Raw genomic sequence first — 72,089 nt, forward strand, 5'->3', positions numbered from 1 at the left:
AACCATGTGGCCAGATTTAAATGCATGAATAAATGCCAACCTTATACCCTCTTGTTACCTTCAACATAAAATCGGTGGCTATCATGTGGCAACGTTCTTCACGAACTAACTCAGCCTTCCATTTGTGAGGAGCTACTGGGGTAACGTCAACTCACTCACTTATGTAATCCAGTTTTCCCCAATACAAACAACCATAGAGTGTCATATCCCTAATCTAACCTTCTTATGAATCGATGGAGACTAGTTAGGTTCGAGTCCCTTATAGAAGTAGGATAGTCATGAATCAAACATAGGACACGATCTAGTACCACGTGAATTTAACCAAACTACTCCTCTTTCTAGACGAACTCCCGCCAATAATCATGCTATGTACATTATCACATAATTATGCAACTTAGTCACCAATCATATCATAACATATTTCATTTTCTCACTCAATTATACTTCTCATATTAAACACTGCTGATAACACATTTTCATCATTTTCTTAATGGCATATTATGAACTATTACCAGTAAACACATATATGGCTCATGCAAATGGCTTTGTATATTTCAAAATAATTTCACTTATAATCCACCACATTGCCAAAATTGCATCTATCACTTTCTAATTCCAAACAAGTTTCAAAGCATCAATTTTAACAATTATTAAATTAACATACAACTATATAAACTAGGTTTTCTCTAGTTACCTCAAACCCTTAAGAGGTTAAAGGTTTACCCCTCAGGATACCAACTTTCAAAGCTTCTCATTATCTTGAATAGTGCTAAATTGAATCTCACGACATTCATAACACAAAGATACCATCATTATCTTATTTTTGAGGATTTACCAATACCAAACTCCACATATCTATTCTATCAATCTTATAAATCACTACTCATTCGTACCCAATGGGTTTACTAGATTTCATTGATTCACATTACCACTAATGACATTAAACCACCAATAATGAATGTTAAACTCTCCCAGCTACCTCATTAATAACAATTTTTGCATATTAATGGCTCTACCTAACAAGTTCTTTATAAAATCATCAAGGTATGGTTTATCTACCACAAACAACTCCCATTATATCTATTTTATCTAATGGAATCAAACCCATAACTCTTATGGATCGAAAATCAACTTTCGAACTCAAACCTAACTTAAATCTCTGTAAATGTGGGAGAGAAGGGAAGAAATAAAGCTTATCACACTTACCTTAAGTGTTAGGAAGCTTAAAATTGCCTTCAAGGGTCCTAATATGCATGACCTAGCAGAGCTTCAACATTTTCTTCCTCTCCTCTCTTTTGAATTTTTGAACATACATAAAACTAATTTATCATATTTTTTGTCATGTGCCGTGGTGTACGGTGCCCTCTGCCCCAACACATAGCACAGAGAGGCCTGTTGCCTTTAAATCTACCTTTGTGCACCTCAACAAATTGACCACATGTCGTGGTATGTGGCACAGAGGGCATTCCTTCACTTTTCTTTCTCTTTCCATGCTCCGGTGGCTCGCCATCAATTTGAACCTACTTCTAGGGATGAAATCACAATTAATTACATTAATTAGGCCCCTTTAACCACACACCTTATTAATTCACTAATCACACTCATTAGGTTAATAAATCACACTTAATTTTCTTGGATGTTACACATGTCAATATCATAATTATTAAGTGACAAAACCTCCAAAAGCGTGAAGAATAAGAGAAAACTTAGACTTAATATGTTTAATTCTCTTATTTCTTCTCTTAGATATTGTTGTGAAAACTATTGGGAGAAAAATTACATTTTGAATTGTAAGGATGCATTACCTTAAAGCAGGTCATAGGCTCATAAGTCCTAGAACCTCATTGTTAAACACTTATAATGCATTTGTGCTTAACAGTCTAATTCATGCTTGTTTTGGATAGAACAAATGCATGAATTAGCCTTCCCTTATGCATTATATAGGACTTAATATATTCAATTCAAATTTGAGTTAAGATTAATATTCACTTGAATTAGCCTCTAAAATATTTTCCTAATACTATAAGTCAATTCACACATGTTCCATACATGACGCATGCATATTTAAGCCTTTAGTAAAGGCAAGTGTTTTGAGCATTGGCTATATCATGCTTGTCTCAAGTTTGAGCACATGCTTGAATCAAACATCACTCATGAAAATGCTTCTATGACTCACTCGAGTTATATGTTGTATATGCTTGAATTATCCTAGTGTCTTAGCCTAAAGTGTGCCTTAATGTAATCCACACATGTCACCTTAGTGATTCATGCTTGAATGGGTTCCTATACTTGGTTTATTTCAAGCTTAACTTAGAGAGCCTTAAGTTTGAACAAGCTAATTCAAACTTGTTTCAACAATGACTCAAGCATGCTTCACATTTTAAAGAGCACATTTCCAATACACACTTGAACTACTTAATACCCACTTGTATTTGACTTCACAGTGGAAGCAAGGATCTTTTGATTTCTAATATACACTTGAACCTTAGATTATAGACTTCACGCTTAAAGTAACAAGGAGTGAACTAAGCCTTAATGAGTCAAGCCAATCCACACATGTCCCCTTACTAATCTATTCATCAATCAACCTCTAACAAGCATTTAATGCTGTTTACAAAAAAAGTGCTTTTTCTAGTATTCTTTACTTATACATATCTCCAAAAACTATAATCCTTATCTAGAGTGTTTCTAACATCTTTTTTGATGCTAAAGTATAAATAGGATCTCATTTAAATTAGTGGGTAATAATTGATCATGTATTAAATGCCTTGTCATTGAATTCTTACTAACTTGCATTCAGTTTATGTGAAACTTGCTCTCACTTAGTTTATTGACATTAAATGTATTATTTATGATTTTGAGATAGCCAATTTGAGTGTGCAAAATTGTTCCTATCATCTCTTTTAAAGAGAATCCATTAGAAAAATACCTTCAACTTATTCTTGAGTGAATTAAGGGAAGTGTTCTCTTATCTTTGTATAGAGAAGAGATTTTTCTGTGAAAGTGAAACTTGTAAGGAAGATGTTTTCTTGTAATAAAGAGAGTTTGTTATTGTGTGTGAGAAGCTCACTAGTTTAGTGAGGAATTTATGGTGGTTCACAAAAAATCAAATCAAACTTGTGGTTGTATTGTAGTGGTAAGTACCCATTTAAACTTGTAATTTAGTGAAAAAATCTAAGAGGCATTATGAGGATTGGACATAAGCCAAGTAATTGGGCTAAATTAGAATAAATTGATTTGTGTGGTACTTCTATCCCTACTCTTTTTATATTCAGTTCATTATAATGTTTCACTCTCTTGATTTTTTAATTTGGAAACTATTATTCATTTTATTCCTTAAAGCTTGTTTCGATAAAGTGATTTTACATACTATGCTTAATCAATTTTCAAGTGTCTAAGGTTTCTATAAGTGTTTTACAATCACTTTGCAATAGAAGTATTTGAGATTTTCTCAAACGTTGTTAAATTTCTTGTTGCACCTTCACTCAAGACAAACTTTGCAAATGTTTTTGTTTAGTCACAAGTTTGCCAAACACCCAATTCACTCCTCCATTGAGTGTAGTTGCTTGATCTTATATTTGGTATCAGAGCTAGTCACTTGTTGAAAGAACTTAATAGTCTCAAGTGAATATGACAACTTTGGGTTATTGTGATGAAGGTTTTGATATTCTATTCCACTAATTTTAGAAAACATTAGTTTTAATTTTTGGATATTTAAAATAAACTTTTTGTTGAATCAATTTATTGTGATTTATAGGATGTTTTTGAAAATAATTTCAAAATAAAACCCAAGAGAGATTTAACTAAAAGAGAAAAGAAATTATTTTCTTCAAACATTATAACTATCAAGAAACTGTATAGTGTTTTAACAGAGTTTGATTTTGTAGAAATAAAACAATGCATTGGTATAAAGGAAATATGAGATAAACTTTTTGGTGCACCTTCACTCAAGCCAAACTTCATAAAAGATTTTGTTTAGTCAAAAAAAAAAAATAAACACTCAATTCATCTCCCCTCTTAGGTGTAATTCTTAAGTGTACAATATTGGTACCTAAACAAGTTGAAAAATCACATTTTAATAACATATTGGGCAAGTGATTTGAAAGTTAAAAATTTTATTGTATTATGTAGCATCTTAATTTTAAGTTACAAATTAGTGGTGGAAATTGAGGTTTGATTGATTATATATAGGGTGATATTATTTTGAAGTTTAATTAGGAAATAAATTTTATTTGAGATTTGAGACTAATCACATGTTTAGACACTTAATTGAGGCTTAAATTTGGCCTAAGATGAAGCATTAGAGTTAAATGGAGTCCAAAATAGGTATTGGGTTGGATATGGCCCAATTTTGTAGGTTAAGTGAAGTGTATCATTTTACACTGCCCACTGTGGTGCATGATGCTTTTGCCATAGTGGATAATGCAAAATCTACATAAGTGTTTAAGTTCAAAAACAAAAATGTAGAAGAGGGTTTTTAAGGGCTTGGTGTGATTTTCAGAAGGCTCTACTAAGGTTTTAGTAAAGCATTAGGGTGCATGAATTTAGGAGCCTAAATTGCTAAGGTAAGCTTGTTTAATCTTCTCTCTACCTTCTAATATCCTCTTTATATTAGTTTAGTCAATGATTAAAGTAAAGGATATTTAGGGTTTTGTTTTTTATGATGCCCAGCCTTTAGGATGAATCTAGAGGGTGTTTTGAGCTAAATAGGTATTGTTTAAAGAGTTTTGATATTGTTTATGGTAATGGGAAGGTTAAATATGAAACCCTAGGTACTTTGATGATGATTTTTAGGTTGTAGAGGTTGAATTTGTGATCTAAAGGTATCACGATAATTAATAGGACTGCGTATGATGGTTTAAGTGTAATATCCTAAGTTTTCAATCTAAAACCTATATATTAATTAAGGGTAAATTAGTGAATTAGTGGATTAATTAAGTTAAAATATGTTTCTCGATTATTAATAAACTTTTGGATCATTTGACAACTTCAATATCAGGTGAGGATGGAGTAGGCCTCGTGGGTCTGAATGGGTGAGCTCAAAGTGAAGAGGAGCTCATTTTACCATTTGTCGCAATGGATATACCTTGCGTTGTGACAGACAATGTGAATTTTTGATAGATAAGAAGGGGCAAAACTTGTAAAAGTAAAAGAAATGCTTATGAAAAATGAGAGCTCATGGGAGAAAGGGTTCTGTTATGCCAGGGCTTCAAATCTTTAGCATTTGAAAGCTTGTTTGGACCGTCAATCATCTGAGTAAGCTTTCTTCTTCTCTCTTCTACTTCATTAAGTAGTTTTTCTTGGATTTGAGAAGTGGGTAAGTGATTTATGTGTTGATGGAGGGTTTGTTTTGAACCCAAGAGCTTGGATGCAGCTATGGGTATTTGATTTTAGGTTTCTTATCTTGGGATGATGATCTTATAAGGCTGTGTTGTTGGATTGAAAAGGGTGGATGAAGCCTAGCTTAAAATTGGTTTCTTTTAAAGCTATAGGATCCTATAAATGGTAGCATCTAGCTTAGTAAGTGTTAAATAGAGCTAATAAAAGTTTATTAGAGCTTTGATTTGCCCATCGATAGATGTTAAGGTCTTGAATAGATAAATTTAGTTGAATTTAGTTAATAAGTACTTTTGTTAAATTAGAAAATAACATAAAGTGCTTAATATTATAGATTATTATAACTTGGAATGTCCTTGAGGTTGAAAGATTGTTTTAGCATTCTATTTGCCAAGAGTAATCATTTTACCGCTTCAAGCTTTCAAAAATATATTTATGTATACATAAATCAATCATTTCACAAACTTATAAACAATCCAATGCAAATAAACAGACTAGATTATTTAGTTACCTCAACCTTTTTATTATCGAAAAGGATACCTGTGGAAGTTATTGCTCTTTACACTTCGAATTGCTCAAAACACAATTGAGCATCAATATACAAGATTAAGTATTATATGTCAATTTTTTAATTTAACATTAGCACTTAATAGCACAATTAAGTTAGTTGATAAATAATAGATTTTATATATTTTATCCCACCTTTTTCATGCATTTTAATGAGATTTTTTAGCTAATTTCGGTTTATTAAATATTATTTGAATTATTAGTGAATTTTAAGGAATAATATATTTTTGGATTAATTATCATAATTTTGAACTTAATTGTTAATATTTTACTTTTTTCTATTTTTAACATGGTTTAATTTTGTCAATCTTTAATTAAGCTTAATTTAAATTATTATACATTATTTGAGTTTTTGGCCATTTTGTTGAAAAATTATAATTGTTGAAAAGGAGAAAAGTTTGCTCCACTCTTTCTCCAATTTCAATCACCCATTAATAATGCTCCTGATAGAAAGAAAAAGAAGTACTTAAAGATATTAAAGATTTGAGAAGATTGAAAGATCAAACATATTAGGATATTTTATTAATTAGAAATATTTTATTTTAATTGTCATAATATTTGAATTATTATTATCTTTTCATTTAATTTTAGGATTTTAAGAATTTATTGCATTTAATTCTAGAGTTAAGGTTGAGACTTATAAATAGCACCTTAGTTCATTTGATTTGTAGGCACATTTGATTGAATAAAAATTACTGTTATTTTGTCTCTCTTCTGAGTTTTCTCTTTTCTCTATTTTCTATATTGATTCCTTTCTCTCTTTTCTATATCTTATTCCCCCTTCTCCTTCCCAGTTTTGCATCAACTCCACTGCCCCCTCATCTTTACCTCCACTCTCCCACCAATTAATGACTACATTATTCATTCTACCTTTCTCCATTTCAATCTTAGTGCCAACTTACCTATTCTCTCCTATTTACCATCAAATTCATGTAACAGTACACCACCACCAAAAACCATTTCATCCACTCATCTATTAATTTAATCTCCATTGCCACTTATCATCTTCACGTGGCTGTGGATTCTAAGGTGCAAGAAAGAGGGAGAACATCACTCATGGGAGCTTGACCTAGCTTGGGAGACAACTTGAAATGAACATGAAGGAAGCTAGAGCCTAGAATTTGTATTTGAAGATCATTAGGGAGTGCTTTTTAATGTATCTTTTATATTCAAGAGCTTAGAATTATTTAGTTTTAAGTGGTTCTAAGTTCTAAGTTGTACAATTTAGTTCTAAATTGTAAATATTTTGAATATTAGATTGAATTGATATTTGGGTTGATTTTGATTTGAATGAATTTTTGGATTTTATGTTTATATACTTTTGGTTTGCCGATTAAATTAATGATTGAGTTGTCATTGTTGATTTACTTGTTATTGTGGTGTTTGTTGTAAATTTGGGTTGTTTCTTTTATCTCTTGATTGTTCAATTAAGTCAGTAATTTGTTTAATTATTCAATTAGATAATTTAAATATATCTTCTAGAACTATTTTGAATTAATCATCATTGGTTTTAATGAATTTAATTTGCCTACTTTATAGTTATATCATTTGGTTTACTATAAGTTCTCTAGTGATTAAGTGCTAGAGTCTGTACTTAGGGGTTCCCTTTACTTTAATTAGGTAATTGAATTTATTAGTTTCACTCTCATATCATTTTTCTTTAGTCTAACTAATTAAATTAGGCTAGGATAGTTAACTCCATGTGAAGTCTTAGGTTGTCCCATTTATCAAAATTGAATCAAACTTTTTCTTAATTTTTTGGTTGATTAATTCTTTTATCCCTTAATTAATTTCTTTAGTTTACATTTCATTTTCTTAACATAAACCCTCCAAACACAGAACTCATGTATTGCATAATGAAATTTAGGTATTAGACATTAGCATCAGCATCTATTCAAGTAGTTCTAGTGGCATAAATTGCATTTCTCATTTGCACTTTAGTGTAGAAATCTATCATTTAGTTTTAGATCTTTTTGCATTAGTATCTAAATACCTAAAACCAACTTAAGAAAACCGTAAATTGCTTCTTAGAAAGAATGATCTAGGATTGGCTTATACTATATTAAGTCAATCTTAGTTTAAGTGTCAATGTGACTAAGGCATTATCAATTTTCGAGCCATTACTAGGGAGCAATGGTTAGTCTTAGAATTTGAGTTTCTAGGTGTTTTTCATGCATTCCAATTTCATTTTCATTCATTTTTATCCTTTTTTGCTCTTTTATATTTTGCATTTTGGTTTATTTTGTATAAATATCTTGCTTTAGAAATTGCTCTGTTTTTTCCCAAAAATTTTGATTTTTGGTGTTCCAAAGTTTTTGGGCGTGCTAATCGATTTTGGTACCTTTACATACTGAATGTGGATTATTTTTGCCAACTTCAATCATTTCTAATGAGTTTTTGAATTTTCTTTCATTTTTGAAAATTTTCTTTGAATTTTTCCTTTTCCCTAGGTTTTCCTTTAATTTTTCTAATTTTTTTTTCTTGATCTTCCTTTTGTTGTGCTGAGGATTTGGATGTATTAATTAATATCTTTTAGTACCTATTTCTAAACTTTGGTGGTTGTTTAACTTAATCTGAGTTTTTAATGCATTTTTTTTCCTACACTTTGTTTGAAAAAATTTAGAATTTGTTTTTCAATTTTTCTTTATGCTTCTTGAGTTTTTTCTTTGGTATTTGGTATTTGTTTAGTGCATGACCAAATCTTCTTTTGAAAAATTGTTTGAACTTGATCATAAAATTGAGAAAATATTTCACTAATAAAGAAAGATTCAAGTTGATAAGCTTGTAGCTAGTAGATCTTTCGTTAATCCATCTTCTGATTCCTCTAATTCTAAAGTCAAAATGGAAGAGGATATCCAATTGAATATGAATGTTAATGCAAATGTATAAAATATTCCTCTTGTTTGAATCATTAAAGAGTTGGTTTCACCTTATTATCATTTTCAAAATTGGTGCATTAATTATCCTAACATTAATACTGATGTTGAATTGAAGTCTGGATTTATACACTCACTTTGCAAATTTAATGGCCTTACAGGTGAAGATCCATACAACCATGTAAAGACTTTTCATATGATTTGCACTATTATAAGACCTAATGGTGTTTCTAAGGATTAGATTAAGATGTGTGCCTTCCCATTTTCTTTAAAGGGATTTGCTAAAAATTGATTGCTTCAGCTACCCCCTAGTTTTATTACCACATGGGATCAGCTTAAGGAGTTGTTTTTAGAAAAGTATTTCCCAGCATCTTACACTTCTTTTATCATTAGGAAGGATGAAAGTTTTCCCTAGAGGGGGTGAGTTAGGCTTTATAAAAATTTGGCTAATAATTGAAATTAAAGAGATGAATTTAGAATGATATCACCAATCACAAAGAGTAAAGAAGAAAAGTTTGCATAGATTTTTATCCTAGTTCAGCTCCAACCACTTAGCCTATATTCAATCTTTAAATATCACTTGAGATTTTCTCCACTAACTCTACTAAGATTAATCTAGGCTTTTGGTAGACTCAGTACATTCTCAAACTCATACTAGAGTCTAAATCACTCCCCCTTACAAAGGTAAAGATATAACCCTCTTAAACTTAGATAAATAAAGTAAATTTAAGAATAAACTACTACTATCAGATGCTTTCTCTAAGAGTTGATATGTAATCAATAAAGCTCTCACATAATAAATACAATGTCAAAAAATTAGTAAACAATAAATAAGTGTAACTTGTATTTGTTCGTGTTCATTTGTTGTTCACCATCTTCATAAATGCTCTTATTTATAGTAGGGCTTCATAAATGATCTATTACACTTATGAATATAGCCATTAGAGTCATCGTCTCCTTTCTTCTAAGTTATATGAGCAATCTCTGAAATGAGGCAATGTAACAATGCTTTATGACAGAGCTTTCTCTCACATGGAAAATAAGAAAAGTAACGGTTCTTTGCATTAAATGTTCTAACAAGGTAAGTGAGAAGCTCTTTCATAACAACAACATTATTTGAGAATAAGGAATTTATAAATAAGCTTAAAGTAAGCTCAATTTATCTCAAGAATATGTTTAGAATGATTCTAGAAAGATTATGTAACTCATATAACTCTCAGAAGATGAAAAGAAAAGGAATCAAGAGAGTTTCAAAGAATCTCTATTTTGAACAAGAGAAATTGAGCATGTATCATTGGGTTTATTTCAAAATAGGTGGATATATTTTGGAATATTAAAGGACATAATATTGAGAGGTAGACCAAGCTTATTTTGAAGTATAACATTTATATCAGAAGAGAATTAAGTAAACACTGGTATAAAATTCTTTATTTGGAAATAAGAGGAGCTATTCCCAAATAAGTTATTTCTAACTAGATTATTCTTGAATAAGGAACTTTAAAACGATGCATCGTGAAATAACTTAAAAGAAATGATCACTATTCCTTAATAAAGATAGTTATTCCTGAATAAGCTATTCATGAAAAGGCAATTCCTGAATAAGTTATTCTTGAATATGATATTTTAGAATGACATAACTAGAATAGCTTAGAAGAAGATATCCACTATTTTGAAACAAGAACCGCTATTCTTAAATAAGCTATTTTTGAATAGGCAAAAGAGTGGATATTGACACATCTTATTTTTCAGTCTACAAAGATACAATTTTAGGATCTAGGTTCTAGAAAAAAGCTCCACTTTGGGAAAACTTTTGTTCTTTAATTATAATCTAGTTCTAGAATCTTTTCCTAGATTCTGAGTCCGCTTAAAAAAACATAATTAACTCAATAAAAATAATTTGAGGGTAAAACTTATCTTGAACTAGAGGTTGAGAGGTTCTTAAACACTCTAAAAGATTTTCTTAGAAATTAAAAAGCATTCTATAGCCCTAAACTTGTTTTACAAAAATCTAAAATTATAGCTATTATTTTGGAAATTCATATCTTAAGTTTTAAAAATCCAAAAATTATGTTCTTGGGCTCTCTAGAAACCTAAATGTATCTTTGATAAATTAAAAATATTAGTCATGACATAACATAGCCCATTTGGTATGGTTTATTGAAAAGATAGGATCACTCAGTTGGGCCTCAAATTCTTGTTTAGAAATGATAAGCAAATTTTTGAAATTCACCATAATTTTTGTAGAATTCATTTTTGTATGACTTCAGTTTTGTTAGAAAGCTGGATAAATGAACTTTGCGTTAAAAATATTTACCGTTCACTTTTCTTAGGCCATTATGACATAACTCTCAAAAACTCGCCATCACTTTAATCTAACTATATCCAGTTTCCAAATTCCCTATCCTTTCTTTGAAAAATCTTAACTTGAGTTATACAAAACTAATTTAAGTGATCTAGCACTCATTGTAAAGCTTAGCATGTCTTGTTTAACATATATAAATTTCACATATTTAGGATTACAAACCTAATTGAAAGTTAGAGTCTAAATGAACTTGCCTAGACTAGCTTTGGACTCATCTTTAATAAGATAACCAATGTTTTTGTGCTTATAACTCACATGCAACCCAGACATTTGCACACACAAACACATAAAAGGCTAGATGACACCCATACACACATACACCCATACAAAATAATTTAAAGGAACTTCAAAATATCATGCATGTCTAGCCAAAATTTACAGCACCAAAAGTCATTCCAAAAGCTCAAGCATCAACTACCTTGTCCTTGTCTTTGTTGGAACTTGGACCTAGCATGTTAGTTAATGACTTAGGGAGTGAGATTGAGAAAATCTCAATAGTAATTTATACTTTATAGATTATATAAGAATTTACCCAAGCATATTAACATACAAACATTACAACAACCACCAAACAAGTCAACTAGGAAGTAGCAAGCTTAAATCCTTCACTTGAAAGCTACATGCAACATTAATCTAGAAGATGATTTTCAGTCAACATTTTCTAGAAACAAAATGAAAAGCTTTATCACAACAGTGTGATAATACACTCAAGCAAACAATTATATAAAGAGCAAAGCATAAGCACTACCTCAAATCCTAGCTAGCACAACTTGCCCTTTTTCTTCCTTGATGACTGAACCTCTCCTTCTTTCCTCTCTTCTCTTTTCTTTTCTCTCTTCTTCTCTCTCTCTCTCTCTAGGTTTTTCCAAAAGCAAAATGAGCTCTCAAATGCTAAAGGTAGCCTTTAAATTGAAGAAATCAATTAATCTTCATCATTACTTAGGCTTTCCATAAGTTGGCACCTATCATCTCCTTTTCTCTTGTAATGCCAACATACCAATCTTATTTTTTTCTCCCATGATCACATCATTCTAAACCATCACCTTTTCTATACTTTAAGCATTTTAAATTCTTTTTAGCAACCAATTTCTTCTTTTAATTTCTCTTCTCAGATGACATCATCCTAAACTATCACCTTTTCTATACTTTAATCATTTTAAATTCTATTTAACTACCGATTTCTTCTCTCAATTTCTTTCTCATGATGACGGCATCCTAAACCATTAATTTTTGCTCCACATTAAGTACTTCTCAGCAGCCTATTTTTGGTCAAATACAAGTCTTAATTCATGTTCCAAATGGTTTAAACATTAAGGACTAAGTGTTATTATAAGCCGGTCAAAGTGAGACCAATATTTTGTGATACTTCTAATTTACCTAATTTTTCAATTATTCCTATTAAATGAAGAGGAAAAAATATACTTCACTTATTTGATTATTTGATTATTATTCTATACTTATTTAATCACAATAATAATCAAGCAATCAGTTAAGCAAAAATACTACTAGTAGGGATGTTACAAATACTTGGGAATAAGGAAAACACATAGTAATAAGCTATTTCAGAATACAGACCTTGAACACATAAAAGTTACAAAGGCTCTCATATTTTGAAAATTTGATTCTAAGATCAACTGAGATACATTTCTAGTAATACAAAAAGGTCCTTAAGGAATTAAAATTAAGTGAAATACTTAATCTTTAGAGAGAAACACAATGTGAATAGAAACGAGAATTGATTAAGTGTTTCTTGGCCATTTGGGAGTAAGATATATATTTGGGAATAAGGATATTTATATGGAAATAAGACTCAAGAGTCAGAATTTCAAAACAAAAATAACCAATTCCCTAACAAGGCATTAATTCTTAAATATTAAACTTGTAAAATAGAAACTTATCTTATTTTGTGATCATCAAAACTAAGGTTCAACATTTCTCTCCCATTTTGATGATGACAAAACTTAATACACTTTGTGTAAAATTTGATAGCAAGTTATAACACTTCTTACCTAATCATGATTAACTCAAAAAATTCAAGGTAATTATGGGCTAAGACCCTTTAGAATATTAAGTTTGTAATTTGAAGAAATGAGATCCCAAGTTTTCATAGTTTAAAATTTCTCAACAATCATTTAGAAAATCTCTAATCAGAGAAAAATAATGTTTTGGAAGCATGTGATACATTATGGGAGTGAAAAAGACTCAAAATTAGTTGAGAATATCAAGGGATGAAAAACAGGGCAACACATTGAGTCATGTGCATATGTATTGTGACTGTCCCTCTCTATGCCACTCACTACAGTGTGTTGCATGTATCAAATAGCAATGTTGCTATCATTTGACAGCAACCAGGGGTAACTTCTAGCATGTTCCATTTCTTCATTTGATGTCCAAATTAGTTAATTTAGGTATTTACTGAAAGCTCTTTTCATAAACTGGCTAATGGCATGAGTTTTACTTCTAAATTAAGTCACACAAGGAAGATGGATACCCAAATACAATTTTCACAACATTGCACACTTTTCACAATTTAAGGGTGTCTAAAACCTTATACATGTGCCAAAAACTATATCTAACACCTAGAGCATACTCAAAGGATTAGGGCTATCTATACAACACATCACATTTACATATGCTCAACATTATCAAATTTTTACTCCTTAACCCCTTAGTACTAAAAATAGAAAGGGGAGGTTTTAGCATTGTATAAATCTTTTAATCTCATTTACAATCATATAATCATAATCCTTATACTTGCACTCATATTTTGACCTTGTTAACACATGATCAAACTTACAATATTCTAGGGCCCAAAATACATATCAAAATCATAATTGCAATAAGCGCAAGTGTATGCAGAAATGTAATCTAATTGGCAATATATTATCTATTACGCAAAATAAATGGAGTTAGGAGACCTTATAGTAGGAATCCTAGATTCCTAAGCCTCTGGAGCCTTTTCCCTTTCCACACTAGAACTAAAGCCTAGAAATATTAAAAGAGAGGGGTGGGTACAACCATTAAGTAACTAATGTACATCTGCCTTATGTAGTTACATATCAATTGATTTAAAACACATAAATGGGAGTGAATATTCACAAACATGAGATTACACATGATACAAGTTATACTTTCACCATTACTTATTTTCATAATTCACATTTTAAATCACAAGATACATTGCTACATTACTAACAAACCATATGACAATGACCTAATCCACAATCTCAATGCGTATTGCCACAATCCAGACAACCATGTGACAATGGCATAATAACTATCACGACTTTCCATAAACTTATCAATCATGTGATATGTCAGATACACATATACGCATGATCAATTTTTCCTTATTCCCTCCCTATTCCCTCCTATTGAAATTGGGGGCTATAATATCAATAAGGGCTTTGTCTGTGTGATTAGACTACCCAAGCTCACCAATTATGAGATGTAACCTAACCAAAGATCATAGCCTCAAACCATGCTTTCCCCATTCTTTAATTTCTAGGGTTTCGCATACCTTAAGCTAATCTCTTCAACAAATAAGTGGAGAAAGTTAGGTTCTAGTGCCTTGACAAACTATAGGATAGTCCCTTGATAAATAATAGGACAAGCTAGCTCATAAATACCATATGAATTTGATCTACTCTTCTCCCTAGGCGAACTCCCGCTAAATGATCATATAATGTTTCATGCTCGCCTATTTCAAAATTCCATTTACTTAACATCAACACATTGGGTTTACTATATCATGCTATCCAAGTAATCATCAATATTATTTTCACAAATATTCTTCACTTCAATTCTTAATTTCATAACACATTTAGCCAAATATATAATATTCTCATGCTAATACAAACACACTATCATCGCATCACATAACATGTACTTCTCATTCTAATACACATTTCTAGTTTGAAAATCATTTTGAATTCCACTCCACATTTTAGGTCAAAACAAGGTTAATACACTATCATATATTTATAACATGCTTTCACATCAGTAATTTCAATTGTACATGCAATTAAACTCATTTTTACATTATAACATAATTAACAAACAACTACCTAAGATATATTTCCTTTGGTTACCTCAAACTTTTGAAAGGTCAAAGATTTATTCCTCAATATATTCTTCCAAACTTGCTCTCCAAGCTAAATATGCTACCCGAATGATTAGTCTACAATTAATCAAGTCCAACCTCATCAACATTGTCTAATACACACTTTCAACTCTAAATTTTCCCTTCTCAAATACCCAAGGCCCTTATTACTTGCATTTAGGCTTACCCATTAGGTATATTAACTCTCTTTAACCCACAATAGCTTCATTGAATACTCAACTCACCATTAATGGCTTCCAACCATCTCAAAACCCACATTTATAACTAGATTTTCAGACATTTTTAGGCCACAACCACCATTAATGTCTAGACTTATAATTTCTAAGTTTAAATAATCAAACAACTCATATTAAATCCATTTAAGTCAATGGTTTGGACTTATAACCTATATGGACTGAAAATCATCCCTCTTTTATAAGCCCTAACCATAAGCTTGGGAAAATGACTTGGGGAGGAAGAAGAACAAGCTAGGAGACTTACCCTTAGGGTTTAATAGCTTCAAAATGCTCTAATCTCCCTTTAAAAAGCAAACCCTACTAGAGCTCCTTCCTTTTTCTCGTGCTCCATTTTCTCTTTCTTTGCTTTTTCCTCTATTTTGGGATTTATTTCTGTAGAAGGCGTATCGTGCACTATAGCATGTAGGTGGTATGTATCATAGAAAACTTCTAGTCCTGTGTGCCATAGCACACCACGCACGTGTTGTGACATGTGACATGAAGGCTTTTTTCTTTGTTTTTCTACACTTTTGTTGCCCAAGTTACCCAATTTCACTTTAGACCCAAATTTATACCTAAAATCTTGAATAAAGACACTCATTCATTCCTTCTGACCATACACCACATAAATCCAACTTAATTATCCTTAATTAGGTTGATTATCAGGGGTAAAGTTTTAGAATGTTATAACTCTCCCCTCCTTTTAAGAATTTTATCTCCAAAATTTGAATAATCTAACAAGGCCAATAAAAATCATACCTTATTAAAACAAGTGAGGGTATTGTTACTTCATCTTCTCCTCAATTTCCCACCTAGTATCACCAAGAGTCATATCTTTCCATATAACCTTCACAAGTCGAATTATCTTATTTCTCAATTGTTTCTCCTTAACATCAACAATTCTCTCTAGTTCATCCCCATAGGTTAGATTTTTATGTAATTCCACATCCTCAAGCTTAATAACATAGGACAGATCAAATTGGTACTTCTTCAATTGTGAAACATGAAATATATTATATACACCGAATAAGTGAGGAGGTAAGGAAATCTAGTATGCTAAATGCCTAATCTTCTTAAGAATTTCAAGATGCGTAATGTACCTGGAAGTCAATTTCTTCACACAAATGGACCTCCTAATTCCAATCATGGTGTGACCTTCAGAAACACATGATCACCTACTATAAATTCTAGTGGTCTCCTTCTCTTTTCTACATAACTTTTTTGCCTACTTTAAGCAGCCAATAACTTTTGGTGGATCATCACAATCTTCTCGGTGGTCTGATTTACTAAGTTTGGACCCATTATCCTTCTCTCACTTGAGTGTCCAAACCTACTAACAAAGTGCCAATGACCCTAAAACTACTTGAACTAACTCAAATAGGCCATAATACATCTAATTAATCAATCATATATCAACAGTTACATTCTATACATAATTTGGCCATTAAAACCTTAATTTTACAATGATTAAGGGGCATAGTTATAATCAAACTAAACCACACCATAATCATCCATACATATAAAAACATACAATAATGCCACTTGTATTAGCATTTTAACCTCTTACAACTATTTCATTATAATTACATTATCCTTGTTCGAGATACCCACAAATCATAAATTCTCATGCAAATGACCCTAAAATAATATATGATCCTAAGTTGGCATATTGTATACAATTGATTCGTTACAAAATACCAAAAGAAAGACAAAGAGATATATAAACTTAAGCTCCTAAAACCTCAGTAGAGTCCTTCTTCCCTTTGCCCTTATTAGAGCCTTCACCTCTAAAATATAACTGCAAGGGTGAGTGGAAAACTCAGTAACTAAATAATCTAATCTATGCACAAGTATACAAGAATAGCATATGCCGCAAAGTGTAGCATAGTGAGGAAAATTTCACTGTGCTCACATGCTTCACTTCAGACCATTGTTCTTCCATCTAATCCAATCTATTGAACATCTAAAGAAGTCAAAACCTCAATTCATCATCCAAAATCCTAACTATAAAATTAATCTACTAATTTACTAATTTAACCCTCTAATTAGCAATTAGTTTCTCAAATTAAAATTTCAGGATGTTATATTTCTTCCATCCTTTTAAGAAATTTGTCCTCAAAATTAAAACAACCACATACACAAATACCTAAGAAAATAGATGCGAGTATTGTTGCCTCTTTTTGACTTCTGTCTCCTAGGTAGCATTACCAAGATTCATTTCCTTCCAGAAGACTTTCACTAGTCTAATAGTCATATTTCTTAGTTGTTTGTCTTTTACATCCACTATTCATTTGGGCTCTGCCCTGTAAGTCATGTTCTTTTGTACATTTATCTCTTATTATATGAGAAAGATTCGGTTAGCATTTCCTGAGTTGAGATACATCAAACATGTAACATCCCAAAATTTTAAGACTTGGATTTATTTTAAAAAAATAAAATAAAGTATCTATAATTAAATTAAAATTTAGAATAATTTGATAGAGGTTTAGAGTTTGAATTTTTCTCAACAAAAGTTTGGTTTTATTTGATTTTTAACTATGAAAAAAATTACCAAAGTTGACTCAGGCTTTTGTGCTATAATAAGAAATGTTAGGCCCTTTCTTGTAATTTTCGCCAAAGTCTTATATCAGCTTTTTTAAGGGAAAACTGAATGCAGGAAACACAGAAAAAAAAGAACAAAGAGCACAAGAGAGTGAGAGGAAGAAGAGAGGAGAAAGAGAGGGAGTTAGGCTTGGATCTAGAAGGCTTTACGACCGTTGCGAGTTTGGCTACACGATAAGTAAACTCCCTACTTCAATCCTCTTCCCTTCCTCTTGATTTTCTTTAATTTTTGGAAGAGAAAATTTCTGAATTTTGATCCCAAAGGTTTTATTATTGTAAGCTTTTATTTCTTTAGATCCTCAGGAGGATGTTTTGAGTTTCTATATGGTGTTCTAATGTTTTGAGTGGATAATTGGACAAAAAGAGGTGTTTTGGACACAAATCAAACCCCAAGAGGTTGGGTTTTGCTCTTCAATGATTTAAGTTTATTGATTTAGTTATAATTTTGCCATTTGAGCCCAATAAAATTTAAATTAAGGTTTGGTTTTCATTATAAGGGCTAATGGTGAAAGTTGGTCATACTAAGTGAAGGTTTTTAATTGATTAAAAATTATATAAATTGAAAATTAGCCTAGTGATGGCTAATAAATGGTTTTAGTGATTAAGTGATACTATGTGAATGGTTGGTTTAATATATGGACCATTAGAATGGATTATGACTCATTGACCCAAGTTGTGTGGTATGAGTTATAGTTTTCATTAATGCTATTTGTCATGATAAGTGATGTGAATCACTTATATGTTGTAGGGATTGTTGGTGGAATTTGTTCGAAAGTTAAGGAACAAGCCGAGTCCTATTTTGTAGAAGAGGAACTCTTTTAGTACCAAAGGGTTGAGATAACATGGGAATTTATATTTCTTATTACTTTATTTTTAGCTATTTTTGAATAAATATTACTAGCTATTATGCATTTCATGTTTTAAAAGATTAAATGTGCTTCACAAAGGGTTATGGGGTACTACTTTGATTATAGTGCAAATATGTTTTCTAATTGTTGAACAACAATGTTTCTATAGAAAAGAAATTTGTTTGCATGTACTATAATCATAAAGAATAGAAGTTGCACTTAAGGAAGTGTAACTAAGTAAGGTACCTTAGATAGGCTAAGGAACCGTTTAAGGGAGATTTATAAATGTTATACTACCTTAGAGTGTTGAAGTGGTCAATACTTGGGAAAGGTAGACACAAATAAAAGGCATGATCTCGGTGGGAGTACACCAATGAGAAGGTATGGACTTTTGATATTTTATGGCACACTGCCAGTACTCAGTGTTGCCTTACGTATTGTGGGCTCAGTGCATTAAAGTGGTTAGTGTATTGAGTGTTCAACACCTCTCAGTGGGGGAGGGAATCTAACATATGAAGTGTGAGGTTGAGTGCCTAGGCTAAGGTAGCCCCCACATGGAGAGTAAGTCAGGCTGGCTCTGGGAGGGAGTTAGCTTTGACTGCTCAAGATTCATATCGAAGGGGCATAGGTAGTTTGGTGGATTAGATCATGCCTTAGATTATGTTTTATACCTATAGAGGTACAAGTAGGTATAAGGTTTACTTGTGAGTTAAAGAGTTCCAAGGGGCATTCTGTTGGTCATGAAAGGCCATACCAGTCTAGGTCATGTATTCATACATTTTAAATGGCTAAATTATATACTATGTTGAATTTATTATTCGTTTATTCGATTATGGCTTGCTTTGTAATAATTAATGTAGATTTCTCTGTTATTGAGACTGTGGTTGTCTCACCTCTTTCTTTTCAATATTTCTAGGTCAAGGCGAAGGAACCAGTGGAGGACGGGGAAAGGAGCAGAGCTAGGGGTTGTTGTGAATTGTAAAGAACTACAACCCCTTTTGTTTGAGCAAATCTATTATAATATATTTAAGATTAGGGTGCCAGTAGGATATGATTATGTATATGTGCATGAGTATGTGTGGATTGTATGGTTTGTGTATGAATTTTTATTTGTTTGTAGACTTATGGCTAGGAAACTTGGCTATGGTGTGTGGTTTTGATGGATTTATTTAGTAGACCAAGTTTCCACTACAGGCAAATATTTATTTTGGTGTATATGTGATTTTACAAGTAAATGCAAAGTGGCTTCATTGCAAATGATGTGCTATGGGCAAACATACACCTTGATAGAGAGAGTGGGTGCGTAGGTCCCACAGAGATCTCTGAGCCAAGTGAAAATATTTAGCGCGTGTAGTCATATGTGTATATGGTATTTGAAATAGTTTTTGGCCACTCTTGTGTGATTTGTGCATTTTGGGGAGTTAGGGTCCATTTTAGAAATAGCACCCGGGTGGTCAAATTTTGATATAAAGGGTTTTTCTATTATTTAAATGTTCTATCAGGTGTTTTTAGTCCTATTTGACGTGTCCAAAGTGTTCCCACAAGTTTGTGGCCATTAGGATGAGATTTGAACAATTTTGAAAATGGTTTTTACTAAAAAACTGCACTTTTGCATCCGGGTGTCTAAATCTTAATCCGACCATCAGATTTTTCTAAAATTTAGGTCACAAGTAAAACCTTTTATAAGTTTCATGTGGGATTTAGAATCACATCGATCAGAAATCAGACGGAAAAATGGCGCATTCTGGAATTTGATCCGGAGGAGCTGTCATAACAATACTTTTGCTGTCATAACAGCAACATTGATGATGTTATAACATACACGAAATTCAATCCATTTATTGAATCTTTTTAAAATTTGGTATGCTAATAGTACTATTTAAAAGTGACATGTGAGCTTTAGAATCGCTCTGATCGGAGGTCGGATGATGAAATGGTGCACCCTAGAAGTTAGTTCGGAGGTGCTGTCATGACAGCAAAAATAACCAATCTTTTAACATGTCTAATTTTTAATCTGACCGTTGGATCTTTTTGAAATTTGGTACACTTATAGTACCCTTTGAATGTGATGTGTGAACTTTAAAATAACTTTGATCGGAGGTCGAATGGTGGAATGGAGCCTCCCAGAATTTAGCTCGGGAGGGTTGTTATGACAGCAGTTTAATGTTGTCATGACAGCATCTTTTTATTCTTCTTTCGTCTAGCTTGCTTCCGTGCACTATAGATAAAACCTATAATTTTTTTAAGGTTTTAAATGATTTTTCTTAAGTTGGTTAGAGGATCAATGTTAACATCTAGAAGTTCATGTTATTTCATCACATTTTCCTTAGATTCTAATCCATTTTAGTTCAATTGTATATGTTTTTGTTGCCTAAATTAGGAAAATGTGCATTTTGTTTTGGGCTTGTGTTCTTGGCTTTAATTTGATATTTTTAGCCTAATTTCATGTTATTTTGATTGAAGTTTTGATTAGAAGCATTTCTAGAGTTTTGTGGATATTTTTAGAAGGCTTTTAGATGAAGAAATCAAGAGCAAAATGGATGATTTTCGTTAGCTATAAAAACAGTGTAAAACTACCAAAGTCGTCCTAAAGTCGTGACTTTCATTTGTGACTTTTGTTGCTATTAGAAAAACGCTGCATTTCGTTTATCAGAAATTAGTTTGCTAGGATACATATAAGCTGAGAGCTCGACCCAGAACACATTTTTTAGACTTTTAGACACTTTTGGAGCTTGGTTGTGCTAGGGTTTGGGCATTGGAAGAGTTGGGATCAAGAGATTGAAGTTTTGAAGACATTTGGAGCTCATTTTCTTCAGTTTTTCTATTTCTCTTCCCTTTCCTCTCTTGTAATTTGAAATGGGTCCATTTATTTTGTATATTTGTAGCTTGTGGATGATTATGAGTAGCTAAACCCTTTGTTCTAGGATTATTTGGAACCCTTGTATGGATTAACACTATATTTCTCCTCTCTTTTTGTGATTAATGATATATATGTGTTTATTTTACTCTTTCCTTAATACTTCTACATGATTGGCCACCATTTAAATGTTGGGTTCACTTACTTGATGCTTGAGAGGGCTAGGTTGAGTGTAGAACTTGGGTAATATTGTGCAAGAACTTGATATTTGCATGTTAAATGGATGGTTTTGTTAGTAAGATAGAGATATACTTGCTAGCCTTGCATAGCCACATTAGAGTTGATGTTTAAAATTGAGTTTTATTAATTGTAACAAGAGATTGGGCAATTAATTTAACTAAACACTTATTCATGACTTGAGAGAGCTTGTCCAAGTATTTTTAGAACCCTATGTTAGCACTTATTTTCATTAAAATCATTTATGAGAGGAGGTAATTTTGGTGTTATGAAATGCAGGGGGGATAAATAATCCTAGGTCCTAAATTGTGTTTGAAGTTTGTGAATCACTCACTTTTCTTTATTTTCTAGTGTTAGTTTCATTTGCAAAATCATTTTCACTTAACTTTGTGTAGCTCAACTTGATTGAATTTATTTAGTCTTTTGCTTGATCATTGTTTTTGAACAAATCTTCGAGGGAACGATACTTTACTTTCATTATATTACTTGCTACGACCCGTGCACTTGCGGTGAGCAATAATCAACTCCTTAACCACACTTAGTTTATTTGAATTATGTGATTTTTGGATAATACTCGGGGCAAGTGTTACAAAACACATAATGAACACTTGATCACTACAGTTGTAAGGCAACACAATAGGCGACTAGCTCAATCTTCTCTAGAATTTTGAATGGACCTATGAATCTAGGAGTCAAATTCTTAGCTTTGATTGACCTCTCGATTCTAGTTACTGGCGTAACTCTAAAAAATATGTGGTCACCCACCAAAATTTATAATGACCTTTTATGCCAATCTATATAACTCTTTTATTAACTCTAAGCCATTAATAATTTCTACCTTATCATTTTAATCTTTTGTGTCATCTGATCCACAATGTTTGGTCCTATTATATGTCTTTCACTCAACCCTTAAAATTAAATAGAACTAACCTAAATATAGTACTTAGGCTAACCCTAAGTCTTCTCACAAGGAGGAGGTTCTAACTCTTAATCAAGAAAATTTAGTGAATAGATTAACCATTAGATTGAAATTGTTACCTAATTAACTAGTGAATCAAAGTGCAAACTAAACCTAAATATGTGTGATTGACTTCCCTTATTAAGTTAGAACCCTAAGACATTGTTAATGAAAGAATCCTAGCCTCTAATTGATAATAGCAGCTCACTCAAACTTCTTCCCCTTGGCTGTAAAGTGATTACTCAAGATAATTATCTTAAGCAACCAAGCTTCACCAATTCAATTCTCTAAGTGCTAATTACAAGCCCTTAAGCTGTCTCAGTAGCTTAGTTTAGAAATTAACTAAGTGTATAGTTGAATTTCATTCCCCAAATAGCTATGGTTCAAATGGTACTCAAGCATAAAACTATGCAACTCAAGCTTTTAATCAAACATTTACCAAACATAACAAATGCAAGAACAAAATCACTTGAAAATCACATTCAAATGTAAATTAATCAAAGTGACTGAAAATTCTAGAGGCTAAATGGAGAAGAAATCAATTCAACAATCATGTTCCAATACAACCATTCATCACCAACTATGAAACTAAAGTGAAGATGAACTACAAATTAACCATAGTCATAGTCTACAAATTAAATGAAACAAGATGAGGATTAGTTTGACCTTAGCCAAAAATGATCTTTAATGCTCCTCTTCTATCAACTCCTTCCTAAGATTCCATTGAGAAATTAGCTAGAAGACACCATCACCATCTTGCTCTCCAAGAAGCTTGACCTAGCCAAATTGAGCTCTATGGAAATAGTGAAATCCAAGCTTCAATCTCTTCACAAATGGGTGGTTTATAGTCGGCCAAGTGAGATGAAGAGAATGGTGGAGGAATTTTGGGGGTCTGATGGATGAATGTGGAGTTATGGGTGCTGGATAAGGGGTTTGGTGTAGAGAGAAGGAGGAGACATGAAGAATAAGATGAACTAGAGAGAAAGAATAGAAGAGATAATAAAATGTGTATATGAATCTGAAAATGTGAGGTGAATGGCATGAAATTGAGTTCTCTTTAGATGATCCCTCAATTAAAATAAAGGAAAACAAAATTAAAAGGAAATTTGGGACTATTTTACATTTGCTAGATGGCACTCTCATATTGGCTTTAAATGATTCCAATGTGTGTCAAGTTAAATCCATGCATCATCAACATTTTAAGCTGATATAGTCAACCAAATTAACAGTAAAAATGTCCATTTGCATCAGCTCTTAACCCCTTGAAGTTTTGACTTTATTTGTCTAATTGATGCACAATTCGCATGTCACCTATATCATAAAAATCACATAATTCAAATAAATAACATTTGACATCATACAATCTAATTAAAGTGAAGAATTCAATTCATATTTAGAGGATAGAATTTATTAAAATATCCAACTTCTAGCACACACAAAATTAGATTAAAAAATTTCATATAAATGCAAACCCAAAACTAGGTCAGACTAGCATACTTGAGAAAGTGTTTAATTTTTTATTTTATTACTTTTAAATTAAAATAAATTTGTAAAATATAATTTGACCACTCTTATTCTACACTAAAAATAATTTTTTTAAAATTTTTCTCATACATTTCCTCAAAAGTTTATTTTTGGACCAAAATACCCTTAATTCACAAAACCTAAATACTTGGGCAAATTTTCAATTCTAATGCAATGTGTGTGCACTTTAGGATAATAAAGCCTTATAAATGGTCCTAATTGATATAGAAAAGTGTGTAATAAATGTGTTCTATCAACTATCCAGCCCTATTTATATAGCTTGGGAAGGCTATTGTGATAAAGAAAAATTCAATTATCATGATCAATAGAGAGAATAATGTAATAGAATAATCACAATAAATGGGGGGAATGACTTCTTATTTTCAAACCAATCAAGAATTAATTTACCATTAATTCTTGATTTTTGGTCAACTATCATAAATTTAGAATATGTCAAATGTCCACTGATTGATCCGACATAATGACCTAATTCTCGTTAAGGGTGAATCAGTAAATTCTAACAATATGGATATATATAAATATTAGGGAATGCTGCTATGCTCATTGAGGACTTGCTAATTGGTTTTTTCTTTAAGACTATGTTTGAAGCTTTATAGCATGATTGTTTCTCTTTGAAATCAATTATATAGTAGTTTGTTCTTCTAAAGCATGCTAGTGATTGTGAAATGATAGATATTTGAGGAATTATCTTTTTTGAGATAACTATGATTCTTTTCAAGCATACTTGGTTGTATCTGAATTGTGTGAAATGAGTTATATCATTTTTGTTGAACCAAGTATTTTGATGATAAAAAAACCAAGAGAAAGGTATTTATTACTTGTGCAGATTGAATATCAAGAATCAAGTAGCGAAACATCAAGAAGGAAGAGTGAGCATGAAGAAGATATAAAAGGAATCATCACAAATATGCTATACTCAAATACAAGTAAGCATGAAGAAGAATGAAGAATCATCATATGCATTCTAGAAAATGAAGAATCAAGAGAAGAATCAAGCATGAAGAATCTAGGCTGTAGTTACTTTGGGTCCATTTGGGAACCTAATTTTTAACTTTTAAGAAGTGCTTTTGGCACTTTTTGAAAGTTAAAAGTTGTTTGGATATTAAAAAAATATGATGAAAGTACTTTGATGAATGTGTTTTGAGAAAGTTATTGAATGTGGATTTGCTCAACTTGATTTCCCTTAACTTTTAAGATGTGCTTTTCAAATGTGATCCATTAATTTTTGATATGACCATGCTACCCCCTGATTTTTATATAAAAAAATTGCATGTAATTTTTTGACAAATCACATGTATAAATAACCAAATGTGCACTTATTATGTATAAATATGGGTTGAGATGGGGTTGAAATGTGAATTTCCCAATTCTATTTTTTAGTGGATTTGAAATTGCAAATGGAAGTTGAGTTGTACCTACTTTTATAAATGATCGTGATACCCTTATTATGTTTTGATTTTTCTAGTATTTAACAATATATTTTTTATTCTTGTTATTTAACATGTTAAATTTTATGTTATTTTAAATTGTTTTACGTTTTTTAAACATTTCTAATATATTATATCTATATAACAAAAATTACTAGTTTATCATAAATCAATGTCTTTTTTGGTCATTATATATTCAAAAGTACATTTAAAAAGTAGAAATCATCATTAATTCAAACAATTTTTAGTTTATCAAACTGACTTTTGAAAAAATATATTTAAACACAATTTGTTACAGCAACAAACTTTCATTAAACTAACTTTTGTTAAATGAACTTTCAACAAATAGACTTTTGGAAAAATAAAAACCAAACACACACTTTATTTTTCTAGATAAATTTGTGAAAAACTAATTAAGAATATAAACATGAATTGAAGTAAGAATCGATTCTGTAGAAAGTTATAAGCTCATAAGTCCTTAAGGTTGAAATATTTCATTCATGCTTGGATAATAAACGGCCACACTTGATTAACACTTATATGCATACATTTATGTTTCACATTGCTTCATTCATACTTAGACTGTAAGTATCCCATGCGTGATTGATGATCTTTTCAAGATTAAACCATAAGTGGACCTTGCTTGAATTAGAAAATCAAAGGTGAAGACATAGCACTATATATTGGTTCACGCTTGGACATCTTTGTGACTATGCTTGATTGGCAAGGCAGTTTGGGAAAATATCTTGATAGAGCTTTTGTGATATGATTCAATCTTGGATGTTTTTTTTTTACCCATGCTTGATTGATCTTAAGTGTTAACTTGAGGTATGCCATAAAAGCAATCCATGCTTGGACTTTGTAAAATCCATGCTTGAATGGATGAACCACTTGTAACCTTCAAGCCTGACTTAGAATGAGTCTTAGCACTAAACAAGCTATTCAAGTTTGGTTTAAAGATTTCCTACACATGATTCACATAATAGAGAAGCAAAGAGCCTTTGTACACTTACCTACACTTGGTACTCAAATTACCCATGCTTGTTTGGACTCATAGAGAAGCTTAGTTCTTCATATACATCATACACCCTTGAACCTTAAATAGCCATCCTTGAATTATTAAAGTGATTAGTAAGCCAAAGTGAAGATAGCTTATCCATACTTGGATCACTCTTGTCTATGTATGAATGAGTATTTTAACAGCATTTAATGCATTTCATAGGAAAAGTGCTTTCTCTATCTTTGATCACTTTAGCACATCTCCAATGGCTATAATTTGCCTCTTAAGGGTTTAAATGGTCTAAAAAATATTGTTCTATATATAAGACCTCATTTAAGTAAGCGGGTAATAACATTGAATGAGCATTTAGTGTCTTGCATTGATTTCTTACTATCATTTTATGAAAAAATTCTCAAGTGGTTTATAAGTATTCATTGTTCATTGTTTTATATCTACTCTTTTCAAAGAGTCTGAGTTACAAAAAATTGTTTTACTTTGCCTTTGAAATCTTAAAAAGGATTTTTCTAACTAAGATTTGTAACAACTTACTTGTGTAAGTAAGTGTGTTGTTGAAAATCAAAACAGTTTTTGTCTTGTGATTGCACAGTGGTAGCAAGAACCCATTAAATCTTGGGTTTATAGTGAAAAAATTCAAGTGTGATCTTGAGGACTGGAGGTAGGTCAAGTGGTAGGCTGAATCAGGACTAATCATCTATGTCCACTTCTCTTTTGAATTAAAAACTCATTTCTTAGTTCCATACTTCTGCTTAAATTGCTCTATAATTTGCTTCATTTTTTAGTTAGGAAAAAGTTTTTAAATTTTTTTAAGAACACCCAATTCACCTCCTTCTTTAGTGCTAGCCTAATTCTATAGTTTTCAAGCATATTTAACTTATTTTGAATGTTTTCTAAAATGTGATGTAGAAGAGGAAATAAGGTGATTGGTGATATGATTGATATATTGAGGTTGAGATTCATGATTTTGATTGCCACATGGCATGCCTTCACTAAGATCTTAGTGTTTGGATTCTCTCTATAGTTCCCTATCGTCTTAATATGAGTTTAGGACAATGGGCACCTTTTTCTAAAGAAGAGAGTCTTATTTTGTAGACAAGTACTTTTAGCCAAGTGTATAGTCTAGACTCTAACTAGTGAAAATAAGGTGCAAAGGGTAGGACTTAGGTTATGTTAGGGTTAAGCATCACTTATTAAATTAATATTTTAATTAATATAATTGTTGACTAGAAAAAGTGCATTCCCTATTTTGTGAACTCTTGGCAAAAGGATTGCAAAAATTGTAGTATATAAATATATTTGTAAACTAGTCTTGAATTGTATGTTGGTGTAGGTAAGAATATCCAATTATAATTGAGGCATTAAATCTCATATGTTACTTGTTACCATTTTTAGGTGAGTTATCTGGTAGGGTTACAGGTGAAGATGCCAAAACAATGAGCTTAGGCTCCTTGTTTTGTTTGGTGTGGCACATGTGGTTATGGTTTTATTATTATGTTACCATGACCTAGGACTGTGATTTTTATAATTGAAATAATTTTAGTAATTGAATATTTGCAAGGTTTCTTTTAAGCTTTGTCATTTGAGAAAATATTATGAAATTTGATATTCGAAATGGATTTTTGAATTGTAGAATGTTCTGGGTTGAGCTCAATCTATTTAATAGTATTTATTTAGTTCAAACTGGTATTTGATTTGAGTTCCTTCTTATTGGATTGATGGACTTTTATGGACTATTTATCGGGCTTCAAATGCCTTAAGCCCAGTGATGGTTATTTTTGGTGATCTCCTTATTTTTATTTGACATATTATTGGAAAATATTTGAAAAAGCAATGTGGGAAGATATTGTTCTTGTAAAATTATAGTGAATATTTTACATAAGATTTTGCATTCACAATTTCCTTTACCATACATGCAAAACAATGGCTCCAAACAACTAGTTGAGTGTCTAATGGCTATAATCTTCCTCACATTATAAATAGTACTTCATTTAAGTGAGTGGTTAATAAATTAATTGACTGTATTTATTGTTTTACTAGCTGCATTGAATATTTTTTAAAAAGCTCTCTGTTAACTGGTTTATAAGATTTCATTGTATTTCAATAAAGTCTTTTGAAGAGTTTTGAATCTTAATTACTTACTGTATATTTTGAAATCTTAGGTAAAGGTTTTCCTTAAGCTTTTATTACTTTCAAAGGTTTTATAAGAGATTTTTTGAGTGAATTCAAGACAAGTCTGTCATGATTGTTATATTGTGGTTAGAAGTACCTATTTTAAGCTTTTGATTTTAATGAAAACTCTCAAATGTGATCTCATATGCTGGACTTAGGCCAAATGATTGTGTTGAACTAGTATAAATCCTTATATCAAGCTTCACTCTTCTCTAATCTTCATATGTTTTAAAAATCTCTTCATTAACTTCATTTTTGATAAAATAAAAAAAATAGTTACTGCTTTGCTTGGGAAAAAATTTTCAAAATCAAATGACACCTAATTCACCCTCTCTTAAATGCTAGCTCATTTTAAAAAGGGTTGTAGCACCTTCTATATTGCTATAGTCTTTGTCAATTCAAAGTTCATGCAATGCTTTATTTAGAAACAGTCTTCTTTCAGTGAGTCAAATTATTTTAATACTTTGCTTTCAAAGTGTGCTTGCTTGGATCAAGGAAGTAGCTACAAATGGGGCCTCCATTCTGTGTGGTCTTACATTTTAGTGCTATCAAAGGAAATTGTTTCATTTCCTTCTTTTGAAGCATTACTCTTTTCTACTAATGGTGCAAGATATTCATGTGCTAGCAAACTATTTTGCTTATGTTCCATCTAATGTACCAAAGACTTTAAGCTCTTCAACCCCCCTTCCCTTTAGAATTTTTGCAAACTTATGTACTATAAACTAATTTCTTTTATTAATTGAACTTTTAATTAAAAAATCATGTTATATATAGTATGTATGTAAGTTTTTTTGTTTAATGATAATGTTGTTAGTGCGACTATCCATTAGTCTAGCTTGTTAAACTATAAAAATTATGATCTTCTAACAACTTTTCTATTTAAAGTCCGATGAGGTTTCTAAACAACGTCTCCAATATTCTTATTCAATTCATGATATTCATTTATCTTTTATGTAATAACACAAAATTTGCATTAAAATATTCTCATTGTTTCTAGTTTTGAAAGAAAAAATATTCTTAACGAAAAATATCATGTGTTAATTAAAATTAAAAATATATTAGAAAAAATTAACAACTCATTTGTTTAAAAATAAAAACAAGTAATTTTTATATAATTTATGAATTTTGTAAAAAGTATTTATTTTTTAAATATTTTATTAAAAAATAGAAATTATTCAACGTCTCCAATATTCTTATTCAATTCATGATATTCATTTATCTTTTATGTAATAACACAAAATTTGCATTAAAATATTCTCATTGTTTCTAGTTTTGAAAGAAAAAATATTCTTAACGAAAAATATCATGTGTTAATTAAAATTAAAAATATATTAGAAAAAATTAACAACTCATTTGTTTAAAAATAAAAACAAGTAATTTTTATATAATTTATGAATTTTGTAAAAAGTATTTATTTTTTAAATATTTTATTAAAAAATAGAAATTATTTTACATTTTGTCACAGTAATAACCAGTTATTATTATTTAGTTATATTTAGATTTTTATGATAACTTTGTATATCTGTATTTATAAAAATGATTAATTATTTATATGATATCTTTGTGTATCTTTGTATTTTCATGCTATTTTCTTTTTATCTACTACATATTAAGTTGGGCAAACAACAATAAGGTCCCACAAAAGAGACTTAAATAGAGCCAGGTCCCACGAATAAGTGAAATTATTCTAAAGTGCCTTGGTCCTTAGGAGTAATGTTAATATCTAGGAAATGATAGAAATAACCCCATGTTGAATTCGCATGATTGAAACTTCCTACTTTGCCTAAAACCAGTTATCAAACTCCCTCTTATCTCTACATTATTGCCTCTCTGCAAATCATTGATTGAATCTCTCCCACCCTCTCATTTCTTCTAAAGTTCTCACCCCTCAATGGCTTCGCATCTCGTCAAGTTTTAGGTTAGTGAATCATTGTCTCCAGCATGGTTAGCGTCTTCAAGTGAGTCAACATTTTCTTCAAAGACCCAAGTTTCGATCGATCTTCATCCTTTCATTCCTTTACTTACTTGACTATCATATTTGCATATAAATCAAAACTCTCACTTGTGTTTCTCTCGTAGTGGTCGGTTGCATTTGCTGTCAAAGACCTTGCATCACTTGCATTTTCTCTATATCTCCTCATGCCACCAGGTTCATTTTCCCCTCTTTTTAGCACTTCTTATGAAAATTTGTGAAATGGGAAAATAATTGTGGTAGCTCTAGTTGTGAATTGTATTGATTGTGTGCAATGCATATATGTTGGCAGGATAGTAGGAAATTCAGTCAAGAAGGAAATTAATTGCTAAATGAGTATATGCTAGTGACAAGTAGGGTGTAAATAATAACAAGTGCACTTAGAAAATTGACAAGGAGTGTACATAGCATTAACAACTAAATAGGTATTTACTTATGATTGGTGACAAGTATATTGTAGGTGAATAATAAGTTTAGTTAGGAAATTGACAAGTAGTGTACAAGAAATTAACTAGTAAATGCATATTTGCTAGTAACAACTAGGGTTAGGACAATAATGTAACACTTGCCCCAAGTGTTATCCAAAAATCACATAATTCAAATAAACTGAGTGTGATTAAGGAGTTGATCCTAAAACCAACTTAGGAAAAAAATCATTTAAATCACTAAACAGATACACAATTACAAAACAAACATTTAAAACATTTTTAAAAAAAATTTATAGGTTTTGCCTATAGCGTACGAAAGCAAGCTAGGTGAAAAGCGGGGTAAAAAGATGCTGTCATGACAGCATTAATGACAACATTAAATTGCTGTCATGACAGCAATGATAGCCTTCCCCGACCAATTTTTTGGGAGTCACTGTTCTGTCATTCGGTTCCTGATTGAAATAATTTTAAATCTTACATGTCACATTCAAAGGATACTATAAGTGTATCAAATTTCAAAAAGATCCAGCGGTTGGATTAAAAATTGGACATATTACAAGTTTGGTCTTTTTGCTCTCATGACAGCTGACAGCACCTCTGGACTAACTTCCGAAGAGCACCATTTCATCATCCAACCTCCGATCGAAGTAATTACAAAGCCCACATGTCACTTTTAAAGAGTACTATTAGCATACTAAATTTTGAAAAGATCCAACAGACTGATTGAATTTCGTGCATGTTGCAACATCAGCACTGTTGCTATAATGACAACACTTTTTGCTATCATGACAGCTCCTCCGGATCAAATTTTGGAGTACGCCGTTTCTCCATCTAGTATTCGATTGACATGATTTCAAAGCTCACACGAAGCTTATAAAAGGTTTTACTTGTGACCTAAATTTTAGAGAAATCCAACGGTCGGATTAAGATTTGAACACCCAAATATAAAAGTACAGTTTTTTAGTAAAAATCATTTTCAAAATTGTCCAAATCTTATCCTAATAGTCACAAACCTGTGGGAACACTTTGGACATGTCAAATAGGACTAAAAACACCTGATAGAATATTTAAATGATAGAAAAATCTTTTATACTAACATTTGACCACTCGGGTGCCATTTCCCAAAATAGACCCTAAGTCTCCAAAATTCACAAATTAAACAAGAGTGGCCAAAAACCATTCTAAATATCATATACACATATGAATACATATGCTAAATATTTTCACTTGGCTCAAAGATCTTCATGGGGCCCATGCACCCATGCACTCTATCCAAGGTGTATTTTTGCTCATAGCACACCATTTGCAATGCAATCATTTTGCATTTGCTTATGGAATCACATATATACCAAAACAAATATTTGCTTGTAGTGAAAACTTGGTCTATTAAATAAATCTATCAAAACCACACACCATAACCAAGTTTTCTAGCCACAAGTCTACAAGCAAATAAAAATTCATACACAAGCCATACAATCCACACATACTCACACACATATATACATAATCATATCCTATTAGCACCTTAATCCTAAATACATTGCAATAGATTTGCTCAAAAGAAAGGGGTTGCAGTTCTTTACAATCCATAAACAACCCCTAGCTCTGCTTCTTTCCCCATCCTCCATTGGCTCTTTCGCCTAAACCTAGAAATATTAAAAAGAAAGGGGTGACATAACCATAGCCTCAGTAACAGAGAAATCTACATTGATTATTACAAAGTAAGCTATAATCAAATAAACGAATAATAAATTCAACGTAGTAGATAATTTAGCCATTTAAAATGCATAAATACATGACATAGGCTGGTATGGCCTTTCATGACCAACAGAATGCCCCTTGGCACTCTTTAACTCGCAGGTAAACCTTATACCCACTTGTATCTTCACAGGCATAAAAGATTTTCTCAAGCATGATCTAATCCATCGAACCGCCTATGCCCTTTCGACGTGAATCCTAAGCAGTCGAAGCTAACTCCCTCCCAGAGCCAGCCCGACTTACTCTCCATGTGAGGGCTACTTGGGCCTAGGCACTCAACCTCACACTTTATATGTCGGATTTCCTCCCCCACTAAGAGGTGTCAAACACTCAATACACTAACTACTTTAGTGCACTGAGCCCATAATACATAAGGCAATATTGAGTACTGGCAGTATGCCATAGAATATTACAAGTCCACAACTTCTCATTAGTGAACTCTTACCAAGATCATGCCTTTTACTCTTGTCTACCTTTCTTGAGTATTGACCACTTTAACACTCTAAGGTAGTATAACATTTATAAATCTCCCTTAAATGATTCCTTAGCCTATCTAAGGTACCTTACTTAGTTACACTTCCTTAAGTGCAACTTCTATTCTTTATGATTACAATACATGCAAACAAATCTTATTTCCATAAAAACATTATTGTTAAATAATTAGAAAACATCTTTGTACTATAATCAAAGTAGTACCCCATAACTTGTTATAAAGCGCATTTAATCTTTTAAAACATGTAATGCATGATATCTAGTAATATTTATTCAAAAATAGCTAAAATATAGTATATTTCCCTGTTACCTCAACCCTTTAGTACCAAAAGGGTTCCTCTTGTACAAAATAAGACTTGGCTTGTTCCTTAACTTTCGAACAAATTTAACCAACAATCCCTCCAATATATAAGTGATCCACATCACTTATTATGACAAATAGCATTAATAAAGACTATAACTCATGTCACACAATTCGGGTTAATGAGTCATAATCCACCCTAATGGTCCATATATTAAACCAACCATTCACATAGTATCACTTAACCACCAAAACCATTTATTAGCCATCACTAGGCTAATTTTCAATTCATATAATTTTTAATCAATTAAAAACCTTCACTTAGTGTCACCAACTTTCACCATTAGCCCTTATATTGAAAACCAAACCTTAATTTAAATCTTATTGAGCTTAAATAGCAAAATTATAACTAAATCAATAGACTTAAACTATTGAGGAGCAAAATCCAACCTCTTGATGTTTGACTTTTGCTCTAAAACTCCATTTTTCATCCAATTACCCGCTTAAAATATTAGGGCATCATGTAAAAACTCAAAATAACCTTCCAAGGATCCAAGAAAACTAAAGCTTACAAGAATAAACCCTTTTCGATCAAATTTCAAAAATTTCCTCTTACAAAAATTGAAGAAAATCAAGAGGGAAGGAAGAGGATTGAAGTAGGAAGTTTACCTATTGTGTAGCCGAGCTCGCAACGGTCATAAAGCCTCCTAAATCCAAACCTAACTCCCTCTCTTTCTCCTCTCTTCCTTCTTACTCTCTCTCTCTCTCTCTCTCTCTCTCTCGTGCATTTGTTTCTTTCCTTTGCTCTTTGTTCTATTTCATTTCTGCGTCTAGTTTCTCTTTAAAATGTTGATCTAACACTTTAGAGAAAATTTCAAGAAAGGATACAACATTTTTTATTATAACACAAAAGCTCGGGTCAACTTTGGTAATTTTTTTCATAGTTAAAAATCAAATAAAACCAAACTTTTGCTGAGAAAAATTTAAACTCTGGACCTCTATCAAATAATTCTTAATTTTAATTTAATTATAGATATTTTATTTTATTTTTAAAATAAATCTGAGTCTTAAAATTTTTTAAATGTTACAAATAACAACTTGACTTAGGAAATTGACATGTAGTGTATAGGGCATTAATAAGTAAATGGTTATTTGCTCATGATAAGTAGGGTTAGGATATTAATAAGTTCACTTAGGAAATTGACAGGCATGCATGTATAATCGTACATGTAGGGGATTAATGTGTGTCGTGAACACTGTATTTTATCTGGACATTTTTTTAAATTTAATAATAAATAATCAAAAATTATAAAAAATACAAAAATAAAATTTAATCCTTTTTTAGGATTATATTTTCAAAAAAATCTTGCTTAAAATTTTTAAAAATCTCTCTCAAATTATCCCAACTATTCAAAGATATTAGGAATCAATTTTTTGAGACTCAACTATTTTTAATTTTCTCTCCTTAAATATTTTATTTTTCATTTAAAAATATTTGTTTTAAAATTAGACTTTTCTTTCTCTCCCTCAATCTAATTAATAAAAAAGGCATTAAAAAATGGCTAAAAAAAAGAAACAGATACATGCAGCATCAGAACACACGAAACACATGTGCACACACACACTTTCGGCCATGTAGCAGAAAAAGAAGAAAACAGCAAAAACAGAGACATAAAATGCAGAAACAGCACCCACAAGCGAGCAAAAAAACGCAGCAAAAGAAGCAGCAAGCAACCATGATACACGCACATAGATTTTCAGCAAGCAGAGAGAAAACACCAGTGAAAGAGAAGCAGAACACATTAGACGCAAAAAAGACTGGACAAGAGAAAGGAAACACATGCAAGAGTAGATCAGTGAGAGCAGAGGGAACCCAGACGTTCACCCAAGAGGAAGATCCCGAGCTTCAGTAATAAAAGGCAGAAACGTAGCATGCATAAAAGGGGGACAGCGAAGAGAGGATGAAAGAAGGTAAAAAATAGAGGGATAGGGACCGAAGGACATGAAACAGAGAGCTAAGACTGAAAGGAGGGAGACCGAGAGAGAATGAAAAGCAGAGGCGAAGAAAACCCAGTGACAGAGAGTAGAAAGAGTCTGAGAGAAAGAAAATAGGGACTGTCATTCTGAAGGAGAAATAAAAGACGAGAAGGAGACGCAGAAAAAGAATGAGAGGAGGCTGAGAGGAGGAGTACGAAAAGAAGAAAGAGAGAGAGAGAGCAGTGGCAGGGGAAGAAGAGGATTCCTAAAGAGGAAAACGGAGGAAAGAAAATTAAACGAGAGAGAGACCAAATTTTTGATGGGAGGAGGAGAGAAAAATGAAAGAAAAAAAGAGCACACTCATAGAAAAGAAGAGAACGCAGAAATAGAGCATGCATGCATACATCTCCCGTCTCTTTCTCAATCACAGTCGAACTATGATAGACGTGAAAGAAGTTCTTGTGATCGTGATTATCATGTAGATGGGTTGGAGAGACCGAGAACAGATGAGGAAAACAAGAGATGAGAGGTACAGGAGAAAAGGAAGAGAAAAACTGAGAGGAGCACAACATAGCTGGACGAAGAAATGAAAAAAATAGAGTACTGATCCAAAAACTTAAAAAAAGAGACAGACCGTGAGAGGAAGGAAAGAACACGTGAAGCAGAGAAGGAGAAGGCAGGAGGAAGGAAAGAACATGAGGAGAGAGAGGAAGCAACACACAAAAAGGGAGAGACCGAGGAAGAGAAGAGAGAAACAAGACAAGAAAATGGAAAGAAAAATAGAGCAGGAGATGCGTCGGAGACGAGTCAAGTTGTTACCAAGTTGTTAGAAAATGGGCAGTAGGATTCACACTTGGAAATAAAGGAGAGGCAACATTGGAGAGCTGAGAAGGATGCATTATTTTGTGCTTATGTCAAATTGTGGAAGAACTACCTCAAGCTTGGCATCAAGAAGGGATCTCTTACCAAAGAAGAACAACGACTTGTCATCCGACGAGCTCTTGAAGAATCTGATTAAGGTACAAAAATGTGTATCAATCAGTTTTTAAAATATCTATCTGTTGAGTACAAGAAGAGTGGGATCATGTGCAATGTCAAGTATAATCTTGTTCCATTCTTTATGGTCATCTTTTACACGCACAACTTGGTCATGGCTTTGATTTAGCTTTTTCTTGTTTAAAATTTTATAGTTCTTTGAAAAATTTTGCATGCTTGCTTCATTCATTTAAATGATCATATTATTTTGGAAAAATTAAGAATATTCATATTAATCCACAAATAATTTTAAGACACGAACTTGATTTTGATTGTCATGGGAAATAAATTGAGTGATTAATGATGGTGATGATATGTGAATTTTGTTTATTCTAATTGTCCGATGCTATAACCATAATTATCATTATTTTCTTTCAAAAGCCATATTTGAGCATTAAGCCAATTTGAAAAACCTTGAAGAATACATCCTCAAGTCAAAAGAATAATGAATTTTCAAAATAGTTTATTTTTCTATTCTTTCCATTGCCTTTATTGTTTGAATTGTTTAGCCAATCTTAATATTATGCACCGACTGCAAATGCAAATGTTTTGGTTATCTATTTGTCATGTGAGATTTTAAGAATCTCCGTAGGCATTTAGAATGATTTCATACTGTGTAAATCAATAAGATTTCACAGGTATGAGAATCAATCTTATAATAAATATTTAAGTCTCATGTGAGATTTTAAAAATCTTCGTAGAGACTTAAATTAATCACATCATCATGTAGGATAATATATCTCCGCAAATATTATGATTCTCAATTTGTACATATTACATAAATGAATTTTGTAAATAAAATAAAAACATTTTTATAATTTTAATTAATTAAATTAATAAATTTAAATTATAATTATATTTACCCATTATATCTTTTGGTCATGTGAGATTTTTAAAACTCCATATACCTTTAAGATAATCGTACTACTGCGTGAGTCAATAAGGTTTCGCAGGTATAACGATTAAGATTTCTATATTAAAAAATATGTGTTATATAATTACATATTAAAATATATTCAAAGTGAATATTATTTAATCCTTTTATCGTGTGAGACTTTGAATCTCTGCAGATATTCAGGATAATCTCGTGTCGTGTAAATCAATAAGATTTCGCAAATATAAGAGCAAAACTTATATATTAAAATTAACTCTCCTTTTATAATCCAAATTAATAATTTATTTAAGTCTCATGTGAGATTTCAAGAATCTTTGTAGAGACTTAAATTAATCACATCATCGTGGGGATAATAAGTCCTCACAGATGTATTGATTATCAATTTTTATAATAAATAAATAATTTTTGTAAATATGAGATAATACATAATTTAGAAAAATTAATTAATCATATTAACGTATTTAAATTGTAATCATATTCACCAATTATATCTTTTAGTCATGTGAAATTTTTGAATCTCTGTAGACTTCTAAGATAATCATATTATCATATGAGTCAATAAGACTCTGCAGATATAATGATTAAGTTTTTATATATATATATATATATTATATTAAATTAATTAAATTAAAGATGTATTTAAATTTAATTCCTTTATCGTGTAAAATTTTAGAATCTCCGTAGATATTTAGAATAATTATATTACCGTATAAGCCAATAAGGCTATGCAGGTATGATGATTAAAATTCTTTAAAAGAAACATGTACATACATGCTTCAATAAATTATTACTAGCATTTAAAAATAAATAAATTAAATTATTAAATTTTTTTATCGTGTGAGATTTTGAAATCTCTGTAGATATTTAGAACAACTGCAGTACTATATGAATCAATAAGGCTCTGCAGGTATAGTAGTTAAAATTCCTAAACATAAAACATAAAAGAAAAATAATTTTAATTTTAAACTCTTTTCCTTCTTTATTCCAAAAATTCAAAAATTGAGAAAATAATTGAAATTAAATTACCTTTTGCAATTTAAAACACACATATCAAAATTTCAGAAATTGTTTTATTTGCAAAATTGTGAATTATTTCTAATTAATTTCTATTCAAAAATATTTTCACTAACAAACTTTTAAGTCCGAACTACGTGGACTTTGATCCCCATCATAGGGTACGTAGGCCTCAGAGTCAGATTTTGAGTCAAGTCTGTCTTCCCTCATAAATAAATAAACACTTCACACCTAATCATTTTTATATCAAACATGTGAATATAAAAGGGATAATTAAAATAATTTTAAAACTATGTTAATATAGCACAACAAACTTTAGGTAACCGTTCTCACGAACGAGTGTTGTAGGGTGCCTAACACCTTCCTCACACTCAACTGACTCCTGAACCTATTCTTTGATTTCACAGATCACCCTTATCCTCCATTAATTAGTTTCCTGAGATTTTCCTCAAAATCTTGGTGGCAACTCCTCATTCGATCCGATTCCCGCTGCGAAGGTTGGGGCCCTCGGTCTCGCGCTGTTCGCGTCGTATTTTTTCAGGTGCGACATGTGTCACATGTGTTGTTGTGATTTTGATTTTCCCTAATATTAAACTTTGTGCATTTTTAGCCAGTTGAAGATGAATAGAGAAAGAAAGGAAAATATTTCTAGTTATGCAACATTTGTTAAAGAATTCTATAAGAAGAATAAAGGCAAGTATAAATTGATTAGGAAAGGACAGGAAGATTTGTTAAAAGCATGGGAGAAGTTGTCAATAGTAAAGAGGGAATAATATTCCAAGAAAGCAAAAGAGGAGAGAGGAGAGACATCTACAAAATATATCATACTCTTTCATACTCGTTACTCTCCCAGTCAGTTTTCAAAAGTTGCAAAGTATGTTAAGAGAAAGGACAAACTAAGAAAAATGTGTGAGAAGATTAGGTTTGACAAACTAGTTAATATAGAATGCAAAAAAATACATAGAGATATTTATGAAGAGTTGATGTGAGCACTTAAACCCCCTAACATAAGAAATATGAATTAGAGGGAGTGTGAAAAAAATAAATGTAAAGGATGTGCAAAAGTTGATAGGCATAAGGAATGATGGTAAGGAGGTAATTGGAGATACAGATATTAATGACAAATCATTCAAGAAATTGAAGGAAAATTACTTTAGAATGCCCTACAAGAAGATTTTGAAAATGATCACATATGGGAAAAAGGATGCTCAGTTTAAGTTGTTTTTCTTAATTATACTTTGGGAACTATGTTGTGTCTAACAGCAAGTATAAGGGTCAGTGATCATATTTTGAAGGTTGTATATGAAACACGTAAAGTAATTGATAAATATGATTGGGTAACATATGTGTTTAATGAATTATGCAATAAAGTATATATGTGAAAGCAATAACTCAGTAAAGGGAAGATAACTGGAAGGAAGAATGTTGAAGGATGCATCTACTTTCTTATGGTAAGTGTGTAGTTGTAATTTATAAATTAATAGAACGCGAATCATTATATCTTGAAAGTAATGTGTCAAATTTTATGAATGTTTATTGATTCCAATATTTTTCTCTTAACCAAGAAGAAAGACCTAAGCTCGATGATGCCCTCCCATATTAAGATGAGGAGAAAATTGTTGAAAGAGTAAAGGTAGAGAAGAAGAGCATCTAGAACATATTGCATGATCCTATGAGTGCAGATTGTAGTTCATCTACTAAGTTTTACCCAACATGTGCTTTTAGTCACCTGGTATGTATAGAAAGTGGTCCTATATTTATGTATCAATTTTGACATACGGAGACACAATTTGTTTTGTAGGAAATGAGAAAGATGTATGCAAGAGTAGTGTCTACACTTGGTGAGAAGCTAATGAACCTACTATTGAAACTTTTAGGGGATTTAGAAAATATTGAAAAGATAAAAGAAGAGGGTGATGAAATAGAAGAAGAAGCACTTGAGCATTTTAAAGAAGAGGATGAAGAAAATGAGGAAGTTGATGAGCAAAATTCAAAAGAGGGTGAAGAAAAATATAAAGAAGATGATGAGGAAGAAGATGGTGAAGAAAAATATGAAAAAGCTTATGAGGAAAGTTTGGAAGAGGGTGAAGAAGAAGATGAAGAAGCAGATGAGGAAAATGTTGAAGAAGGTGAAGATAAAGATAAAGTAAGAGATGAGGAAAAATTTAAAGGGGATGGGGATGACAGAGAAGAGAAAGAAGCAGAAGGGAAAGGAGAGGAGACCAATTGTATACATGAAAGTATGGATAAAGAAGATTCTCAAGCGGAGGGGGAAGTAGAAGAGGTAAATATACATGAAGATGAAGCAAAAAAAAAAAAATAGAAGCAGTAAAAGGAAATAGAGAACTACAAATAGTAGAAGTAATGGAACATAGGGGATCACAAAGGTATAAAAGACCTGCCGTGAAGTCTCCCTGGGTAAAACCTGGTCAAATAGAGGATCACACACTAAGTGAACTATGTTTCTAATGAAAGGCTATTGGTTTTCATCAACAGGACCTTTATGCATATGCATGGATATTTCTTAACTTGTGCTGAACTTCAATGTCTTAGTAGAACTAGATGAATCAGTGATAGGGTATGCAAATTGTAGTTAATAATTTTTTGACATTGTTTGGATATTAACTTAATGCTCTTGTGACACTATTTCACTAATTATAGTTTATGACAATGGTTACTAAAACATTGGTTGGAGACCAAAAAGAGAATGAAAGGAGAGTTAGGAGGCACATTTTTGGTTTAGAGTTCATGGTTAAAATGGTACATAACCCTTAGGCCTGGACCGTTAAAGACAACAACAGAGAAATACTCCCTGAGTATTTAGGATATAATATTGGAGATTGTGACTTTATACATGGCCTTGCTTTATTTGTTGGTCATTGGTGGTGCTATGTGTTCAAGACCAAGACTAAAAGCTTCTATATCTTGGATGCATTAGTTAGCATTTTTGAGTATGAAAGGAGAAAGAAAGAGGATGAAAATGTTCAAAAGGGCAAGAAGCCAGTCATGAGAAAGAGGAAAAAAATAGGACAAGTGGATGTAAAGGAAAAGTTGGCACATACTTGTGTATGTTTGCACTTGTCATTTGCTTTATATTTACTTATCATTTCCTTATGCAAAGTTATTAATGGACATTGTTAACTTTTGTGCAAAGGGATTGCTACCATTAAACGCTCCTTGCTGTTAAACCAAATTTATTTAAGGATGACATGAAGCCAGATGTTATGTGGCTTAAAGTTTGAGTGTAGAAGGATGCATGAGTATTATTGATTCAGTACTTACGTTTGATTTTGTCGTTGTTGCAATTGAGTTGACTAATTTAGTACTTATGCCAAAATTTTGATTGCAGTCATTCTGGTGGTGTTCACATCATCATATGGTTATAGTCATAGGATAACACTTACTTGGATGGCGACTGTTATGTCATGCCAAAATACTCAAATGTATGAATGTTTTGTCTACCACTTAAGTATAACATGAAAACTATACATTGATGATCTTTCTGACATGTATACTTTATTACAGGATGACCTCCAATAGAAGAAGATTGAACTATTGTGGTGGCTTGTCAATCATTGCAACAATGAGAAGGAACCCATTATAATGTTTATGTTATCAAGATCCCATAAAGACAAAAAGAGAAGATAGAAGGGTTACTAAGCTGTGTATATCATTTTAGGGGGTAGAAGTATTTAGGATATTGCACTTTGTAAATTTACTTACTTTGTTATGCAGTGTTATCACTTTTTTAGACTCAATAATTTTGAATATTACAAAATATGTACATGCTTAATATCAATGTTCACTACTAGATTTAATGCTTATATCATGGTATTCACAAGTTAAAATGTTTTAATTGGGCCAACAATTGTTGACAAGTAGGCAAAGGGAAATAACAATAGCATAAGGGGGATTGATAAGCTGAGTATGAGGAATGACAACTGGGTGAGAGATATCTACAACTTGACATGTTTAAAGTGTAACAAGGATATGAGCAAATGCACAATTGTCATTTACAAGTGGACAAGGGGGAATGACAATAGGGTAGGGGGGATTGACAATCTGGGCAGGGGGAATGATAATTGGGTGAGAGACATTCACAACTTGCCATGTTTTAAGTGTAACATGGATCTAAGTAAATGCACAATTGTCATTCACAATTGGGCAAGGCAGAATGACAACAAGGCAGGGGGGATTAACAAGTTAGGCAGGGGAAATGACAACTGGATGAGGGATATTCACAACTTGCCATGTTTAAAGTGTAACACAGATCTAAGCAAATGCACAATTATTGCATGTCAATCATTAACAACTGGGCAAGGGAGAATGACAAGTTCCTATTCATTCATTGTCAACAGGGCTTACATCAATATTTATAACTTCAACATATAGAGCAGCTATAGAAGCATCATCCATGCATTTACATAATATTGATAACCCATTCTAAAAATAAATACATTGGTTGCATGGATATACTGCACCTTCAGATGAATTTATAAAAAAATAACATATGCCTTTACAAAAAAAATACCATATGCATTTTCAAAAAGATATCAGCTACATAAACAAAAAAAATATTGTCAATCTATACTACACACACCATATTGACAACTACTCATAGCATATTGATAACTGAAACTTTAGCAATTAACAACACACAAGATATTGTCAACCTGTACTACAAATAATGTATTGACAACTATCCATAAGATATTGACAACTTGAGCTTTATCTATTAACAACGCACACAAGATATTCTCAACTTGCACTACACACAACATATTAACAATTACCCATAGCATGTTGATAACTTATGCTTTAACTATTAACAACATATCTTACTATCTCATGATAGACTTATCAGCTCAACCAAGTAGCACTATATTCTTGAACATACTATCACTAATGCAAGGCTAGTGACCACCCAAGATAAATATATCGGTCAAGAGAGAGAGGGAGAAAGAAAGAGAGAGAATACCCATGATTGATATACCCATAAAGAGAGAAATAGACAACCCTATTCTATCAACAAATAATAAAACACCAGATTAACTTATTAACAAGGAGTATATGCAAACCAATCTCATCATTTACCTAGTTTTATGAGATCAAACTATTTGATTCTTTAAAGCTCAAAGCTGGGTGCAAGTTGGCTTGAAGGTAGGCATTCTTCCTTCACAAATTCCTACCTACATCAAATTGATGATGATCGTGACAATGGGTTCAACTTCTAGCTATAAGACGATTGCGAAAATGGGTTCGTCTTCTTCCTTCACAAGCTGGTCTTGCTTTCATCACGTGTGAAAATGGCTCCCTCTTTCCTCTTTCCATCTACTATCCCAGTCTTTACTAGATCAAATTTTACACTGTAATTCCCAAGTCCAACTGTTGCACTGAGAAAAGTTATAATGTTTCTTCCTCATTTCAAGGAAATAGGTGTCTCAAATATGAATCCATTCCCCCATTAGTTGAATTTAGACCCTTCATATTTTTTGTTGACAAAACTGTGAAGAACGTGACCCTTGGTGTCCACTTGAAGGGTTGCATTTTTCCAAATGGATGCGTCTTTAATACTAATAGTAGTCATGTACCATAAGTGGTCACTGGCATCTAATGTCAAGTCTTTTTGTTCAAGAAGTTGGTTTGCTTTGAATTTCCCATTTCCCTTCATGGTATCTTTCATGGCTTCTGGTCACCATGCCTATGTGAGTTTATCAGGAGGCGACTCGTTATCGTCATTTTTCTTCACCATTATTGACGTTTGAGATCTAACCTTTGCAGTATTGAAGATGTCTTTACTACAATTATCGATAATGGTCACAGACCAAGCAGGCACAAAGTGCTTGTCATTACCATCTTGTAGATCTATATATGCATCTTGGCGTCCATTGGCATTGCTCAAGAAGAAAAATCTTCCTCCAGTGCTGTTACTAATATATATGGTCAACATGATTGAATTGCCAAAATCCTTGTGAGTTCTTGTGCCGTTGGTGAGAATCTTCTCCCCCAGTTTTATTGCCGCATGAAGCTGCTTAAGATGCCCCCATTTTGGTTGATTCAAATTTCCATGCTCATCGATTGGTGCATCATAATCATAAGATATAATATATGGACCACCAGCATTTTGTCCAAATTTTGTTCCTCTGTGGTACATGTAATAATTATTGAGCACCCCACCATTCTGGAAAAAACGAGCAACTGAGTAAGCAACATCTTCAGCAGTCCTGTGGGGATTCCTTTCACCCCGTTTTTGAAACCATCCAGTTCAGTTTTCGTACCACACTCTTTTTGGGTTGTTGGGTTGAAAAGTATCACAATAGTACCCATTATATGTATTGATTATTCCCTCTGGAGCATCATTTTGCTGGCACATAAACCATGGAACACCAATGTTTTGAGGTAGAGCCATTTGAGCACACCATTTCACATATTCCTTCCCTGCATCTCCATAACCCCACATGATATTTCCATACTCATTCTCAATCTGTGCAAGAATAATGGGTCCTCCTTGTGATGCAAAGAGCTTGGCCTCTTTGGCAATGTTCACTATTTTTGAAGTGAAAACCTGCATTTCATCTTGAAAACTTGGTTATCAGTTCTCAATTCAACCCTGGCATTTTGTGCAGCCACAGTTGGAAGCCTCCATAGTTCCACTCCGCACCAATATAAGGACCAATCCTTAGAATGGCATATAGTCCTGCTTGTTCGATTAGCTTGAAAAATTTGACAAAATCCAAGTCGAACAGGTTCATGGCGATCCCAAAAGACATAAGTTTCAATGGCATCAAGACCTCCATCCTTGGCCTTTTGGATAATACCAGGCCACATCTCCACTGTGCTTTGTGGATAGTGAACTTTTCCAGAAAAAATGATGCGCCTTTCTCCATTGATGATGAGAGATTTTCCATCATATGATACCTCTGTGGCAGGGCATAAGCCAAGAAATGAAATGATGAAAATGATGATCTTATCCCAAGATGAGGAAGAACCCATTGTTAAGATATTCCTCAACTTTGTGATTTCTTCTTGAAAATATGTTTGAGTTTATATACAACTAAAAAGCCTTGTGTTGAAGTATCGAAAATCTTAAAATTTGTTAGCTTGGTTGAACGAGTTCTATTTTATTAGAAAAAAATATATATAAATAACTAATATTACTGGGTTGACCTTTAAAATAGATCATGATCTATCCTAACTTCTAAACCAAACAACTAGTGTATTTAGGTGCGGTATACACTTTAAAATAGTAAAATAACAAAGATTGATTTCTTAAACTTTTGTCGTTTTGGATAAAATATTATAAATTTGTAGGCCCAGGGCAAGTGCTTTATTCGTTGTGACATGCTTTCTATTGGTAATTGCTGTAACTTTTCTATTGTTAGGAAATTAGCATTTACCCTTGATGCTATGCATGGGGAGCAAACACTTTCATTTTATTCAATCAAGGAATGATTTATAAATAGACATTATAAAAAAGTTAGAATAATCATTAGCAAACAGACATCTAAATCATATTGTTGTAATTATAATGTTTTTGAATATGAAGGAATTAAATTATAGTAAATTTCTTTAAATGTGAAGAAAAAGAAAAAAAATTAAAAAATGAGTTTATCAATAAAGAAATGGTATGGAAAAAAAATTGACATTAAATTATGCAATTTTCTTTTAAGGAAGAAATACACATTATAAGCTGAGATATAATGTAAATATAAATTAACAATCCAAAAGATTGAATAAAAAAAACTTAAAATAATGATCAAGCAAATCAAAATTTAAGTTGACCGTGATACTTATCCAAAGTGCTGAATTATACCATCAGTACATAGAATCCTCCGGGGGGAAAAAAACAGCTTTTGCCCATATATTCACAGGCATGGTACGAATCCAGTCAACAAAAACACGTGCAATGGCTTCCATTAAAAAAAAAAACATATCATAGCTTTGGGTTGTCAGCATCAATTTAGTCACAATTTAGTAACAAACTAGAAATAAAAATGAATGAATTGATTAAAAATGACGGTGAAAGTGATATCTGTATAATATATTTCATAATAATAATATATATGTAAATAAATCAGTCGTTAGACCCATATATTAGGCCTTATAAAAATAAGTTTGGTCTAGATTAAATTAAAAATTTAAACCTAATCTAGCTTGTTTAGTAAATAAATTATGATAAGCTTAAAGTAGGTCAAGCTGTAAGCCAGATTGTAGGCTTTTAATAGAAGCATAATCTACTTCCACCTCTAAGTGTGAGTAGTATTCAATTCATTAATTTACTTATTTACAAGTCAAGTTTAAAAGATTTATAAGTTATCTTGTACTATTTTTGCATTGAAAAAATTTTAGAGAGATTTGATGTATCACATGATCCATAATCTATTCAATAAAAACATAATATTTAAATAATATTAATGTAAATCAATTCTGATATTAATAATAATAAAAAAAGAAAATATAAAAAATTAAATAAATGTTTTATTATAAAAATAAAATTATTAAAAATAATAACATATAAAATATCATGAATGGGGTGATGCACCTTTTTATATAAGGATTGCTCTTTTCACATAACTCGACGCGGAATTTATTTGTAATAAGTCAAATATGTAGAGACATATTAGTAATTAATTTTTTAATAATTTTTCTCCCTTCTAAGCTGCCGCTTGTTTAATCCGATCAGATCCATTTTGCCTTTAAAAAAAAAAAAATTGACTGGGGTCAACTCCAGTCTATATATAGTCATTTTCGATGACATCGCTCAGACGCTCACAATTTTTTGGGAGGGTGGGGGGGGGGGGGGAAGGGAGGCTCTTGTACTGTTCTACTCCAATGGAAGCTGTTTCAAGCCTTTTGGGATCGGTGTCGAGTGCTGTGAGCATTGTGTCAAAAGGTCTAGAGGCCAAAAATATTCTCAAAAACCTCCCCTCCACCACCACGAATCTGCGTCCGTTGCTTGAACACTTGGAACGAGGCATGAAGACGATGGATCTCCCAACTATGGTAACTGAACTCATACAGAAGCTGAAGGACATGAACGAAGCAAGCCAAGAGGATGTGGACAAACAAAAACTCACTTGGTCAAATTTCTGCTTTGCCTCATGTTTTCTTGGCGAATATGATGAAGCGTATCAGTCCGTCAAGAGTTTCTTCGCCTTTGAGATGCAAGGGATGATGCTAACCTATCTGATGCGTGTTGATTTTAAGCTTAGCCAAACCATCGCAGTTGCAGCCCAAGACTGCTAATAGTAACAGCGAATCCATATTCCCCGAAATTAGGGATACGGTGAAGTTGGATGGTCAATGTCGAACTATGTACAGCTTGAAGTATGTGCTGCTTCATGACAATCAGCAGGTCCTGAACTTGATTGGTTTGCCGGGATCTGGAAAGACCACTTTGGCTGAAACACTGTGTCATGACGATGACGTCAGAGGTAACATAAAATGTTTATCTCTAATTGGAACAGAGTAAGCACATTTTTATATCAAACATATATGAGGAAACATGAAACATGCTCCCAGTAAAGTTCCTATACAGGAAACATTTATATCTTGAAGTTAATGGCAATTCATTCCTTTTTGTTTCAGCAGATAAATTCAACAATAGCATCATCTTTGAGAAGATGGGGTCGCAGGGTAAAAGCAGAGAAGCGTTCATGAAATTGAAAGAAAAATTGTCCAATCAAGCATATCCGGTACTATTGGTACTGGATGATGTTTTGTCTGACTGGGAAAATATCATTGAGTGGTTAACGGGTTCAAGATCACCGGATTCTAAAATCTTGGTGACTTCAAGAGGTCAAATTACAACGCTTGGCACCACATACAGCATGGAATTGCTTTCTCCCGAAGATGCAGAAATCCTTTTCCTTCACTTTGTTCGACCAAGTGACATCGACTTTGGTGACCGTCGAATACGTGAAATGCTTCGTCAGGTAACACACACACACACACACACACATATCAGGATTCTTTGATTTGTCTGGATGAGCCATGAGATGTTGCATAAATATGATGTGTCAAAAGTCAGAACTGAATAATTTCATTTCATCTTTATAGAGTTCTTTATTATTTGCTTTGATTTTTTAGAGATGTATGGTTAGACAGAAAATATGATAATAATATGAGCAGGAAATAATTTGATACACAAAAGGAAGGAAAAGGCATAACCTTAACTAACTGGAGTCACTGGTTGTATCTGGTTCCACTTAAATGCAGATCGTTAACGGCTGCAAGGGCTTAGCTTTGGCTATTGAATTCATGGCTCGAGACCTCCGAAGGAAGCCTATTGAAGAGTTTCAAAAGGTGCAGTCAGATTTGTCGCGAGGTGGCTCTATTCTTGATTCAAATGAAGACTTGCGTGCTCGTCTCCAAGATTTCTTAGATGAATCCAACAAGGAGTTTTTTATGGACCTTGGGTTATTCACTGAAGATCAAGATATCCCCATCACTGCATTAATAGACATGTGGATTGAACTGTACGAACTAGATGAACTTGGTATATCTGCTATGATCGCCATCTACAAATTAATAGCCCTGGGTTTTGCTGCCAGGATCAAAGTGCCAAGGTAATTAAATTTGTGTCTGCAATATTATTTATTACCTTCAAATTCACGCTCAGGCTTTTGATATTCTCACATTTGAGTTTTGTTTGTTTAAGCAGGGCTGGTGGTAGCGATCTGGACAATTACTACAGTAACCACTTGCTCATGCAGCATGGTCTTTTGAGAGAGCTGGCCATCCGTACAAGCAACGAGGAACCAGCTGAGAGTAAGGGAAGACTGATCCTTGACATGTTTGGAAATCATCAGCGTCCTTAGTGGTGGCCCAAGCGCAGAGTAGATGCTCCTATGCTGTCAATGTCAACTGGTTTGTTTAATTACCTCTTTCCATCTCTATTATTGTCTTACTTATGCACAGTCTCACGCACTTTACAATCGAAATGAATATAAGATAGCTTTTAATGCTATCCCATTCACCTTCTTCCACATTTTTATACAGATCAAAACGCTGCTCCAGAATGGTTCAAAAATCAAGCAGCTGGTGCTGTGGTTCTGATTTTGAATCTTAAGGCTAGAGAGTTCAAGTTGCCTGAATCCATTAAAAGAATGAGAAACCTGAGGGTTCTTATTCTCACCAATTATGGTGTGGAATATCAAACTGAATTCACAAACCCAGGGCTGCTTGCTTCTCTAGGGAAACTGAGGAGGATCAGATTGCAGCAGGTTTCACTTCCTTACCCATGCAAACTGAAGAACGTGCGCAAGTTATCTCTTTACATGTGTAAAGTGAGGGAGGCTTTTGAAGACAACTCTTTGGAATTCTCAAAAGCAATGCCGAGTCTGGTTGAGCTGAACATTGATTATTGCAAAGATTTGGAGAGGTTGCCTGCTGGGTTTTGCAATATAACCACAATGAAGAAGCTGAGCATCAGTAGTTGCCACAAGTTTGTTGAACTTCCCCAAGAAATTTGGAAACTTGAGAAGTTGGAGTTGCTAAGAATTAGTCACTGCGCTGAGTTTAAGGAGATGCCGGAGTCAATCACTTGGTTGAAGAGTCTAATCTTTCTCGATATCTCATACTGCATAAAGCTTGAGAAATTACCGGACAATTTGGGAGAGCTAAGGAGCCTAAAACAGCTGTATATGACGAATTGTCCAGTAAATAAATTGCCAGAGTCGGTCGTCCACATGGAACAATTAGAGATTGTGATATGCGACGAAAATACTTATGTTTATTGGGAAGATATCAAAGCTTGTCTCAACAGAGGACTATACATAAAGAAGGCCGCGCAAAATGCAGACTTAAATTTTCTTTTCTGAAGATGATCTCTCCTCAGGCTTCAACCTTGGACTCTGGGTTTACCAAAGCTGTTTTGTCTTCTGAGTTTTGAGTCATCTCGAGACATTCCTTTCCCTGCTTTTGGTCGATTGGCTTGTCTGTTTGCTTGTTTTTTTGGGTTGTCCTGAAAATTACCTCACATGTCCATATCAATATTGTATCCGATATCGATATTCATCAATACTTCTTTGATATGTATTCATAAAGTATCAAGATAATATTTTTTTCTAATTTAAAAATTTTAATTTTCGATACGTATCCGATACTTTTAAATTATTAATTGATACTTGAAAATAAAAATTTAAAAAAATTAATGTTATTAAAACTTGTAATATTAAAGTTTTTATTGCTAATATTATTTTTTGATTTGCTTTTAAAGTCAAGTATTAGATTTTCATTAAAAAAAATTTTGAACATGATAAGAGAATGCATATTACATTTTTTTTAATTATAAAAACGTGAAAATGTAATCTTATAACAGTCGAAAAGAAGAAAATATTGATAGTATACCTATTAATAAGGATTAGATGGTAGGCAATTAGATATAAATAAAATAAAACTATAATTAATGGGTATATTTTACTTGGTATTATTATGAAGGACTATATATATATATATATGTTAATTTGAATATTTTTTAAATTAAAATTATATTTTCAATATTTTTGATAAATATATATATATATACACGTATAAAAAACATCGTATTTTTTATTTTTTAAAAATTAAAATGTCAATATATTGAATATGTATCCGATATGTGTATCAATATTCGTGTAAACTAAGTTTGAACAAATCATCATTAGTGCAGAGTAAACTTGTACAAGAGATTGCTCGGTTAGAGGGTCTGATATGCGCTGACTATGCATGCACATCCTTCCATTTATGGTGCTTAATTAATGCATTGAAATAATATTGATTATGGTATTTCAGATATTTGTATTTACTGTAAACTAAGACTCTTCCTCCGTCTCAAAATATGTCTTTTTAATTAGGAGAACTTTTTGTTCATTATACATGTCATTTTATAAATTTAAAACAGTACTATTTATTAATATTTTCTTTAATATTAATCTTATTTATTGTAGCAGTTACAAAGATCATTTATTAAGTTTTAGAAATAGATTTGGCAATGGGGCTAATATTTTGTGGTGTTGATTACAAATCAATGTGCTGAAACCTTAAAAGATTTACATAATTTGAAATAAATAGAGGAAATAAAATTTAGAAATTTAAAATCGTCACGACCATACAACAAAAATTCATAAGGCTGTCGTTTTAGTACTGATACAGACATCAGTTACTCATTATTGCTAGGAGAAAATTTAATTTAATCACTATTACTATTGTTTATTAAAAATTTAATTATTTGATTAATTTGAACCATTCCAATTTATTGATATTAAAAAAGAGTCTCTTAATCATCCTTGAGCCTTCGTTTGATCTGAAATCAATGTAAATATTTACCCATAATTATTAATATATTATTATGAGTGATATAAAAAGAATAGTGTGAGGTTGTGCCGAAATCTCCTGTCTATTTAACTATTTTATCAGTACGATTAATAATTAAGTGTATAATTTATCATTGATTGAGAATATATTGTCAAAGTCAACAATGCACGGAACAGTTGCCCAACTTTTGGTTAATCAAATAAAGTGAGAGAGCGAGCATTTGGTCGGTCACTTGGTTGTGCTTGCGCGTGGGATATTAGGAAATCACGTGACTCTCATCGATCAGTTTCAATCTTGTACATTACTGGTTGGCACTTTTATTAGGATTGGTGAATTCTCATAACGACAATGAAATTATTAAATTGTTTGGAATTAATAATACTCCATATAATACATTTAAAAAATAAAATTAAAGTTATTTTTTATTTTATTTTATTTTTTTGATATTGTAACTTAATTTTAAATTTTAACTCGATATAATTCAATTTTTTTATTTTAATTCAGTTGTAATTTAATTCTTAAATTTTAACTTAATATAACTCAATTCATATAATTTAAATTATTTATTATTTAACACATTGGTCCCTATATTTCAAAAATATAAATTATTTTAAAATTTTAATCTTCATACATTTACAAAGTTTAAAGTTTTAGTCATGTAAAATATTAATTTATATATTTTTAAAATAATTAGATTTTATACCGTGCGATGCATGGAAACATTAATCTACATTATTTAATAAAAATAAAAAGAAAGAGTGAAAAGTTAAATTTTATTAATTTTTTTAAAAAGACACAAAAAAAAAACAATTATAGCTTCTAATTTCTTTAATAACTTCTATTAATTATATTTTTTATTCCTAGTATAGTATTAGAATTTTTTTAGTTATTATAATATATAAATATAAATAATAATTTATTTTATTTTCACATAATATACAAAAATTATTACTAACATTTTATTTTAAAAATATAGGTTATTTTTAACTGAATTTTACCCTTAATAAAGTAGTCATTTATTTTAAATTAATATTATATTTTTATATTTATCTTTATTTAATAAAATATGTTATTTTAAAATAAATATAAAGTGACTTATTTATTATGAGGATTTTTTAAAAAAAGCACATTAATCACACCTTGAAACAAAAAAAAATCTTATATTTTTTTTAACATTTAACATTCAACTTCTAACTCCTTAAAAAATATTTTATATTTTTAAGTGGGTGAATATAGTTTATATTTTAAAAAGCTAAAATATAAAATATAATTTAAATTTAAATTTATGTTATTAAAAAAAGTTTTTACTACAGCGCCAATCCGACGCGAATTACGCAGGGGGAGATATTATAATATTCGAATATCTAATATTATAATATTATAATAGACAGTGAGAAGATTTAGAATTTGATTGAGATTTGTCGTTAACTGGAGAATTGTTCATCTACTGTAGAGCTAGCCATCCCACGTTAATAAAGGTAATAGATTAGTGCACTATTATCTCCTGATGCCCCATGAAACAACTCTTTCGTGTACAATGCCCCTGAATGCACAAAAGGAATTTTCTTTTCAAATTTCTTGACTGATTTGAGGAGACGGCAAACATCGTATTAAATTTCTATTTTCATATCATGAAAGAAGAGTTGAAATGCAAACAACACAATACACATTTACTAATGTACTTACACACATACATACAAGCAATTAATTCATTGTGCTTGGTTCATTAATATAATATGCCCCCTCTTCAATTATTGAGGAAGGTCAAAGCACAAGCTTCTACCCCAATAAGTGAAGTTATTGCAATCTAATGTTCAAGAGTATAAATTTTTGAAGAACTTCGCCTGTGATAGAGTTCCAAGATATTACACATCTTTATACAAACGACATGAGCAGATAAACATACATGTAAAAGAAGAAACTACAGCATATTTTGGTACCTCACATGTCTCGGTCTAATTCATACAATTTAACATGAACATAATTGTCACTCTGGAAGTGAGAGGTGCCATTGGGTTTTCATAGTAATGGGATATTACTCTTATTTACATTTGTGAATTCATGAGTTTAAAATTTTCAAATAAAAAGGAGGCCATATCTATCCATTTTCATTTCCTTTGAAGCTCTCATGCCCTATTTGGTAGCAACAAATTATAGGGAAAGAAGTGGAAGTGGACCAATATTTTTGCCCATTTGGTATCATGGAAGCTAATTCTCCATGGAACCCAATACCATCAAAATTGATGGAAGTGGGTCACATGCCTCAATCGATAGAAGTGATGGGTTTATATTCTTTTTGGACTCTTTTACCCCTATCTTCTCCTTCCCTCTTCCATCTTGCCATCTACTCACTGACCCTCCACCAGTGATGGTAATAGTCCTCTACCAACAATGACTACAACAATCCTCTGTTGGTGATAGTGATGGCGATGATGATGATACTCCGCCCAGCATCCTTCATGCAACCACTGCCTTGTATGATCATGGCCTGACTAACAACAACGATAGCCCAAAGCTTTGACTAATCAAAGGCATTAATGATCTCAGAAGTGAGCAAATCGGCTCGGGTGGAGCAAATCGGCTCGGGTGGAGCAAATCAACTCACTTGTAGATCTTCATCTGCTTCCATGTAGCAAATTGAGTTGCTGATGAGGTTCCCCCCCCCTCAAATTTCATTGTCTTGCTCTCATTCTTGAATGTAACAACTTGATAATCATTGTGCACTTCTCATTTTCACTCTCGTTGACATTGAATAAGGCTATATTATCATTCTGATTACACCTTTGATTTGATTCTTGATACTTCTTTTTCTCTTAATGTCATGTCCTAAAAATAGAGGATGACTAGCAAGAGGTGTGAATCATATCACATATCCCTGTAATCCTCAAATTGGAAATGCATTCCATTTCTAAAATAAATTCATCTTTATATTGAAATTTTAACATTCTTAATACTAATCATTAAAATAGAAGCTAGCTTCAAAATTTTTGTAGAAATTGTAGCAGAACCTCTCCTCTAAATAGGATCTCCTAAAAATTCCACAATATATAATTTTTCACAAAATAATCCATTAATTAAGAGCTTAGCTCCTTCTAAACATGAAACAAAATATATAACAAATAAAGACCCTAGCTATAGTCCATGTGGAGCCCCTAATCATATTTTCAAAAATAAAATCCAGAAGTATTTATAATTACATCAAAAGGAGAATTTCAATCAACTTTTCACCCAGCACATCTAAAAGTCCTTAAGGGTCAATAGGAGGATTAGCATCTGAGATCAAAAATAATTTTCAATGAATAGCATCCAAACAATAAATAATTAAATATGTATGAAAGCAAAGTTTAAATAATTGGTTGTGATAGAGATGACAATTTTCAAAAATAAATATTTCACAAACTTCAACATTAAAGGGCTCTATGAAACTTTAAATAAAATCTTGATTTATTAAATTATCATATCAAACGTTATTATCATTTAATTTCAACAAAGCAAATAACTGCATTGAATAATTATAAATATGTCACTAATCAAAACCAATGAAAAATAGATCCATCACATAATTAAGACTCATAATTATAGGAACTTATCAAAACAAGTAAAAATGTGGACACACAGTCCATGAGAGTAAATAACCAAATGCGGCTTACACTATAAAGACAAGCGTGAGCTCAAAGTACATGAGGGTAAGTAACCAAACGTGGCCTGAACTATAAAACAAATGTAACCCTCTCTATATCTGCCTGATATAGAAAAGGATTAGCTAAATCACCACATTACATATACCATACAGTAATCAAATACTTTGGTTGAAAGTTTGAGCCCAAGACTTCTTTTATAAAACCATCAAAATCATAACACATCAAAGTCATACGCAGTGGAAAAAAATCAAATGCATTCATAACAATCATTTCATGCATTTGAAATAAGAAAATAAGGTTAGATTAGAGGCCATGCGTCATGGCATGTGGCACAGAGTCACATGCCTTGACCTTCTCTATGACATGTGCTGCAGCGTGAGACACCATACACCGCAGTGCACTTGTTAGTTTGAGCAGCTATCATTTAACAACTCAAATGACAAACTTTTAGCATGTGCCGTTTTTACATACGATGTTCGATTAGAGTGATTCAAGCACCCACACGTAGCTTATCTTATAAGCTAACTAATGAGATAGGTTTAGACACGATCTGATGGCTTGATCAAAATTTGGACACTTGAGTGTAAAAAGCCACTTTTTCAAAGAATTTAATGGACCCAAGCATTTAAATCGATCCCCTCTCTCATTAAACCACATTAAGCCTTGAACTAAGTTCAAAAGGACTTGTTATACCTGATTAACCACATTATAATACATATATACACATACATCACAAATTGGCCACTCAATGGCCATTTTCACATTTCACAACTTTTCACAATTTAGCATAATTTGATCCACTTGGCATTTCACCACAAATTCACTTCATTCTCACCACTATCATATTTACAACATATTCATAACTATATCTTAGCCTCGGTTTATCATTTCATAACATATTCACACATATGGGCTAAGATTTACAAAATCACTACAATTCTCTAAAAATTACCACTTAATCATGTATGCAATCCTTATGGCAAGTTATATACACATTCATATTAAACTAGTTCATTACAAAAAACTTAAAGGTTTCCATAGCCACAGAAACACTATGCCGATCCAGATTCTTTCCCTTTGTCTTTATCATTGCTCTGTCTTCAAAAAGGGTAACCACAAGAGTGAGATAAAAATCTCAATAACAAAATAACTCTCTACTACTCACTATCACATGCAACTATATGAAAGTATGGCATAATATACAGTTAAACATATCATATCACATATGTTTCACTTCAAATCACATAAATATTTCACATTTCACCACTTTTCTAATATAAACATAATCACTACCAACCGAACATTCAAATTATCTTGATTTGAAATCATAGGCTTGTCTTAAAACAATTTACACTCTCATTAGCCTTGAGCTTACCTTTAGTGGTAGAATCACCCGACCAAAGGTGCTCTATCTCACTTTTAGACTATGGTCTCCCCCAATACATACAATGAGGTGTCATTGACTCAAACACTGCATCACATTGATACTAAGGAGTTCGAATCTCTAACACCGCACCTCAATAGGTACTAAGTAGATAATCTCCAACACCGCATCTTGAAAGGCACTCGGGAGATACAATTCTCCAACACCATATCCTGTTGGGTACTAAAAAGAATGATGCCATATAGTCTTATCACTATACTCTATACAGGTGAACTCCCACCCTTATGATCATGCTTTTTGAACTAATCATAGGTTCCCAATCACCATTAATCTCATGTATATACATATATACATTTCTATATCAAATTACACAATTTCATTTACTTGTTTAACTAAATTTCCTTTTCATGCAATAAACATATAATGCTACAAAACATGCTATTAAAAATGATTTCATATACTACATAGTATACTTACACACAGTTAAATAAATAGTCAAATAGAGGAAGTTATTTGATTACCTTAACCCTTCTGTTATAAGAAAAGTTACTTACAGATTTCAATTACCATTATAGCTCTCTATAAGCTTCCTTTCTCAACTTACACACGCGATATGCTAATCTACACACAATTGACACAATTTAGTCAATTGGTTTCATTTGACCAAAAGCACATAGTTACTAACTATGGCTATAACTAGCCATTCATTCCTTTTCATTTATCTATTCTAGGTTCATTACCACTCAATTACCACTTTACATCACCTCAAACGATCCCATCTCGCTTTCTCATCACTTCCACCCCTAATTTTCCATTGATTTAGGGCTAAATAGAGCCTACAAGTTCAAAGTTTCATTATTCAACTCTAAACCAGTTACAAGCTCTAATTAAACTCCCAAAAACCTTTTTATTACTATTGGGCAAGAAACTAACTTTCAAAATTTCCTTGATTCAATTTCTCTATGAGTCACATTAAGATAAATTTAGGTAGAATGGAAGGTAAGGGTTATATGAAGCTTACCTGATAATTTACTAGTCAGAAGTACCTTCTAATGCTCTGAAACCTCTTGCCCTAGCCAACCTTGGCTTCCTCTCCCCTTTTTCTCATGCATTTCTAATTTTTCCTGTGAAATTCACCCCAATTTCATGACTTAAGGGGTTATTTTTTAGTCTATACACCACGGTGTAGGCAGCATCTACTATGACGCGTGGCACAGTGAGGCAAATCCTCACCACGCGCACTTGCTTTAACCCGAAATGCGATCCTTCTACTCGTATTTGCCTATTCAACATCCAAAGGATACAAATTAATAACTAATCATCTAAATCTCTAATCCTTTACTAATTACTACTTTACCCCTGATTAACAGCTAATCACAGGTTTAGAAAATCAGAATGTTATAGTTCTTCCTTCCTTTTAAGAATTTTACCCCCAAAATTCATAAAATACTTAAATACATACCTATGGAAATAGATGGGGATATTGTTGCCCAATTCTATCCTCTATCTCCCAAGTAATGTCACTAGGAGCCATGCCTCGCCAGAAAACTTTCACTAACCATATGGTTCTGTTTCTCAATTATTTCTCTTTCACTACTATGATCCATTCTGGCTTAGCCTCATATGTCAAATTCTCCTCAACCTCTTCTAGTTCTAACACATGTAAGGGGTCTAGTTGGTACTTTTTAAGTTACAATATGTGAAACATATTGTGCATACTCGACAACTATGGTAGCAAAGCAATTTTATAAGCCAGTAGTCCAATTCTTTATAGAATCTTGAATGGACCAATGAATCAAGGAGTCAACTTCTTGGTTCTAATTGACCTCTTGATTCCTATCACTGGTATAACTCTCAAGAACACATGGTCTCCTACTAGGAATTTTAATGGCCTTCTTTGCCTATTTGCATAACTATTCTACTTACTTTGAGCCATTAATAGCTTCTACCTTATTAGCTCAATCTTCTGAGTCGGCTGATCCACAACATCTAGTCCTAACATACTACTCTCACTTAGTTTTGTCCAACATAGGTGATCTACACTTTCTCTCGTACAATGCCTTATAGGGTGCCGTTTGAATATTGGAGTGGTAACTATTGTTATAGGTAAATTGAGCCAAAGGAAGATGGTTGTCCCAGTTACCCTTCAACTCTGGAACACAGGCTCTCAACATATTCTCCAGAGTCTATATAGTTTGCTTCTTCTGCCCATCCGTTTGCAGATGATACGCTATATTGAATCTCAACTGAGTATCATAGCTTGTTGCAAAGCTCCCCAAAATTTAGAGGTACACCTCGGATCTTTATCAGAAATTATACTCTTTGACACATCATGTAGCCTCACGACTTCTTGGATATAGATCTCTACTAACTTTTCTAGAGAATTACTGATCCAAATGCTAGAAAATGAGCTAATTTTATAAGTCTATCGACTATAACCCAAATGGCTTCGTGCCCTGACTGAGTTCTTGGCAAACCAATTATGAAGTCCATGGATGTACTATCCCACTTCCACTTAGGGATATCCAACGGTTGCAACATTCCTGCTAGTTTCTGATGCTCTATCTTAATCTTCTGATAAGTCAAACACCAAGTCACAAACTTAGTCACATCTCTTTTCATATTAGGCCACCACCAATATCGCCTCATATCTTGATACATCTTTATAGCTCTCGGATGGATGATGTACTTGCTGCAATGTGCCTCACTCTAAACCACCTTTCTTAAATCTACATCATCAGGTATGCAGATTCTATCCCAGTAAACTACGAACCCGTTATTATTAAAACTGAAATCAATGGCCTGATTTTCCTCAATTTCTTCTTTGATTCCCAAAGGACACTCATCTTCTAGTTGTGCCATTCTCAATTCCTTCTAGAAGTCATTATTGACCTCTGTGGAATAGGCACTAACCAATGCCTTTAGTGGCACATCCTCCTATGTCAATAAAGAATTTCATTAATATATGCTTCTTTACTATAAGACTTACCACATGCAATGTCTTTTAGTTCAATGTATCAGTAACCACATTAGCTTTACCCAGACGGTATTTCAGTTTAAAATTATAATCCTTAAGGACATCCATCCACCTCCTCTGCCTCATATTTAGCTTCTTCTGATCCACCAAGTATTTTAGACTCTTATAGTCGTTAAACACAATAAATACAACACATACAAGTAATGGTGCCAAAGTTTTATAGTAAACACCACGGCTATAAGCTCTAAATCATGAGCAAGATAGTTTTCTTTATGCAGTCTTAATTGCCGAGATGCATATGCCACCACTTGATTGTCTTGTATCAAGACACATCCAAGGCCTCTCAGCAATGTATTTATGTACACCTCATAAGGTAACCTAAGATTAAGGATAATTAACACTGATGCTATAGTTAACTTCTCTTTTAGCTATTGAAATACAACTTCGCACTGATCATCCTAAATATATGACTGATCTTTCCATGTTAACTTAATCAAAGGAGATGTTATCTGGGAAAATTCCTGGATAAATCATTAATAATACCCAACTAATCCTAAAAAACTATGTATTTTCATGACTGAATTGGGACATTCTCACTTTAACACTGCATTAACTTTATGCAAATCCATAGAAATCCCATTCGTTGACACTACATGCCTTAAAAATTTGACTTCTCTCAACCAAAACTCACACTTACTGAGCTTGACATACAACTTCTTATCTTTCAAAATCTAAAGCACCGTCTTCAAATGCTTTACATGTTTCTTCTTATTATTAGAATAAGTCAGGATGTCGTCTATAAAAACTAAAACAAACTAATCCAAGTATGGCTTAAAGATACAGTTCATATAGCCTATGAACACTGTAGACGTATTGGTCAAACCAAATAGCATAACCAAAAACTCATAATGACCATATCGAGTTTTGAAAGTTATCTTAGGTACATCTACTGCACTGACTCTCAATTGATGGTACCTTAACCTTAAATCTATCTTAGAAAAGATTGAGGCACTAGCCAATTGATCCAAAAGATCATCAATCCTTAACAAAGGATACTTGTTCTTCACAGTCACCTTATTCAATTATCGATAAACAATACAAAGATGCAAACTACTATCTTTCTTCCTTACAAATAACACCGGTGACCCTAGGATGACATACTTGGTTTGATAAATCTCTTGTCTAGTAAATCCTCAATCTGCTTCTTCAGTTCAGCTAATTCCAATGGTGACATTTTATACGAGGCCTTTGATATTGCTTTAGTTTCAGGAACCAAATCAATTGAGAATTTAAATTTCCTTTCAGGAGGTAATCCAGTCACTTTATCTAAAAATACCCCTGAGAATTCACTCACTACCTTGATCTTCTCAATTCCCCTATGATAAACTATACTAGTAGAAAAGAATACCATATATGCTTCATAGCCTTGCTCGATCAACTTCTCAGCACTAACTACTGACAAAAACTTAAATTGCTTAAAGGAATCCATTGCTACAGATAATATCAGTAATGAAACCATCTTTCTGGCACAATCAAGCGTAGCATTATTTGTTACTAGCCAATCCATGCCAATAATTAAATCTATTCCTTTTATAAGAATACAAATCAAATTGATCTTGAAAATTCTTCCCTTAAATTGAATCTTTACACCCTGACATGCTCTACTTGTAACATTGTAGATCCCGAAGGCATAATTACCCTAATGAGCATAGGCAACTCTTGCAAAGATAATTTCAACCGATCTGCAAACTCCTCAGATACAAAGGAATGTGTGGTACTAGAATCAAACAGTGTCTCTACTCAGTGACGACAAATAAAAATCATACATTTGATTAAGTTCAAAGGTACTCTGGCCTCTTCCTGTGTGATTGTAAATACTTAGCCAGAACTGTGGAATGCTACTCCATCCCCGTAACTCCTTCAGGTACTACCTCACTAAATTTCTGACTTGCCACACTTGAAGCAAGCCTAACATCTTCTTGGATGAGATCGGCTATAAATGTTACATTAGGGCGACCTTCCAGTACTCATAATCAGTGTTGAAACATTCAACGCTTGCCTCGAAGACTGTGGAGTCCTAATTCTCACTCCCCCACTTCTCTACATTGACCTCCTTTGAAATGGTTGAGACTATGATCCTCTGGTGAACCCCTTCCTAGCAGTCAATCCAGAGCTACCAGAACTGTAACTAGGCTTCTTTAAAATTTTGCCTGTCAAACTTAAAAGGGATGAGAACCTTACCATACTGTCTTGCCTCCTCTCTACATCTACCTCTCTACCATGTATAGCTGCTACTCTCAGCTTGTGCCACATGTCTTCGTATGTTGTCACTCGAACAAGGCAATCTGTTGTCGATACTTCAGTCTCATCTTCTCTAACAGTCTCTCTACTTTTCACTTCATATCATTATTGTGCTAGAGGTATGTGGAGTAGGCTGATAGGTTATTAAAACTTTTGATGAACTCTTCCTCATCAAGATCTCCCTACTTGAAAGCATGGAACTCTTCTTCTTTTTCAATTCTGAATGAGACTGGGAACTACTGATTAAAGAATACCTTCTTAAATCCATCCTAACTCAATTGAACACCATTGGTTGGCCTCACAGACTACCACCACCTCTTGGCAGCCCCAACTAACTACACTATGGCTAAGATAAATTTCTGTTTAGGGTGTAGACAACAACTTTAAAAATAATCTCTAACCGCTCATTCCATAGTTTTACTTCCCCCTGTCTCATACTATCATCAAAAGTTGGTAGGTTAAACTTGACGAAAGTCTTCCAAGCACGATCAATTGATGGATCAGTGCTAAGAACTTCTTGCCAACTACCCGAACCCTAATACGATTCATGTCTACTTCGTGCTTCCTCTTGCATTGGAATGCCTTGAGCCTCAATTCTCTCCTCTTATTCTCTACCTCTCAGGATTTTATCATGATCCTGAACTGTCTGCCTTATATCTACCATCATATCTCATGCTACCATCTTTCTTCCTGACAAACAGAATAAGCGAACCCTAAGGTGAAACACTCAATCTAATCAATCCATTTTCTAATAACTCCTCTAGTTGCTTCTTAAGCTATTCAACTTTATTGGAGCCATTTGGTACGAAGCCTTAGAGATCGATTCGGTACCAAGTACCAAGTTGATTGAGAAACTCAATCTCTTTCTTTGGTGGCAATCCTGACACTTCTTCTACAAATATCTCAAGAAACTCATTAAAAACTCCAATCTTATCTAATGCATGATCATATACTCCGTGTACTGAACAAAACACCATAAAAGCTTGATATCCTTCTTTCATTGATTTCTCAATTTGTATCATCGATAGGAATTTAGGATTCTCCGGAGTAGTCATAAGTATAGGATGTGCAATCTTATCATTCGCTATGGTCACCGTGTACACTAGTAATGAAACCATCTTTTTCACTATAGTCTAAAGTCGCACCATTGGAAGAAAACCAATATGTCAATTATCATGTCAATTCCTAACATGGGCAAATACATCAAGTTAACACTTGTGAATATTTCACCAAATTTTAACTCTACTCTCAAGCAAGCCCTACTAGTTCTTACTAAAGTACTAGCTAGTATAGATACATTCATTATGAAAGGCATTTCAACAACATACAAACCCACTCTTTTTGCACACTCATTGGAAACAAACGAGTGAGTGGCACTAGAATTAAATAAAGCAAAAATTTATTGATTTCTTAAAGAAATCATATCTCGAATAAGCTTTAGGGAAGCTTCAACCTCTTCTCTTGTCATAGCAAACACATGACGAAGAATAGCAGACCTCTAATCAGTGTTAGGAGCATTCTTTGGGCAATATCGAGCGATATGCCCAACCTTGTGGCACTTGAAACATGTCTAGCACTCTCCAGTATGATGTCTCCCACACTTGCTACACTATGAAGCTTTAATCGGTCTAGCTAATAACCATATGACCGGGTCCACAACACATAATATCATGATATTTCACAAAGCATAATACAAGGTCACAATAATAACAACCATGTGTAATGTTCACCTTGATATTACTAGGACAACACTCTTACATGCTTTTATGATAATCATGATTAGATAAAATCCCAAGTAAAGGTTATCACAACCCAAGAGTTTTTAAAATATAATTAGTTAAAACAATGGGAAAATATTATTTGAGCTTAAACCATGATTAAAAATCAATTAAGAACAAATACAAAAGCATGAAAATTAAACCACCTCAAAATAGGTTGAAACAAACCATTTTTTTTTAAAAATTTGGCCCATCTATCACAACACAAGCCTCGCTCGCCATGATGGATGGCACAGAGGTACAAGTCCCTTGAAGACTACTTGCACCGTGGTGCACACTTACTATCATGACAGCAGATTGTTGTCATAACAACTCTCTAAACTTTCAAAGCACGTCATTTTACCATCCGACGTCTGATTTGAGTATTTAAGTATCCACATGAAGCTATTTGAGCCTTCTAGCTAATGGCATTGGTCTCACACTTAAACTATCATCCATTTAAAAGATAGACACTCGAACCCAAAATGGTTCATTTCCTTTTCAACACACACACAAAGGTGATCAACTCACAATGCCAAATTCCATTAACCCTAAAGACACATTGACCACTTCAAATGGACTACACACTACATGACAATTAATTCATATTACACAAATAAACAATCACACTCAAAATGACCACCAAACCCTCACATGACAATAACACAAAGGGGTATATGAAATTTAACATACATATCAACTTGATCATTTTAGCACATAAATCACTTTAATTAAATTATTTGTAATTATAACTTGGCCAAGCACACACAACATCAACCTTAGACTAAGACACGTACTTATCATAAATTCATACAAGTGATATCCTAAAATAATATCATATTCCTAAGTTGGCATTATATATTGATAATATTCATTGCAAACCTAAAAGAAAAAAGAGAAGAGCTATACGACTACGCTCTTCACTTTTTAGACGCCCCTTCTTTCCCCTTACCCCTACCGGAGCCCTCACTTGTAAAATATAACCATAGGGTGAGATAAACATCTTAGTAACCAATATAGTTCATTAAATGCTTATTACCATGAATAACCATGTTAAAGTATTAAAACTAAGGAGCAAATTATGAGATAGATTCATCTTTTCACAATAATTCCACACAATTACACACTAGCATGATCATCTAACCACCAAACCTTGAATGCTCCCCAACATGAAACTATGGGCTCTCCTGGGTTAACCATTTATTGACCCAAGCACACTTTTGATAGTAGAAACACTAGCTAAAGGTAATCTAATTCACCTATGGACTATGGTTTTTTCCTCTTCACACTTGTGCTAGAGGCATCATTGACTCCTAACCGCACCCTAATAGGTACTAGGGAGTTGTCAGACTGCCTGGATGTCCCATGGTGCCAGCCTAACCATATGAATTTTTCACTCATATATCCCCACATATACATCCCCATATATCTTGGGTGAACTCCCACCCCCAATGATCATGCTTTTCATACTTATCACTGCTTATCCACATTTCCACAATATTTACTTTCATGTCATGTATATATATATGTACATATCTATTGAAATCAATGACTTTTCAAATTCCATTTCATAAACCAATGTTCATGTTAAAATCATTTTTCAATATCAAATCATGTACAAAATTCTTAAAAACAAATTCATTCCTTTGTATTTACTTCTATATAGTTATAATAGTTAATAAACATAATAAACTATATGATTACCTCAACCCTCTGTCACATAAAAGGTTTACTATGACTCAATATTAGTTCCACGCGTTCTATACGCACGATGTAGCTTAAGGAATGCTCAATCTACACAATCAAGTGATAATCATCAATTATCACTTCAGATAACTCCAAATTTACTAAGTTCTAAGAACTCATAACACTTAAATTTTTTTCTAACAAAACCAACCATTCTCAAACACTCTAATCATTCTATTAAACATCCCAGCACATTAAAATCACTAGCCAATTCCCCATATTGTCTCAAAACCTCTAGATTATACCTAAGGTTCGTCCAAACCCTCAACAAAAATTTTTAATCACCATAAAACTCATAAACTTAGGATTAGAAGCTTGATTTAACTTCCCAAGACCTTAAATGGACCAATGGGTTTGGTCTAAACCCAAGGGAACTAAGATCAAAGCCCATATTACCCCAAATGTCCAGATTTTGCATAATAAGGGAGAGGATTAAGAAAGGAAAGATTACCCAATGTATATAAAGCTTGAAATTCCTCTAAAATCACATTGAAAGTAAGCCCTAGCAGCCATAAGCTCTTCTCTATCGTTGCTCTCGAGGTCACCCTTCCTCTCTTTTGATTTTTAGTCTGGTTCGCGATCTGATAAGTGTAAATTTTATACGTGTGCCGTGGCGCATTGACACACTTACTGCGACATATGGCACAAAAAGCCACACTAAAATTTAAAATTCCTTTTGTGCCATGGCCCGCTCGAACATCAACCTAGCCCTTTTCTAAGGCTGTCCAAGGATCCAAAAACTATATTAGTCTCCTATAAGCCTCATTAATCAATAATTTATTTAAATTGACCAAATTACCTTTATAAATATTGATAATTACTAATTGGAGAACTTAGGATGTTACACCATGTACCCCAACATGTGTCAGACTATAAAACTAACAACCATGTGGCTGGTCTTATATACATGATCATATGTTACCCTTATACCCTCCTTTTACCTTTGACATGAAATCGGTGGCTATCACACGGCTACGTCCTTCACGAAATAAGCCAGCCTACCACTTGTAAGGAGTTACTTGGCTAGGGTGAACTTGGTCACTTATGTAATTCAGTTTTCCCCAATACTAATAATCATGAGGTGTCATACCCCTAATGTAGCCACCTCATGAACTGGTAGAGACTAGTTAGGTTTGAGTCCCTCGCAGAATAAGTGGGACAGTCTCGAATCAACTATGAGATATAGGCTACCTCCCAATTTCAATGGCCAGTGCCAAGGTAGGTTCTAATTCCAATGGTTATTGCTAGTACCACATGGATTTAAACCAATCTACTCCTCTCCCTAGGCGAACTCCCGTGCTATGCATATTTCTCATATAATATGCATTTTAAGCAATCAATTCATAGCACATAAACTCACACATGCTCAAATACTTGACAAACTCAACATATTTCTCATCACAACTGCCCACCCACCATAACAAACCAAAATCAAGTTCACACATCACAAGAGTGGCATAATCAAAAACCATTTTGCAATTCAAACACATTGCCAATATGCATCATTAACTTAAATCATAAATCACATTGCCAATATGCATCGTTAACTTAAATCAAAAATCACATTTCACAAACGCAATTAACATTCAACAATAAATATTAAGTTTCCCCCGGTTACCTCAAACCTTTAAGAGGTTAAAGGTTTACTCCTCACAATATCAACTTCCAAAGCTTCAATAAATTTAAATGGTGCTAAATAATTCACACTACAATCATAAGCAAGAATATCATCACAATCTCACTCTTAGGGAATTGTCAGCATTGATTCCACCATTCCTCTATTCTACCAATCCCATAAATATCTACCCATTCATACTTAATGGGTTCATTAGGTACCATTAACTCTCATTATCATTTATGAGTTACTAAACAACCACTAATAGTCCACCAACACTTCCAACAACTATATTTATGTTAATTTTTGGATATTTAATACTCTACCCAACAAACTCTTGATAAAACCATTAATGTAGTGTTCCCATGCCTTAGATAACTCCCATTATACTTATTTTAACTAATGGGATTGAACCTATAATCCTATAGACCGAATATCCATCACTATAAATCATCATAAATGAAGGAGAGAAAGGAAAAATAAGGCTTAGATTACTTACCTTCGGTGTTTGGAAGCTTTAATCTATCCCTAATATGCTCTAACAACAAACCCTAACAGAGGTAAAGTCGTGCTATTCAGTTTCACCTTCCTCTTTTTTGTATTTCTTATACTGATATAAATATGATATATTAAATTTTTGACCGTGCACCACATCGCATGGCATGAAATTTGCCTCTATGCACCGCGGCGAATTGACCATGCATCGCGGCATGTGGCACAGAGAATAAATCTTTACTTTTTCTTCCTCTTTCTTTGCTCAGGTGGCCCATTATCAATCTGGACCCACTTCTAAGGCTAAAATCACCATAATTACACCAAGTTAAACCCTTCTGGCCATACACCTCATTAACTCACTAGTCAAAATAATTGGGTTGACTAATCACGACTATTTTTCCCGAATGTTACATTTTCTTTTAGAGTTCAATGATATAATTTGATAATAAAGTCTAATGATTTTTTGATATGTAAAGTTTAATGACTATGTGTAAATGGAGTTCTATGATTGTGTATTTTTGCAGAGTTTAATGATCATGTTTAATGTGGAGTTCTATGAAAAAAATGTAAAAATGTGAAATAAGAATACAATGAAATGATTGAGCATGTTAAGTAGTAAAAACTTTTATGCTATAAGTTGTTACATAAATATGCATTGTATGATCATGAGAGGTAGGAGTTCTCCTAAGAAGAGGAGTAGAGATTTAAATCCATGTGATAAGGCTCCCATCAAAGCTTGATGGTTAGCTTGAATTCATTTTATACTTTGTCCCAATAGTTCAATGAGGAACTCAAACCTAGCTAGTTATCTACTTGTTCAATGAGAAAACTATTCTAGGGAAAATGACACCCCTTAGTGTGAGAAATAAGGGAAACCGTGACCCATAAGTGAGATGGCAAGCCTTAGTCAAGTAACCTCTCATAAGTATTTTGGCTAGGGTAATCTCATTGTATATATAAACTCAATGTGTGATAGCCCATGGTTTTATGTCAGAGAAATAAAGAGGATATAGGGGAGGTGTGATCATGCATATAGTGAAAAAAGGCACATGATTGTTTGTATTGTGACCTTAGTGGAATAAAACATGTGATAGATATGTTTCTATATGAAATGGCATAAATTTAATTAATATCTCTTAAATATGTATTATGGTGAATGAGAATATGGAATTAAGCTCTTGAACATGTTTTATGAATTGATATTGATTATCTTTGCCACTTGTATTTAAATTAATTAACATGCATTAGCATGAACTAGTTGAACCTTAGTTACTGAGTAGTTGGATTCACCCAACTATCTTCAATATTATAAGAAATAACTCAAGAGGATCAGACAAGGAAAACAACTAGAGGCATAAGATTGATATCATATTATTAGACCTCTTTTACCTTTTAAGTATGTATGTGTATATGTTGAATGATATTGCCAATTAGAATTTATCCATTTGCGACTTAATTGAACTATGTGTTTTGTGAAATTATAAGTGTATTTTGGGCCTTAGGGTGTATATATATGGATTGCAATATCTATAGTAGGGCCAAAATACTAGTGCAAGTAAGATATGTGTATGAAAGGTGATTCATATGGATTAATTTATGATTTATGAGATTTAAAGCTCCCCCTTTTGTTTTTGAGATTAAGGGGTTAAGCAATGAAAATGAGTTTTATAAGTATGGTGAATGATGTGGTACGTTGCACAAGTCTGTTTTAGTCTATTGAGTGGTTTAGGTAATATTTATGGTTTTTGGTGTTTGGTATTGAGTTTGGGCACTCAAGTCTTATGTTAAAGGTGAAAAAGTGAGAATTTTAAAATAAGCGTCCAACTCTGGAATGAGAAATAATTTGAGTTTGAAACTAAAGCCATTAGCTAGAGCTTGAAGAAAGCTCTCTATAGACAATAAATTATATCAATTGGACGTCAGATGGAGAAATAAGGTGCTTTGGAAGTTGCCTCGAGTACTGTCAAATGACAGCAAAATTTTGCTGTCGTGTAATATGCAATGTACTGTAGTGCTTTATGTAACAAGCCACCGCACATGGCACAAAGGCTCACGAGCCATGGCTCAAGTGCTATGAGCAACAGCGCATGCCTCTATTTTTGTACCAATTTACTATTTGCTATTTTTGAGCGAATGCGCTGATTCTTTTCAAAAACAAATGCTTCCGCACATAAAATGAACTTTGATTTTTTATTTGTAAACATCATTTGGGATCCCATTTATATAACCTATTTTTGAACTTAGTAAACTTACCTTTTTACTTGATTAACTTGATTTAATCTCTTAATTAATTTGAGATTTGAAGTTAATCGAGTAATAGTAAGGGATATTTTACTTCTAGGCCTATAACTCTCACTATTTATTTGAAAGTAAGATTCAAATTTGATTAACTTGATAGTAAGTAACAAAATTGGCTCCTTCTTGATTCCACGCAACAATAAACAATGAATTCCTTAATAAATTTTAAGATTAAGCTTCTTCAACTAAAGATTTCACTTTTCTAGAAAACTTGTGTGTTGGAATATTTATGAATTTGTATTAATTAATAAGCCTAAATAGATTGGTCTTTATGATCTTGCATGAACCGTGATAGGTGAACCATACAAAAAAGCCTAATGGGTAAAGGCCCAATCTACTACCTAATGGTTGTCAATTATTTCCTATCTCTTAACTGATTGAGTCAAGGTTAAAATGAGATTTATTAATTAATTAATTAGTAAAGCAGTTATTGATATGATCCATATAATGTGATTAGTTGATAACTAAAATATATGACTCTTCTCTATCTCTATTGCTAAGGCTCATTTAAATGAAAGTTGTTAGACTATTGTCCTTTTATAGGCTTATACAATTCTAAATTTATAATGAGTTCTTGACACTTTAGGCATGTAAAATCTATTATATTGTAAGCCTTTTACATAATTTTCTACTATTAATAATCTAACTTCATTAAAGGGATGGATAAATTACATATATTTGGAATTTCTATTTCCATCCATATGCTAAGGGCATTTGCAAATAAATTAGCAATATATTTCTGTGATATTGCAAGATTCATTTACACTTAGTGATTGTGTGCTCACCTATAGTGGATCAAATCATGACAGTGTATTATTTAAAATTATATTTGAAGATATTATGTTGACAATGAATTTTACCCTATAGATATGTCATAGTTAACGTAATATGTGTTTAAAATTTTAAAATTATTTGTAAATATCATATTGGTAAAGGATGCTGTTGGTAAATTAGAGATTATTATTGTTGGTAGTTGGGCATTTACTTTGGCAAGTTTGCAAATAAAGTTTTTAATGTTTTAATGTTTCTTGCACCCTATAAGTATGGTGACATTAAATAAATTTGTCAAAACCCTTTTGATAAAGTCCTTAATTCATATTTGAATTGAATGCCCAATAATCTAATGTCTAAAATAATATAAGACAAATTTTTTGTATTAAGCTGGAAATCATAAATTTTTAATTTTTCTTAAACTTTTTACAATTTGAAACACAAGGTGAGATGCAATTGGGAATATTCAATGCAATAAATTTTGTTTGAGGAGTGTGTTTACTTTTTAATGTTAGAATTGATTTATTTTATTTTCATGTGAAATTATTTTATTTTATTTTCTTGACATGTTCTTTTTTCACTTTAAATTTTACCTATGTTTAGAAATGAGAGTATTTACCATTAGCTTAGTATTAAGCAATAGGCTTCATGTTGGGGGAAATTTTTAGGATGAACATTATGGTTGAGTGGGTGGAGGATGTCAAAATGTTTAGCAGTTGTCTGAAATGTTATCAACTGATAAATTCAAACTATACATGTTTTTATTAAATTGAAATGGCACTAACATTGACTCTCA

At 32.4% G+C, this 72,089-nt stretch overlaps 3 protein-coding genes and 1 pseudogene across 7 annotated transcripts; 3 read left to right on the forward strand and 1 right to left on the reverse strand.

The window, feature by feature from the left end:
• The first annotated feature begins 40,816 nt into the window (after positions 1-40,816).
• Positions 40,817-42,552, forward strand: LOC129320429 (uncharacterized). Its single transcript, XM_054965888.1, has 3 exons — positions 40,817-41,012; positions 41,073-41,296; positions 42,538-42,552. The coding sequence occupies exons 1-3, from the start codon at positions 40,817-40,819 to the stop codon at positions 42,550-42,552; spliced, it is 435 nt and encodes a 144-aa protein (XP_054821863.1).
• A 1,732-nt stretch (positions 42,553-44,284) lies between these two features.
• Positions 44,285-46,005, reverse strand: LOC129320430 (beta-galactosidase 7-like; annotated as a pseudogene).
• Positions 46,006-48,316: 2,311 nt separating this feature from the next.
• LOC129320787 (probable disease resistance protein At4g33300) lies at positions 48,317-51,040 on the forward strand. 5 transcript variants are annotated; one of them, XM_054966390.1, is made up of 5 exons: positions 48,317-48,446; positions 48,604-48,947; positions 49,231-49,580; positions 49,673-49,881; positions 50,014-51,040. In XM_054966390.1, the coding sequence occupies exons 1-4, from the start codon at positions 48,326-48,328 to the stop codon at positions 49,830-49,832; spliced, it is 975 nt and encodes a 324-aa protein (XP_054822365.1). In that variant the 5' UTR covers positions 48,317-48,325; the 3' UTR covers positions 49,833-49,881; positions 50,014-51,040. The 5 variants fall into 5 exon arrangements, with proteins under 5 accessions (XP_054822365.1, XP_054822363.1, XP_054822364.1 ...); XM_054966388.1 differs by having other exon boundaries at positions 48,318-48,446; positions 48,601-48,947; XM_054966389.1 differs by having other exon boundaries at positions 48,318-48,446; positions 48,601-48,947; positions 49,676-49,881.
• Positions 49,872-50,834, forward strand: LOC129320431 (probable disease resistance protein At5g66900). The gene is made up of 2 exons (XM_054965889.1): positions 49,872-49,881; positions 50,014-50,834. Exons 1-2 carry the CDS (start codon positions 49,872-49,874, stop codon positions 50,832-50,834), a joined length of 831 nt encoding a protein of 276 aa, XP_054821864.1.
• Positions 51,041-72,089: the final 21,049 nt, after the last annotated feature.

The sequence above is a fragment of the Prosopis cineraria genome, unplaced genomic scaffold (genome assembly GCF_029017545.1).
Source record: "Prosopis cineraria cultivar Desert tree isolate PC_DT_omini unplaced genomic scaffold, ASM2901754v1 PC9, whole genome shotgun sequence".
Taxonomy (NCBI): Eukaryota; Viridiplantae; Streptophyta; class Magnoliopsida; order Fabales; family Fabaceae; genus Prosopis; species Prosopis cineraria.

What these genes read in the sequence shown, in the direction of transcription:
- LOC129320787 (XM_054966388.1), top strand. Translation starts at nt 48,326, where the DNA reads ATGTACAGCTTGAAGTATGTGCTGCTTCATGACAATCAGCAGGTCCTG. An exon ending in TACGTGAAATGCTTCGTCAG is followed by an intron (nt 48,948 to 49,230) that starts GTAACACACACA and finishes ACTTAAATGCAG; the next exon opens with ATCGTTAACGGCTGCAAGGG. An exon ending in GCCAGGATCAAAGTGCCAAG is followed by an intron (nt 49,581 to 49,672) that starts GTAATTAAATTT and finishes TGTTTGTTTAAG; the next exon opens with CAGGGCTGGTGGTAGCGATC.
- LOC129320429 (XM_054965888.1), top strand. Translation starts at nt 40,817, where the DNA reads ATGAGAAAGATGTATGCAAGAGTAGTGTCTACACTTGGTGAGAAGCTA. An exon ending in TGAGCAAAATTCAAAAGAGG is followed by an intron (nt 41,013 to 41,072) that starts GTGAAGAAAAAT and finishes AATATGAAAAAG; the next exon opens with CTTATGAGGAAAGTTTGGAA.